At 49.6% G+C, this 69,033-nt stretch overlaps 3 protein-coding genes and 1 long non-coding RNA gene across 9 annotated transcripts in view; 3 read left to right on the forward strand and 1 right to left on the reverse strand.

Moving 5' to 3' along the window:
* Window positions 1–4,115: 4,115 nt before the first annotated feature.
* Window positions 4,116–7,654, forward strand: LHX1 (LIM homeobox 1). Its single transcript, XM_042879643.1, has 5 exons — window positions 4,116–4,285; window positions 5,087–5,313; window positions 5,417–5,694; window positions 6,039–6,204; window positions 6,552–7,654. The coding sequence occupies exons 1-5, from the start codon at window positions 4,116–4,118 to the stop codon at window positions 6,929–6,931; spliced, it is 1,221 nt and encodes a 406-aa protein (XP_042735577.1). The 3' UTR covers window positions 6,932–7,654.
* Window positions 7,655–14,823: 7,169 nt separating this feature from the next.
* On the forward strand, window positions 14,824–55,805 carry AATF (apoptosis antagonizing transcription factor). The gene is made up of 12 exons (XM_042879827.1): window positions 14,824–14,928; window positions 15,812–16,000; window positions 16,562–16,972; window positions 17,471–17,608; window positions 31,027–31,141; window positions 31,574–31,778; window positions 32,293–32,457; window positions 33,191–33,274; window positions 41,155–41,222; window positions 42,231–42,311; window positions 45,479–45,550; window positions 54,942–55,805. The coding sequence occupies exons 1-12, from the start codon at window positions 14,844–14,846 to the stop codon at window positions 55,003–55,005; spliced, it is 1,677 nt and encodes a 558-aa protein (XP_042735761.1). The 5' UTR covers window positions 14,824–14,843; the 3' UTR covers window positions 55,006–55,805.
* On the forward strand, window positions 21,598–25,251 carry LOC122184687. The gene is made up of 3 exons (XR_006180602.1): window positions 21,598–21,724; window positions 22,006–22,041; window positions 25,235–25,251. It is a non-coding gene; the product is annotated as an uncharacterized LOC122184687 (long non-coding RNA).
* A 3,271-nt stretch (window positions 55,806–59,076) lies between the features above and the next one.
* ACACA (acetyl-CoA carboxylase alpha) overlaps window positions 59,077–69,033 on the reverse strand; it is a 98,482-nt gene continuing 88,525 nt past the window's right edge. For all 6 annotated transcript variants that reach the window (XM_042879825.1, XM_042879823.1, XM_042879824.1 and 3 more), the window contains 4 exons: window positions 64,186–64,340; window positions 63,815–63,985; window positions 61,917–62,053; window positions 59,077–61,367 (listed from right to left, as the gene is read on the reverse strand). In XM_042879825.1, the coding sequence (XP_042735759.1) occupies window positions 61,241–61,367; window positions 61,917–62,053; window positions 63,815–63,985; window positions 64,186–64,340 (590 nt within the window). In that variant the 3' untranslated portion in view covers window positions 59,077–61,240. The remainder of the gene's footprint in view (window positions 61,368–61,916; window positions 62,054–63,814; window positions 63,986–64,185; window positions 64,341–69,033) is intronic.

Below are 69,033 nucleotides of genomic sequence, written 5' to 3' on the forward strand. Positions count from 1 at the left end.
TTTTTCTTTTTCTTTTTTTTTCCCCGTACCGCCCGGCCCGGGGCGCGGCCCCGCGCTGCCGCAAATCACGGCCCGGCACTCGGCGCGGCCACGCGCCGCAATTAACGCGGGCACGCAATTAGCGCGGGGACGGGGCGCGCCGCCATCCATTACCGCGGGATGCGAGCCGGGCAGGGAAATGATAAAATACGTGGTGAAAAGCGGCGGCGGTGGGAGTGCCTACATGAGTGATCGCCTCGGGCTTCTGCGCCTTGAACTTAGCGCGCCGGGAAATCCCCGAGGTCAAAAAGTAGGAAAATTGTTGCAGCCCGGGGAGATATATTTTAACTTCGCAGAGGGTCCGCGCGAGTTCGGCCCCGGGGATGGTGCGGGCTGCCGGGAGCGCCGCGTTCCCCGTTCCCGGTTCCCGGCTCGCGGCGAAGCGGCGCTGAGCGCCCCGAACCGCCCCCGGGAGCTGCGTGCGGGCGGAGCGGTGCGGGACGGCCCCGAGTGCGGCTCCCCCCCCCCCCTCCCCGCCGTCCGCTCCCAACCCCCTCCCGCTGACCGCGCGGCTGATTTATGGAGAGCGATGTTTTAGCAGAAATCCCCCAGAGTCGCCCATCAGCCCTAAATCCCCAACCTGCTCTCCCTGGGAGACCTCATGACACAGAGCATGCCAAAACAGCTCCGTTTTGCCTATGCATTAGCAATCTATTTTACCTTTTTGACATCTCTCACACATAAAACCGTAAGAGAGAAATAAAATATCTGTCTCTGGGCGAAAATAAAGCTTTGCCTCCCTCCTGATCTATAGGATATAAAATAAAGCCATGGCTTTGATAGTGGCTTTTCCTTATACCGGAGTTGCTTTTGCACACACGAGACAATGAAGATGGATGAGCGGGGATCGGTGCCTCCTCTCGGGGTTTGTTTCACCCTTTTTTATCGTCTCCCCCTCCCCGCACCTCTTTACTTTTCTTTCTTTCTCTTTGATTCGCCTTTCCCTGCGCTCCCTCGCTCTCTCCCGGTGCGCACAGCCCCGTTCCCCGCGGCCGGGCTCGGCCCCATCCTGGCCCCTTCCCGCTGTTTCCCGACCCCTCCTGGCCCGTTCCCAACCCCTCCCGATGCTTCCCGGCTCCTCCCGGCCCGGCGGCAGCCCTCACTCAGACGCGCACACCGTCGGAGCTGTAATTATTTATTAACTGTATTTTCCCATAAACAACTCGGGAGCTTTGGATGTAAGCGACGACATTTAGCGACTTGGAGAGAACCCTGGGGGGGGTTCGTCCGGGCTGGGGAGGGGGGAGGGGCGGGGCCGTGCGTACCCCCGCATCGCACCGCGGGCGGCACAGCGACCCGGGGCACCGCTCCGCAACTCCGAGGGCTTTTCGGCGCTCGTTGGCACCGACGCGGCGCGGCGTCCCGTCCGGCCGTGGAGAGCGCAGGGCTGTGCCACGGCCGGGAGCACCGCCGCATCGCGCCGTTCGCTCGGGGAGATGTCCGAACCGGGCGGGAGATGTCCCATCTCCCGACAGACCTTCGTTTAGGCGGCGCCCCGGCCCCGAGCCCTCTCACTGCGGGAAAAGTTGCGGGAGAGGCGCAGCGAGCCGTGCGAGGCCGAGGGGAGCCCAAAGGACTCCCGCATCCCCCGGCCCGGTTTGGGGCAGCGGACCGCTCGTCCTTAGAAATCGCTCGCGGGATGAAGGGCCCTCCCAGGCCCGCAGCGCTCCGCGGTACCGGCGGAGGCCCCGCAACTCGCGGCGGCCGCGGGAAGGGTGAAAGCGAAGTGCTGCAGCGCGCCGGGCCCGGCCGTGCTCACAGCTTGCGAGGGGGAAAAGGGCAGAGCGGGAGAAAGGAGAGAGCCGCCGGGAGAGCTCCCACCGCTGCGCCCGGGGCTGTCCGTGCGGGGAACGAGGAGCGGCCGTGGGGACAAGCGGGGCACCGCCGCGAGCCGCGGTACCACCGAAAGGCAAATTCAGACTCGCCTGACAAGGGCGTTTTGTTTCCGCATTGGATTTAAAATAATCTGCATTTTTAAATCGTTATTATTATTATTATTATTATTCCATCTTGAAATTTGCTCCTTTTTCGGCGCCGCGCACCCCCCGAATGGAACGGGGAAAACGAAACGAACTGAACCAAACGGAGGAGCGGCGCCGCGCGGTGCCGGGCGGGCAGTGGGGCGGCAATCAGCCCCTCATCCCGACGGGTCACCGCTCCGGGGGTGCGAGACGCGCCCCGGGTACCCGCGGCTCCGGGGGCGGAGAGCGGAGCCCCGGCGGAAAGCGGCCGAGAGCGGCGGGGGGCGGGGGCCGGACCGAGCAGATGCTTTCGCTAACGCCTGGGAAAAAAAAAAAAAAAAAAAAAAAAAAAATCGCTGTGAAAAAGTGGTGCTTGATGGACGTGAGATGCTCGTCGCCTCCCGCGCATTCATCCGCCGACACATGGCACTTGGGGCCGCAGTCAAAGGGAAGCGGTCCCCTGGTAGCAGCGCCCAGCTGGCGGAGCGGGGCGGAGCGGGGCCGCCCGCGTGAGAACGGCCCAGATGGGGCCGAGGGCATCGATCCCGGGCGGGCGGGGCGAGGGGAGCGGGGCGCGGCCCCGACGGGGCGGGAGGGGCGCGGGGCGCGGCGGGCAGGGCCGTGGTTGCCGGCAGAGGCGGGGAACATCCGTTTTATTTCTCCGTTTCTTCGTCCCGCAGCTCCGACCGCGCGGAGGTCGGAACGCGGCCGGGTGCGGGCAGGACCGCGGGGCGAGCCGAAGGGAGCGACCGCTCGGGGTAGAAGCGAACGCCGCTTCGTTAGCCCAAAAAGCGCGGTGGCGGCGGGCGGCCGTCAACGGGACCCGACGGACCCCGCGCGGCCACGCATCACCCCGCGGACACCTGCGGCGCCGGGCCCGGCCCTCCCCGCCTCGACCCCGGCCGGCAACGGGCAGGAACCCGCGGGTCGCGGACCCCGCGATCCGCCCCGTGCCGCGGCCCCCGCCCGGCCCCCGCCCCCCCCCCGCCTCGCACCTACCGCTGCAGCGCGTCCCGGGGCTCCGCGCGGGGCGCACCTTTACCGGGCGAAGGCGACGGCCGGCGGCGCCCCGCGCCCTCGCGGCTCTATAAAGGGGCGCGGACGCCCCGTCCGGCGGCGGCGCGGCGCGGGGGGGCCACGGGGGCGACGGCGGCGGAGGCGGCGATTGGCCGCGGCGCGCGGTGACGTGTGCGCGCGGTGCATAAGGCTGCGGCCGCGGGGCTGCCGGGAACATGCAGTGCGCCGAGCGCTGCCGGACGGCGCGGGCCGCGCGGGCAGCGCCGCTCCCCTCCGCGCTCCGGCCCCGCCGCGCCGCTGCGCCCCGCCGGGAGGCGCCCCAGTGCCGGCAGCGCCGGGAGATGCCGCGCGGGGACGCGGGGTAGCGCGGGGCACGCAGGTAGGAGCCGGGGACGGCGGGGGACGGCGAGCGGCAGAGCCGGGAACGGAGCGAACTGAGCGAACGGAGACGGGAGCCGCGCTCAGCGTCCCCCCGCGCACGGACGGCGGCCCGCTCCGCGCCGCTCGGGCCATGGCACCGCGCCTGCAGCCTGCGCCCGTCTGACGGCGGGCGGCCCGATGCCCTGCGCCCGTGCTGTCCTCGTCTTGTCGTCTTTTTTTTTTTTTTTTTTGTCTTTTTTTTTTTTTCTTTTTTCTTTTCCCTCTTTTAATTTCTGTTTGGGAAAAGCAGATGCACTTTGACTTCTGACTGCTCTACCTCAGACCTGAGAAAAAACTCGTCACCGTCAACCGCTTCTCGGCGGTTTTTTAATTATCGCCGTTTTCGTTTTATCTGAGCGCCGATTTCTGCGCCGCCGCGCGTCGGCCTCAGCCGGGCCGGGCCCGGAACCCGCGGCCCTGGGACAGCGACCGACCGAAGGCTTTTCTCCCTCCAGTCCTTTTTCTTCTCTTCCGCTTCTCCAAGGCTTCTTCTTCTTCTTTTTTTTTTTTTTTTTTTTTTTTTTTTAATAATAATAATAATAATAACAACATACACACACACATATATATATAAAAGCAAACCTACGCCGCTGTTGTTGTCGTCTTTTTATTTTTATTTCGATTTTTCGCTTGCCATCTGGGACGCCGATACCCCACTCTCAGAAATAACCAAAGACAATGGTTCACTGTGCGGGCTGCAAAAGGCCAATCTTGGACCGGTTCTTGTTGAATGTACTGGACAGGGCTTGGCATGTGAAGTGTGTTCAGTGCTGTGAATGTAAATGCAATTTGACAGAGAAATGCTTTTCGCGAGAAGGCAAGCTTTACTGCAAAAACGACTTCTTTCGGTAAGTACCGCAACCGCCGCCCGGAGCCGCGGCTCTTTTCCATCCGTTTGCCATCTTTTCCCGTCTGTTTATTTTTTCGCTCGCCGCAGAGCCCCGTTCTCACGGTGATGTCGGGCCGCGCTCCGACTCCCGCCGCTCCCTGCGCTTCCGAATCCGCCCGGAGCTGCGCGGAGCGATGCCGGGCCGTGGCCGCGCCTCGGGGAGTCGCGCTGCGGGGAATGCTGCGGGCCTGGGTCGCGGCCCGGTTGTGGGAGCTCCCGGCAGGGCCGAGTTCCGCAGAGCCGCCACAGAGCCCCGGTCCGGCCCGGCCGCTCCATCGCGCTGTGCACCAGCAGCGCAACGCGGAGCGGCCGCAGCCCGCGGGCGGCCCCGCACCTCCCGCTCCTACGCGGCCATCGCGGCGCCGAACTCCGCTCCCGTTTCTCGGTGCCGTTATCGGGGCACGGAGGGGAAAGCCACCCCGGCGTTGAATTAATTTCCCCGGCGTTTGTCCTTGGTCCCCATCACAGTGATTGCGTTTCCTTTTATCGTTTTGCAAGGTGTAAGTCGGGCGGGCATTCGTTGGGAAAAGGGAACGGTGCGGAAGGATGGTTTGGGGTTGGGTTTGTTTTGGTGTTTGGTTTGTTTTTTTTTTATGTGTGTGTGCACGCGTTTTTTATTTATTTACCGTGGTTTCGGTTTGGTTTTCGTTTGTTTCGGTTCGCTGCGGTTCCGGGGCCGCCGCTCTCCCATCGGGGTGGGCGCACGGCACTGCCCGCTCGCTGCCCCCGCACCCTCCCGACCCGCCGCCTCTCCCCGCAGGTGTTTCGGGACCAAGTGTGCGGGCTGTGCCCAGGGCATCTCCCCCAGCGACCTGGTCCGCAGGGCGCGGAGCAAAGTGTTCCACTTGAACTGTTTTACGTGTATGATGTGCAACAAGCAGCTCTCCACCGGCGAGGAGCTCTATATCATAGACGAAAACAAGTTCGTCTGCAAAGAAGATTACCTAAATAACAGCAATACTGCCAAAGAAAACAGCCTGCATTCAGGTGAGGGAGCGCGGGGCGGCGGCTCTCCCTCTCCCGTCCCTTCCCTTCTCCCCCCGCCCGGTTCCCGCACCCCCTCTGACTGTCGGCCTTTCGCTGCCCGCAGCTACCACCGGCAGTGACCCCAGCCTGTCCCCCGACTCCCAAGACCCCTCCCAGGACGACGCCAAGGACTCGGAAAGCGCCAACGTGTCCGACAAGGAGACGGGCAGCAACGAGAATGACGACCAGAACCTGGGGGCCAAGCGGCGGGGGCCCCGCACCACCATCAAAGCCAAACAGCTAGAGACTCTGAAGGCCGCCTTCGCGGCCACCCCCAAACCCACGCGGCACATCAGGGAGCAGCTGGCGCAGGAGACCGGCCTCAACATGCGCGTCATCCAGGTACCGGGCGCAGGCTGCCTTCCCGGCCCCGGGAGCTCGCGGCAAGAGGGTCCTAACGGGGCCGCCGACGGCAGCGGAATTAATAAGCGGAGATGTGAGGGGTTAATGCATAAATAAGGATGGCGATGCGCTGGAATTATTAAAAGGTTTATAAACCCGCAGCGCTGAGGGTAATGGGGGGTTGAAGGACCATTAAAGGCGAGGTTGGAGGGGAGATGCTCGGAGCGGGAGCCATCCGGTCGGGGCGCCGGGAAGGAGCGCGCTCGTTCCTGACCCGGCGCGGTTGCGCGTGGTTGCCGGTGCTGTGCCCGTGACCGACCCGCCTTTCCTCCCCCCGCCCACAGGTGTGGTTCCAGAACCGCCGCTCTAAGGAGCGCCGCATGAAGCAGCTGAGCGCGCTGGGCGCCCGTCGGCACGCCTTCTTCCGCAGCCCGCGCAGGATGCGGCCGCTGGTGGACCGCCTGGAGCCCGGCGAGCTGCTCCCCAACGGGCCCTTCTCCTTCTACGGAGGTGGGTACGCGGCTGCCGCTCTCCGTCCGGTGCGTTGGGGCGGGGCGGGCAGAGCGGCCGGGGACCGCGGCCGGGGGAACCGCAGCCGGGCGAACCGCGGCCGCCGCTCTCCCAGCCGCACACCGGGCCCGGCTCGCAGCGGGCGCTGCCTCAGCTCGGGGCCGCCGGGCGCGGTTCGCCGTCGCGGTTCCCGGCCGTGCCGTCGCGCCGCTCGCGGTGCGTCTCGGGGCGCCGCTGCCGATAGCGGTCCCGCAACCCCGCGCCCGCCGCGCCGCGCGTCTCATCCTCTCCGTTACGCTCGGGCGCTCGTCCTCCGCGCTACCGCCCATGTCTCTCCTTGCCGCCAGATTACCAGAGCGAGTACTACGGCCCCGGGGGCAACTACGAGTTCTTCCCGCAAGGCCCGCCCTCCTCGCAGGCGCAGACGCCGGTGGAGCTGCCGTTCGGGGCGGCGGGCGGACCGCCGGGCACGCCGCTGGGCGCGTTGGAGCATCCGCTGCCCGGGCACCACCCGCCCGGAGAGGCGCAGCGCTTCCCCGACATGCTGGCGCACCCCGCCGGGGACTCGCCCAGCCCCGAGCCCACCCTGCCCGGCTCCCTGCACTCCATGTCCGCGGAAGTGTTCGGCCCCAGTCCTCCGTTCTCCTCGATATCCGTCAACGGCGGTGCTAACTACGGCAATCACTTGTCACACCCACCAGAAATGAACGAAGCGGCCGTGTGGTAGCTTTAAGCGAACTGGGTCTAAGTAAGTGATGATCATCTAGTCTGCTTGTTGTTACGGTGTACAGAAATGAGTAAATGTAACATCTCTCCCGCCCTAAGACAATGGCACCTTGGGAACGAACTGCGCCCGGCGGCTCCGCGCTGCTGCAGAGCGGGACGATCCCGGTGTGCGTTTGTCACAGCCACGGGGACCTGCGTGTGCCATGACAAAGGAACTGGTGAAGCTGTACAGTAACGCGCCGTGGGATGGATGGATGAGTGTGGTTACCCCGTCGGATGTCATCCCGAGAGCCACAATCCTTAGAAACTCCTCATTTAAAAACAAACAATGATTGAATGGAAAGGGGGAAAAGCTGCAAGAACTCTGAGCGCTCCCGATAAGGATGGTTCTGGCGTTCCGCATTTCTTTGTTCATTTTTCTCTCTCAAAGTTCAACCACGAGAAACTCTTTAGCTTCAGCCATTGCAGCCTGCTGAATACCAGGTGGGACAACTTTTCTTTCTTTCTCCTTTTTTTTTCCTTTATTGTTGGGGTTTTTTTTTCTTTTCTTTTTTTTTTCTTTTTTCGGTGGTTGTTTTCTTCTTTTGTTTCCCTCCCCAAATAACAAATGCTAAATGTTGAGCCCTCGGCACCAACTCTTCTACCTTCACAACGCTACGCATACAAAACCTCCTCATCATAGCAAAGGTCGCCAACGGACCTCTAAGGCGAATGACTTGAAAAGAAAAAATAAAAAAAACAACAAAAAAAAAAACAAAAACAAAAACAAAAAGCAAACGAACAAAAAGCATTCTACCTTCACAAAGAGAGCAAAGCGAAACGAAAAGACTCTATTGAACTAAAACAGTCAACTGTTTACGTCTAACGTTAAATTCAGGAGCTCGATGTTTTACTAACAAATCCTGTTTTAGAACCTCTTGTTCGAAAGCAAAATATTTTGAGCAGCCAACCAAAATAGTTCCTTTTCTTTTCTGTAGATGTACAAAGCGATCGCAGGGCTTGTGGTTCACTGTGCTAGTTTGTCAAAGGTGTTGTTTACAGAAGGCAAAGAGAAACCCGCGAATCCCAGACCGTTGCCAAATAAAGGGAATCTATAGCACAAATACTGTCAGGTGCTCCGCACCAGCAACCCGGAGAGGCGTTTCCAAATGTCACAAGGTTAAAACCAGAACAGAACGAACATCTTTGCTAATTTTTAGTCCTGTTGAACATTCATGGAATTGTTAATATGACTTATATAGACCCACACAGGTTTTATTTTTGTGTCTTTAAAATGAAAGTCCAAAATATTTAAATTTTATGGTCAAATATGCAGTCGACAGCTGCTACTTTTTTCTTTATATATTAAATTTCTCATATGTCTTTTATTGTTCTAATAAACCTAAGCTTGTGTGACCTCCAGTGCATATTAGACCATTCACTGTATGAAAGAAAACATGTTGGATAAAATTTGTGCGTTTTTAATAAAATTAGAAAATGGGATGTTTAGATAAGTGGTGTTTCATTGGGTGTCTGAGAAACCAAAGCAGCCCCGGGAGAGCCGTGCGTGCAGCTCAGTGCCCTGCAGAGCCCAGCAGCGCCGCTCCGCGCGTTGCTCAGCCGGCGGGATGGGGTGGAACCGGGCTGTGCTGAGGGCGAGCACTGAGTGCTCAGTAACAAAAGTGTTTGAGCAGCAGCAAAAGCGTGCGGATCTGTGCTTGTAATTGCTGAGAGGTCATTCTGTTTTTTCCTTCTTTTTTTTTTGTTTGTAATTGGCTGGTCTGCGAAGCAGCAAATCCTCAGCGTGGTTATTCTGTTCTTATTTCGGAGCTGACAAGGACTCGATCGTTTGATGTTGCAGTATTTGTGGAGCGCTCGGCAGGGTTTGGCAGGAGAAGCACGCGGATTTTCTGGGACAGAAATGAACCAAAGGAGGATTTCCTGCAGCCCGGAGCCGCGCAGGTGTGGCGGTTCTGTTACGGCTCCCTGCAGCAGTCCTGCAGCTCGGGCGGCGTTGGAGGGTTCGCTTCGGCTCTGCAGCATCGCAGCTCAGCGCAGCGCCTTCCACCCGCTGCGATAATGGGATGGCGGGGCGGTAATTGCGTCTTTCCCTTCATCTCTCTGCTAATTGTGATTCCGTCGGGCTTCTGTTTTATTTTCTGTCGGCGCGGAAATTCGCTGTGAGGCGCGGATTTCTCCGCTCTCAGCACTTGGGCGCTTTCTCTCTTTGCTCTGAACTCGCGATGCTCTCAAGTTGTGCGATCTGTAATTTCAGTGGCAGTTTTGCTCCCCACGCCGTTGCTGTGCCCCCGTCCGGGTGAAGTAATGGTTCACCTTCAACACAAAACGTCTTTATATATATATAAATATATATCCTATAAAGACAAAAAGCAGCAGGGATCCATTGGTAGTGTTTCTAAACAGTTTATTAAAGGCAGGGAGACTTCTTAACCTCGAGGCTCAGCGCCTGGCTCATCCATTTGCCTTTTGTATCCTTGCCGTGATTTTTCCCTCTGTTTTGCATTTACATGAGGATACAAGGGGTAATCGCTTCATTACAAACTTTTACTTCTCTGTGCAAACGCTGTTTATAAATACTGCTATTTGTGCTACCGGTCTGTGCTGCTGTTTTATTGTCCAATCAATTATTTTAAACGAGGATCTCATTTTGCAGAAATCATGTCTGCCAACTCGTTTTTTCCCTTTTTATTTTTTTTCTCCTTTTTTTTTCTTTTTTTTCTTTTTTTTTTCCCCCCTGCACCAGGATGTTCGTACGGTTTATTCATGCTAATTTAGGCAGGGATGTGATGTGGTTCAGTTTAGGTCACCGGTTTCTAAAGGGACGCAGGAGAGCCTGCCTTGTTCCCCACGCTGCTGCTCGCTCTCGGAGCAGCTCTGCCATCACAAGGAGCCAACCCAGCAGTGGTTCCCATGCTCAAAGCCAAACGTGCCCATCACGGCTCCCGGGTTGCAGCGTGGAGGCCCCAGCCCTTTGCAGATTTGAATTCTGTGCTCTTCAGAGCGGCGCTGGGTGTTTCTGAGGACCCTAATCCAGCAACAATCGCAGAGTCAAAACTCCTTTTGAAATCATTGTGGCGTCGGGTTCTTGTAAGTCCTCGTTTACAAGAGCGTTTCCATTGACTTCAGTAGCATTACTTGCGTGAATGGAGGGCTGCAGGAGGAGGCCCTCGGAACACATGTGCTGCTTGGAGGGCTTTTAGTGCGCATATTAATTCTTCCACTGCAGCGAGGCGGCCGTGCCACGTCCATGGCTGTGTGCGTGCAACGTGCTTCCCAAAGTGCGTTCAGAATAATGGCTCTGATCTTTTCTCCCTCGGCTGCTCCTGGTTTTGGTGCCGTCCCCCCCCAGCAGAGCGCGGTGCCGTGGGGCTGCTCGGTGCCCACACTGCAGAGCTGCCCCGGGGAGCGGGACGTCCTTTGGCACGGACAGGGATCTCTGCATACATGGGCGACGCTGAAGGTTTTGCAATCCCACACGTAGGACTGTACTGCTTTATTAGGAAAAAGGACACTGGGAAGACATTGTGAGTATTATTCATGTTGAGCTCATTTATTTGAAGGAGATACTTTGCAGGATAAAGCGCCTTTAGAATGCAGTGGGTTCACAGCACTCAGAAGCGCCGCTTCGGCTCCTCTCTGCCCTCCGTGCTGCTCTCTTTCCCATTCCCACTTTGCTCAGGCCCTGGCGTGGGGAGCGGGAGGGGATTTGTAAAGCCGTGCACCCCGAGAGTAGGAACGTATTCAAACTCAGATTTGAGGCCAAATGGTGTATATTATTTTAATGCGTGTATTTGTACCCAGGCGCTGAGTGACGGGTGCATGATACCAATCTATAAATAAATATAATTTACAAGTATCAGCGGTGATTTACATGCTCCTGCTATTCTAGGAAGTGGCCTAGAGTTTTTCCCCGAGCAGGAATGTTGTGTTTAAGCCTTGCATGCTCATACATACTAAATATAAGCAATCAGTCTGGCTTTCTGTTCCCATCCCAGCATACAGACTAAGGTATACTTTCCTCTCTGTTCAGCACAATCGACCGCTGCATATCTGTAGGGCCGAGGCAGATCACAGAGGTGCTTTTATTTATGTCTGTGCTCTGTATTCCAGATGACCACAAGATATTCCTGAAGTTCTAACTAAAATTAATGGGACCATTAAAGAAATATATTTTGAGTACGAATCCATTTGGGATTGCTGTCTGCCTCTTTCAAAACGGTATTTGTTGTGCTTTCAGTCACAGACCCGGCTTACGACGCCGAGTTGCTTGTTGTCTGGAGAGCTTTTCATTCATTAATGGGAGGAAGGGCAGCCCTGCGTTGTGTGGCTGCTGGGCAGGAGTGTGCCGGCCACACGGCAGCCCCAGAAGGGCATTCTCACCAACTGCACTGTGCTTTACCCACCTAATCCCTAAGCTGGCTGCTGCCTTGCTCCCATTGCACACATCCTCAGTGCAGAGGGGCATCACAGACCCGAGCTCAGGGCTGTGTGTGCGCTCTGATGGTGCTCGGTGCACTCTTTGGGCAGCGTTACTGGGAGCTGTGAGAACTGGATTGATGTCCTGCTTGGTTTCAGTACCAACGTGCTTCCTGCAGAACGGCCGCTGTTGGAGAGGCTGATGGTGTCTCACTGTGTTTGGCACTCACTGCTCAGCTCCGTTAACGGGACGGCGGTGGTTCGAGGGCCGGAGCAGTGCCTGTGTGAGAGCTGCAGCCACACGTGTTGGGTGCGGGGAGAGGTGGAGGGGGAACCTCAGGACAGAAGCTGCTCCGTGGGGCTGGGCTGTGTGTGCTGAGGTTTCCTGCTGCTCCAGAGAGCACACACACGTGGTTCACCCTGGGAGATTTCTCTGGGGCGAAAAAGAGGTTTTTGCTCCATCTGAAAAGGTTCTGTGGCTGTCGTTGAGTGGCCTTAAAATTCCTGTCTGCTAGGAGCATCCTCAGTCCGTGTGTCTATGCGGATAAGCTGTATTCATCATGTTTTTAGGTGTAAGAACAATTAAGAGTTGATCAAATCTTGGAAACAGTTGTGGTTTTTGACTGAATGATCATTAGGGATATTGGAAATACTCAAATAAATACGAAGTACATTAATAAATTCATCTGTAAGTCAAAACAAATATTTATAGGGAGAGATTTTTATTACAGACGTCTAAATTCGCTGCAATGTATTTCCTTGTAGCAGATGCGTTTGGTGTGAGCTCTTTCCTTCTTCCCCCCATCTCCTTCCTCTTCTTTTTCTCCTTTTTCACCGACGAATCAATCGCTGATAGAAAAAGAACATCTAAGAATGAAATAGTGCGGCAAAAACGAGAAAAGGACGGATTGGAAAATGACACTGGCTTGCCAAAATGTAGGAAAGAGCAGCTCTGTGCTGGCTGGTGGCCGTGCTGGGGCACACAGCATCCGTGGATGGGTCACATCCTGCTGCTGCCAATGCCACACAGGGCGTGTGGGTGCTGCTGCTGCGTGGGTCTCCCGGAGCACTGGGACGGATGGCTGCTTTTCTTTATAGACGTATTTAAGAAATGCACTGAAAGAAAAAGAGGATTTCTGTGAGTTACATGTGAGGGTACAGACACAGCAGTGTGAGCCCTTCGCTGCCAGAGCTGCCTCTGAATCGGGCAGTTTCCTGGAAGATGAAATGTTCCACCAATACGTGGGAGAAATGGAAAGTTCTGCTTGTAGTGCAAAAGTCCCTGTGACGTGCGTGGGGTCTGTTCCCCTTTTAGCAGATAAGCGTGTAAATGAAAAGTAAAATGAAAAGCAAGCATGCCGAAGAAACGATGTCGGGTAGTTTGATGGCTCCTGCCTGTAGCTTCTAAGCTTGGAGGGCTTGGTGGGATGCACTGCCTTGCAGGAACAGGCTTTTGTGATGGTCTGAAATTAAAGTGTTTGGATGTCGTGTTTGTCCGAAAAATGGTTATGAACCAAATCCACAGCAGCGTGATTTGAGGGCACACGAACCAGAAATTAAAACTGAGTCTGAGAGCCTGGTTTAATGACCCCACTAAGTGGAAGGCAAAAAGAGAGAGAATGGACTGTGAAGAAGGAGCCTGTGCAGGTGGAACATTTCAACAACTCCGGACTTTAATACCACAGATTCTGCTTGATGTCCTTATCTGAAGCCAATCTTTTGCTTACAGAAGTCATGCAACTCGCTGTGCATTGCTTAGGGATTGCACTGGGCACGTTCTGATGAAGCACTGCCTTTGTTGAGGGGGGATTTATCATTTGTTGGGGTTGGGTCGGAAACATCCCTTCTTCATCCATGAAGTGCAGAGCTTTGAAAATGCAATTATGCATGGGGCAATCACCAGTGCTTCTGTGGTTGGCTGAGTCCGTCCCAGGAGCTGCTCAGGTAAGCATTTGTTTCTGCTCCTTCACTTCCTCTGGATTTATTTCTCCTGCCTTTGTTTGTAACGGCATCTTTTAGTCTGGAAACAACACGGCTGTGAACTTGGAGGGGAAATAAAGCAAAGGTGGTTTGCATCTTCTGCTTTGGAAATCTGTGCGTAACAATTGTGGAAGAGCCTTAATTTCACATCACAGCAGCAACAAGCAAACCCACCTAAAATACAGTGCAGAGCATTAGAGTCACTCATGGTCACTCAGACCATGAGAAAATAAATACAAAATAAAGCTGAAATGGAATCGTAATATTTGACCGCATAAAATCCAAGGCTTTTGTTTGTAATGATAACGTGCATTTCCAGCGAGCATTTCTTTTTACATAACTTGAGATGCAGTCCTCACAGCAGACGGTACTGCAGGGGTTGCTAAGGAGCCGTAGGGCACCGGGGAGGGGGAAAAGGGGCCAAGTGCCGCCCGAGCTCCTCCTGCGGGTGCCGTGCGGGCCGGCAGGGAACGGGAGCCGCCGGGCCCGTAATTAATGATATTCCTCTGCCCTCTGTAGGACGAGCGGCTGCACTGAACGCTCCTGCTTCGGGGGAACCAAAGTGGATCCCGGAGCCGTGGAGAAGCGCCGGGCCTGGCCTGAGCCTTCCTGTGCTCTGATTAGAATGCATGTCGGGATTAATCTTTGTAACGTTCAGAAGCAGATAAGCAGTGAGGGAGAGCCGGGTGCTGGCAGGAAGGGGACGAGTGAACCGCCTGCTTGATGCAGTTGAACTTTGCAGCTTGCTGCTAGCAGCATCACAAACCCACCGGTGCCACCACAAACATGGGGTCAAAACAGACCTCATGGGGCCCTTCCTGCGCGGGTGGGACATTTGGGCCCCCGTCTGCAGCTCACGTTTGAGAAGCCAATTTGGGTCCATTCTCACTCTGTACAAGAGGTGCACCGTCCTCTATTCCCAGCCACCATTTCCAGTTGTGTTTGGGGGCTGGGAGGGGGTTCCCAGCCTCTCATGGGGTCGCTCATCCCTCACTGCTTTGCTGGGGTCCCGCATAGAGGTGTGGGATGCAGCACAGGTGTGGGCAGTGCTCCACAGCTCACATGGCAGCACTATGCAGGTATGTGCTGATTGGGGGGGAAAGAAGAATAGTAGCATAGTGAGTTATATGAGACAGCTGTGCGTAAGAGCCCGTCATTCTCTGCTTTCCAGCTCTGGAGCACTCGGCACGTATGAATTCTCACGACACGCTTGCGTAGGGTGAGCGTTCTCCCCGTTGTAGCGGTGGAGGACAGCCGGGCCCACCGGAGGGCTCGGATGGTGGATTTCGGTTTTTTTATGGCGGTTGTTTCCTCTCGAACCACCGCGCGCAATTTAACGCAGACAAAAGACGAGGGGCGCGAGACGCGCCGCTCCTGCGCGCGGAGCGCTTAGGCCACGCCCCCACTGAGGCACCGCCCACATCCAGACCACGCCCCTTCGAGGCCACGCCTACTCAAGACCCCGCCCCTACCGGACCCTGCGCGCCGCCAGACCCCGCCCCCCTCCGCTCGGGAAGATGGCGGCGCCCTTAGCGCAGCAGCTGGAGGAGCTGCTCAACCCCCGGCCCGACCTGCGAGACCCCGAGGACGACGCGGAGGAAGGTGAGAGGGGATCGGAGAAGGGTTCCGTGCGGCCGGGGCCGGGCCGGAGCCGGGGCCGGCTAGGGGGGCCGCCGTTTGGGGCCCGCACGTGGCGGCGTGGAGCCTCAGCCGCTGCCGCCGCCGTGGGGGATGGGGCGGCTCGGGCCGGAGTGCCGCCCCGCTGTGCCTCGACCCGCAGCGCTGCGGGCTGGAAGCCCCGGGCGGGCACACGGCTCTGCACGCAGCCACGCGGCGCTCCGCGAGCTCAGCGTCCAGCCGCGGCTCCGCGCGGGCTCTGCTGCAGGCCGGGACCGAATCCCGTTGGAAAGTTCTAGAAAAGCGGCCCCAGAAGCGTCCATCGGAGCCGGGCGGGCCCTGCTGAGCACCTGCCGCTCTCCGTGCTGGCGGGCGGGGGAAGCGGCGCTTCGGAACAGCGGGGAGGTACGAGAAGAGCAATAATTGCAGTGCGGTTGTTTTCTCTCTTTAGCCGTCCTGAAATGTTTGTGCATTTATGTGATTCGGGTATATGGGCAGAGGTTAAAGTGTGTCGGAATCGCAGTTTTTCTCTTTGACTCGTTAAACACAAAGTGAAGGCGTTCAGTGCTGTGAGTCCTGGGCACCACACTGCTCCCGAAGCGCCCCGTGAAGGGCAGGGCTTCACCTGCACACAGCTTGCTGTGTGCTCACTAAAAGGAAGAGGAGATGGGGAGAAAGGTGTGAATGCAGGCAGTGCTCGTTCAAAATAAAGCACTGCCATCCACCTCACCTTTACAGCGTGTTTTTGTTTGTAGAGGCGCGAGGAGTTTAGAGGCGCAGGAGGATGGCTGCTTTCTGCAGCTGCTTCTGGCCTGGAATTCAGTTTGGTTTAGACAACCTTCCTCCATTTTTATTTCTTTTCCTGTAGCTACAGTTGCTAAAGTGATTGACAGGTTTGAGGATGAGACTGCAGATGACATTTTACCTGTTGGTAATATACGGAAAAAAGCTTCGGCCTCCCTCTTAGAAGCTGATAAAAGGTACAGTGGAAAAGCAACATCTCGCAAAGCCTTGCAGGAAGAGCTCTGGGGAGATGCTCTGTCTGAAGAAGGATCTGGTAAGAAATCTTATTTCTTTACGCTTTTAATTACACTGTTTATAATTTTAGCATGCCAGACCGAATTAGGACCGTCTCAACTGAGGTGAGGAACTTTAAATCCTTGGCAGAGGTTTGTAAAAAGGTACAAATAAGTTGGACGTCTTTTTGGAGTGCCCTCCTGAAATTCAGGCCATTTTGACCATAAGGAAAAGGAGATCCCCAAAAGAGGGCTGCTGCTTCAGGGTGAGAGGGGCTGTGAATATCTCTGAGCCCTGGCTGAATGCTGTGTGGAGGGAAAGAAGTAGCTGCCATTTTAAGGCCCGTAGATCTTGAGGACTGCAAGTGTATCTTATTTTAAAGATATGTAAAGCAAATTGTGACCACCTAGTCTGATTACTGTGTCACTAATTATTGTCACAGAAGATGAGAGTTGAGATCTTTTCCTGGATATAATCTCTTTTTTTTTTTTTTCACTAATTGGTCAAAACAAAAAGTAAAACAGAGTTAGCTGCTCAGATCAATAGCCATTGTTGGTGCATGCTGCAGAGTGACAGATCTTTTTTCTCTTTGAATTAATAGCTGAAGAAACCTTAGATATGTGGTACAGTGGCAGTGAAGATTCAGAAGACAATGGCAGCTTGGGCAGTAAAACAGAGGAGCAGGCCAGCAGTGCTGGCAGTGACCAGGAGGATAATATGGAAGATGATGGAGAGAGAGGTTCCTCTGCCAAAGCACCAAAGTTCAGTTTCCAGAATGTCACGGACTTTGAGAAATTTGCAGAGGGGATGGATGACATTGGGAGCAGTGATGGAGAAGATGAAGATGATGCCAGCATGGAAGAAGGAAGTGATGATGAGAAATATGAGGGGGAAGACCATGACCACATAAAAGACACCAATGACAACGAGGATGACGGGGGGGTGATGACGTTCTCAAAGGGACAAGCAAGTGATGAGGTGGAAAAAGGAAAAGCGGTGAAGAATCAGCTAGGTTAGTGCATGTTTACTGTGTGTTTTGATGAGATTCACCTTGCTGACACTACAGATGCTGCCCATGCTAGAGGAGGCACTGCAGCACGTTAACTTGCTAAGTTGCAGCAGCCCATGTCATTTGCAGATGTTGCACTAAATGTGCTGTGCATGCTGGTGTCACTATTCCTATAAAATGTAATGTTATGGAGTGTATCTGCTGGCTTAATTGAACCTGCACTAAATATACTTGTAGTTTGGGTGGGAAGGGGGACTTTACATTGTTAGTTCTGTGCTGTGGTGCTGTGCTGTTTTTCTTCAAATGCTGAAGTTTCTTCCAGTTTATTCAGTCAAATTACCAGCGTCCATTTGCAAGTAATTCTTCTAACCAGAGAAGCAAACAGGATTTTTGTGATTCTCAGGGTTGTGGTCAGGATCACCAATAGGATGGGGAAGGGGTGGTGCTTTGTCTTGTGAAATGAAATAACTTTTTTTTTTCTGTCCCTTTTCTCTTATGAAGCGTTGTGGGATCAGATCTTGGAAGGCAGAATCAAGATGCAGAAGGCACTTGTAATAGCCAACCGGCTTCCTCAGCCAGATACTTTCCCCCTTTTCAGAAAGGAAGGTGGACAGGAATTCGACAGTGCTGTGGAGAGCTGTAAGAATTCTTCAAACTTCTTACTTTGTGTAGAGTCTGCTGTATAGCCCATGTGTTTTTACCTGTGAGAGAACATTGATAGGGAAGTGAGGGTTTGAGTTATGTATGTTTGTAATATTAGCTGTCAGTTTATATTGCCTTAATTGTTAATTAGTGTATGGGAGCTGCTGAGTCACAGCCTGGACCACTGATTGAGCACCTGGAGAAGGGAGCCAGTCAGCCTTGGGAGCACAGGTGGAGGCAATTCATCTGTGCAACCAGGAGGGGAGGAGCCAGGCTCCACTCCTCTTAAATCTCATTTAAGAGCTGACTACCACTGAGGAAGGATCTCTAGTAAGATCTTTGTGGAATACTTCTGCAAGTGTAGATCTTCAGAGAGAGGTGAGCATCCTTCTTTTTGAAACAGCTTCTCCTTGTGCTGGTCCTGCTGCTGTTATGATTAGGTGCTGTGCAAGCATGAAGTATTTCTGACCTCAGACCAAGAAAATGTCTCCCATCACCCATGTCTGTGTCTGTCTAATTGTTCTCTGGCAGCCTGTGTTGTCACTTATGTGAAGTTGGTGAGCCTCAGCTTGGGTCCTGCTGCTGCTTCTACTTTTTGTGGGTACTGAAGTTCATTTATCTCTGTTGGATGTAAGGAATAACTGGCTTGGTTATCAGTGCTCAGTGAGGAGTTGGGGCGCTGTTTTGTCCTGAGACACTGTGTAGATGCTGGGTCTGTGATTGCAGGGATTTGTCCTAACCAGGAGTAATGCAGCACAAAGGAGAGGGCCTGTGCTGTCAAAGCAACAGCAAATACCATTTCAGTTTGGAGTTGCTTCAGATGTTTGGTTTTTAGGGTCACTATTAATGATACTGATCTGATGAGACTTGTAGTAGATTCTCCAATATGGCAAATACCTGCATGTTCCAGCTGATAAACACAAAGTATTCAACTTTAGTGCATTGTGGATCTGTTTAATTTATTAATGCTTCAGTTTGTATGTGCAACACTGATACCAGTGTGTTTGAGAGACTTTGACCTAGGCTGGCACAAGTTATCTTAAAACTGCATTAAGAACTTCTGCTGTGAATCCAGCCTGACCCTGGGCCTTGCCCCTGTGCCAGGCTTTGACTATTATCTTACAGCTCACACCTGATCTGAGCATGCAGCTAATCAGCTTATCTGGAGTTATAGCAGGTGGGGCTCTTTGTTTTAAAGTTAACTCAGCTGCTTTAAATGAAGTGATTAAGGAAAAGAAGGTGAGCTCCCAGCAATACTAAGCTGACCTTTCAGTAAAACGCATGTTATTAATGTGTTTAATGAGATGCATTACAAACTGCACTGAGCACCATGTTTCATTACAGGTCTAAAATGCAATATCATTAAAGACCTTTAACAGAAACAATGGTTGACATTTTGATATTTCCCATAAGCAAAATACATCCAGGAACACGTAGTGTAATACCATGCACAGAACAGCAGAGAGGTTAATCTGCCAGTTGTCCAGAACGTTAAAGGAAAATCTGTGTAATAGCTGCACTGTGATCCCCTGCCCATCCTGTTTCCACAATCCAGACAGGAAAGTCGCAGCAGTTTGCTCTGCTGTTCCAGGTGATCTGTATTCAGGTTCCAGGCTGAGTGGGGAGGCAGCAGAACAACCCACCTGGGTGGCGTTAGCAGGGAACATGCCTGGGCTGATGGGTGAGGAGTAAGGAGCTCAGGAACATTGTGATGCTGCTGTGTTTGTTTGTTGTAGCATTTGCTGGTGTTCTCTAAGGGTCTGAGTTTAAACTTCTTTTTATATTTTTTAAATACAGTCTGTAATTGTACAGTAAAGTAGGTTACAGCAGCTGTTCTGCACTGTTGTCCAAGCAGATATTTCTCTGTTCTGCAGAGGTGCTCGTACCAGAAGTTGGGAAGTGCCAAGCATGAAACATGAGGCACAACTTTGTGTGCACAGGTTTTAGGAGAGTCTAGGGACGCAGTGGGTGACAGTGACCAATTTCTCCCCATCTTGGTGGTGCTGGGCCCTGTGAGGGATCTGGGATGTTCCAACTCAGCAGGGGCTTTGCCCAGCACGTCTGAGCTGTGGCATGGTTTCTGTTAGGGAGCTCAGCACTGTGAAACCTTAGTTTCAGTGAGTGAAATTAAGTCAATTAAAAAAAAGAAATACTTATATTGTAATCTGCTTAAAGCTTTTCTTGACGGACCTTGATTTAGGAGGGCAGTCTCACTTTTCATCAGTCAGCTTCCAGAAGGAGCTCTGATTGAGAGCTTTGGTGGGTTCTATACAAATAAGCTTCTAGAAATTGGATTTAATAGAAATGAACTTCTGGAAACTCAATTCTGAAGAGTGAGGTGGTGGGCTGGGTGTACATCTCTGCACTCCTGCATTCTCCTCTCAGTTGTTACCAGCTTGTGGGCAGGAGTCTGTTCTCCAGACAGGAAAAAAATGAAAGAATTGGGCACAAGAAGGTTTAAAGATGAATCATTTTATCATGGGTTTAAGGCAAGGCTTTGTGAATGCTGGATGTTGAGCTTGTTCCATTGCACGTAGCATGCTTCAGACTCGGATGGGATTTAAGATAATCATGACATTGACACTGTTTTGGAATGGATGATCCTCTCCTTTCAGGGAAGCCTCAGCAATTCCCTCCAAATCCACAAAATAAATCTGGCATGCTTTCATGATCTCCTCTGAATGAGAGGAAATGATCTGGTGTGTGAAGCTGCCCGAAGTCCTGGCTCTGTGGTAGGAGTGCTGCAGGCTGTAGGCACACAGGTCTCTTACACCTCTTTCAGAGCTTCCCTAGCAAGCTTTTGGTGTTATCCAAAGCCCTTCCGTTGCTTGTGAAGGTTCTGCTCTCTGCCTGTAGGAAGGATGAGTTTGTTGAGGTGGAAAACAGCCCTCCTCTATTTGCCTTGCTGGCGTGTCCCACTTGTGACAGCTCTTTGTGCAGCTGGTGGTGGCAGCGAGGCTCCCCAGGGACTGACTGATGGTGTTAAAGAGCAGGCAGCAATGATGTACGTGCTTTTGCAGTTTTACAGCCAAACCTGAGCAAAAATGGTAAGGTCACACGTGTTTCCCAAATTCTGAGGTTGCATTTTAGGAAAAACTCAGATGTTTAATTTATTATTTTTGTAATCTTTTATGGAAACAAAACAAAAAAAAGACGTACCTTGGACAATCTTGGATTCCTGAGATCTCAGGTTCTGGTGGATGATTTACTGCAAAATTGCTTATAAATTGAAGTAGAAAATGTTTTGCAGACCTGGCAGCTTTCAGGCTTCACACCCATTTGTCACCCAGCATTTCCCTTTGTGTATAGAACAAGAATTAATTAGGCTGCGCTGCAGGAAAAGTTTATGGCCATAATTTATATAGGATGAATTCCTGTTTAAAGAGACAGCATTGCTTTGTTTGCACCGTGTTACTTCTTTTTTCCTAATCTTTAATTATATCCCAGATTATTTTTTTTTTTTTCAATCCTCCTTTTTACCTGCACATGGCAGCTGTGCCCGTGCAGCTCGTGTTTCTTCCTGCTTTGCATCCATGGAGAGAGTCGGGGAGCTCTCTTAATACCAAAACCACGGTGGCTGTGCTCTGGAGGCAGTGCAAATTGTGAATGCACTGCACACGTGAGCTCCCACAGCTCGTGTTTGTGAGGTGCTGCTGCCCAGGGCAGTCTGTTTCTCCAAGATACGTTTGTATTCTCTCACACCGTATCTCCTAGTCTGGTCCAGGGCTTGAGATGTTGCCTCCATTTGGGGTCTTGCACGTTCAATTAATGTTTTTCATAATCAATGCAAGTCAGAATTTGCAATCTGCTCCTGATTTGCACATTAAAGAGACCCATTAATTAAAAATTCCAATCCCTGGCATGTTCCCGCAGGATCCTTGCATTATTTACATAGAAAAAGAGTGCAAGGTGCAAGTTTCTGTGCTGTGTCTCTGCGCAGATTGCATGCTTGCCATTCATGTTTCTGTGTATGCTTTCAGGCAGGAGGAAGGTTGGAAGTAGATGTTGTGAAAATGGCACAAAAATTACCTCAAGGGCAGGAAGGAGTCGGGGCAGAGGTGGAAGCCGCGCTGGTGAAGCTGTATCCAGTGTCAGGAATTAAACAGTGCCGAGGTTTGGATCTCATTCAGTAACAAAAAGCCACAGCTAGCTCTGGGGAGGGGGGCAAGCAGAGCTGTAGACAAGATCTCTTGCTCTCAGCAAAGGCCAGGAGGTGGGGTTGCTCTGTTGTTGTAACTCCTTTCTCTTTACAGTCCTGGTTAAAAATACCTGGGGATGTGACAGTGATGCTTTGTGATTCACTAACAATAATGGGGATAATGCGTGATCTTCAATTTTTAGTTGGAGAGAAAGCTAAGTAAGAACGTACAGAAACTCATGTGGGTCTCTTGCAGGTGGCAAGATGCTGATGCACACTGGAAGACTTAAAGGTGATCACTATTTTTTCGTACGCATGTCCTTTCACTTGCCTGCAGTTAGGCAGCTCCATGAAATAGAAACTCCCAGCTAAATGGTGTTTTTTTGTTTTTAACTTTGGCTCTGTCAATGGGCTGAGAGGAAATACCAGACTGTGGGTTTCTTCAGTGTGAGTCCTGAAGAAATGGCAGAACACAGCTGTGATGGGTAGCAGGCAGGGCCTGTGAGAGTGGGTTGGCTCACGAGAGGAGCAGAAGTGGTGACAGTGCATCTTAACTGTTGTTCACACTTCGAGTAACTTCTGCACAGCCCCGCGAAGATTGGTGATCAATAAGAAAATCTGAATAAAGTGAATCAGATTAAAATGTGTGTATTTAAAAAAGCGACCCACGATGTAACTCCCCTGTGCTTGCAAGGCTGTTATCACCAAAGCTGCCTGGGTTATTAATGTGTTAGTGGAGCAGCAGCTCCTCCTGGCAGCAGCCCGAGTTGCTCAGCGCAGTGCCTGAGTGGCTCCTAATGGTTACAGCATTGCGTGTTTTTTAAATTCTCCTTTAAATTCTGCTGGAACTTGTGTGTCTCTTCCCAGCTCGCGGTGATATCTGAGCTTTGATTTGTATTGTCTGTAGTCAACTTTATCTTCTTTTCCTGGTCATGATGGTGTTTTCTCTGGCATGGTGCCCACGCACAGCTCCAGCGCTCCTTGTGCTCAGGGGCAGTGCGTAACCCAGAGAGAAGCCCAGTTTCCTCATACTTAGAGCACTGGTATGCTGTCCCCTTCAGTATCTCTCCCAAAGAGCAGTGTGGCACGTTCACACACAGAGATGAGCACTGAAGGGTGCAATTTAGTTGTAGTTCATTGACAAGTAGGGCTAAAAGGTGCACTAACAAAGCTTGGTGGTGCTTGCCTGGAGCTGCACAGCACTATCTGGGAACCTCTGGGAAAAGGAGGTGCTGACTTTTTGTTGCAAAGTGTTGTAGTCCAGTCCAAACATTTCACCTCTCTTAGAAATGTCTCAGTTTCTGGGATGGAGTGAGGTTGTGTTTGTAGTGGGTGCAAAGGGCTGTGATGGCCTTGGGGCTCCGTGGACCTTTATAACGGTGGCCTGTGTTGGACTCCTGGTTCCTAGGGTTGGTTTGCTGCTCCGCTGACAGCTATTTGGCTTGTGACTGAGTGGAGCCCATCGGTGGAGAAGGCCTCTGAATGATGAGATAGAGAATCCCACTTGCATTGAAGACAGTGGGAAAGATTCAGTTTGCTTTCTCTGTAGTTGATCTTACGTTCACAATGATTCCCCATCTTTAAAACATATTTTTATTTACTATCCGTGTAAGTCATGTCCAAGAAGTCGATTAAGTATTGGCTAACCTGAATAATCATGGAATCATAGAGTGTTTGGGTTAGAAGGGGCATTAAATAACACCTAGTTCCAATTCCCCTGCCACAAGAAGGGTCACCAGTCACAAAATCGGGTAAGATGAAGGCTAAATCAAGATAAGATTCCAGAGAAACTGTCACCTTTCCTGTACAAGAGGACATGTTTGGCAGGAGGTCGTCTTCTCACTGCGCAGCACAATGCGTCACCCCCGCCTTGTCACTTTGCACACCTGGTTATAGGGAAAAGATGCCATGTGAAATGTGCTTTATCAGCATGAGCTTGGGATTTCTCAGAGAAGCCTGCAGGAATCAGCTGCCAATGATTTTAGTCAGAATTTTGTTATCATCTCAATTCATGGATCACTCTCAAAGCTGAGATGTAGCCCATACGTACGTCTGGAGCAGATAATGCTGTGATACAGTGCAAGGTGGGTGTCACAGGGCTGCAGGGGGAGGGATTGAGGCACAGGCAGATTATGTGGTTTCCAGTTACAGGATTAATTGGTGCTAGGCGAGATCATGGGCTTAAATATATTCTTGCTTTGAAGATTTTGCTGGGAGCCTGCACAAATGTGTGACAGCGGCACTGAGTTTCAAGCCTGAGTGTAAATTATCATGATCAGATCTAGCCCAGTTAACACTGGTAGTTCATTTTAATTGAATTGTATTAGTCTAGACACTTTATGAATACAAAAGCATCGTGCTTGTTGGTTCATTAGGTGGTGAGTTTGGTTTTAAATAGGTGTGGATGCAGGTATCCCCAGATTTCACCTTTCTCTCTGATCCAGTGAAGAATCTGTTCAACTCTGTGTGGGACCGAGCCAAAGCCTGGTGATGTTAATAAGGACTTTACTCTCAACTGAAATGAAGAAATAAATGAGGCCAGCTTTTGCTAAGAAATAGGATCTGTAAGGATGGGCAGCCATTCTGTGTATGTGGCAGCAAGAAAGACAGAGGAGAGACGAACTGCAAAGCTTAGAAAAAGCTCTGTTTTGTCTGTGTGCTTATTAGTTGGGTCGTGGGGCTTTGAGGTTTTGTACGTTCATCCCAGTGTGGGGTTTGGGCTGTGTGAGGCACCAGAAGCATATTTTGGGGATTGTCCTTACTGTCTGTGGGCTGAGCAGCAATTCTGCACAAGGTATTTATTTGAAGTGGAGTTTGGGGCTTTTTTTCAGAGCAAAAACCGCTTGCCCTTCCTTGCTGATTGTCAAGGCTGTTAGGCTGTGCTATTTAGTCATCTGGAGCAGAATTTGTATGTGCTTCTCTTGTACAGATGGGCTAAAATTGAAATGCTCCCATTGTATAGGTTATCTCCATAGCTGTGTGTGTTGGATGCTATTCGTGTTTGAGGCTTCTTTAAATTCTAGTGCAAAAAAAAAAAAATAAGGGAAAAATAAGTTGTTGACCTGATACATCCAAGCTCCAGACCATGGGATTTCACCACACTTCAGGAACATCAAATGGGTTTGCTTACGCTTGAGTTTCTCAAGATAATTAATAGTTAATTAAATGGAGTTTAACTAAATACTTGTGCACGTTAGTGTGCGTACCACACAAACAAGATGTGGGAAAACAAAGGCTTGCAAAGCATCCAGAGAGCATGTGCAAATGTCAGCTAACTCGAATTAATTGGCAATTGGTTACCTGGAGATGGAAACTCACTGCTTGTCATGATAAATGTAATTAATGACCCGGTATTATATGGGGAGGTCAGTCTTGATGGGCTACTGCTCCCTTCTGGCCTTAATATCGAGATAACTATGAAATTTCACATTTCTTCCTCCTTTCTCATTCCTGCCTGCGCACTTGGGGAATCCTGCCTGGCACAGACTGGAACACACAGTGTCAGCTTCTTTACACTTACAGTAATGTAAAACATCAGTTTTTATAAATCTCATTTTTACGAGCCCCATCCCTCCCTGCTTCGGGCTGATATCAAAAGATGACGGTCGAGGCAAATCAGCAGAGCATGAACTTCATGGAAGTGTTTCTTTCTCTCCTTTCTCAGCTTTCCCCCTCCCCCAGTCCCCACTAATAACATCCTCCAATACCAAACCTTTATTCTGTTGCTGCATCTAGTTATTTGCTTTACTTTTAGCAAGCTCATCTATGTCTGATCCTGTTGTTCTTACTGTCAAATGCAGTAATATTTGAGTGAAAGGAATAAATTGAGTCCATTCTGTAACTTTGGGAGTGCGTGAAAGCAGTTTGCAATATTGGCTCCTTTGTGCCGAAGGAATAAAATCTTCCCCTCTGCAGAGACTTCTGCATCATTTGCATTCCAATGGAACCAGCAAATTGGGGCTCTGCTGCGGGGCAGATCTTTTCATCGCCATCAGCAGAAAGGTAGGCCTCTTTCCTCCCATCCTTCATAAAGAGCCAGGGGCTCGGTGTCTTGGGAAGCGTGAAGGGAACGTTGCTCCAGTTATTTCCTAAAAACAAGCCGGGCAGACTTGAAGCGCTTCGTGCTTGCACTCAGCTGATGATGCTGAGAAACACGTTCACTGCGTTGGGTGCTGCGCTGCCCAGGGCTTGGTGCCCTGCTGGGCTGCCCTGCTGCTCCTGTCTCTCAGCTCACTGCTGGCCTTGTGTCTCCACGCCACCTCTGTGTATGGGGGAAGCAGGCAGGACAGCAGGCTGCACCGGGAGCTGCGCTGTGGGGCCCTGCTGCCCTGTGCTGCTCCCCTGCAGTGCAGTAGCAGAAGGGTGGTTGTCCTGAGCTCGGTGTTGTGGGATGCCGTACCTGGAGGAGCCCCTCCGCCCTTTCCAGGCTGCGAGCATCACTTTGCTGCTGGGAATAGAGAGCGAGCTCCAGAAGTAACACTGACAGACTTCAGAATTACGATACGGTGGAGCTCCGGCGTAATTCTTTGTTGAAGAAGTTAGAGGCCTAAAATGTTAAGGCTTATTGTTATTCTGAGTTGATAATCTCTGCCTTGCTTTAATAATTTTTCCTCATGCCTGGATAGCCTGCGAGTTGCACAATAATCACTCACACAGCTTTGTAATCAATGCCCAAAGTAATAGGATTCCGCTGGCCAACGGCAATTAATAAATTTGTGTCTTTTTTAAAACACTAGCAAGTCGGGCCTGAAATACGACTGACTGGCTTTCCTCATTTGCATATTTATTGCAGTGGAAAAATTCTTGCCGAATGATTGATGTTGAGCCTGCCTCTTGAATTCCAAACAGCACATTATTATGAAATGAAAAATGCCGGCCATACAGTTGATTAAAGTTGAAGACAGTGGAATCGGTGTTTTTTAAGATTGTGGGAGAATTAAAGGCATATTTTAATAGATGTTGACAAGAAGTGAACTAACAAAAGCAAAGCAAAGGATTTGCTTGAAAAGATTTAATCAAACGTGTTTCTTGGGGGATTAATTGCTGGGGATGACTAGTGCAAGTGGCTGGCTGGTGGATTTGAATGAGAAGTATTGTTCTGGGGCCGGCGTATTGAGTGCCATTTTGACCTGTAGTTTAACTCTTGTCCCACCGCCGTTTGAAAGCAGAGAAAATTTCCCCTCTTCATCTGAATGTTGGGATAAATACGTGCACCTGATAACAATGCTTTTCATTATGCACAGCTGCTATAATAGAACCCGTTGGAGCCCTTGTTCCTGTTGGCACGGTGTGACCGGTGCAGCTCGCGCTGTGCGGTGGGGATGTGGTGGCTTCCCATGGTGGGATGGAACCCCCGTGTTTGGCAGCTCAGCCCTGGGAGGTCTGTGGTGGTGTTACCAGTTTGCTGGGCAATGTGAGCAGTGTCTGTTTTGCCCATGAGCTTCCAAGTGCTGTTAGTTCCCAGCTGCCTCTCTCAGCGCTTCTCCTTCTGTGCGTAATGCATTGAAATCCTGGAATTTTGCCCCAGTTTTTAGGATTCCATCTCTGACCGCCGTAACCACACATCTGTGGCTCGTAGCCCTGTGCTGGATGGAGGCAGCTATGCAGGGAGGAGCCTGCCTCGTGGAGCTGCTCCAGGAGCCTCGCTGGTTGGATCTCTGTGAATACCTCTGAAAACGTGGCCTCGAGGCACCCGCTTTTTCCATTGACTTGAAGTATCTCTGCGTGCAGCCACTCCCTGCTGCTCCACGCCAGCTGCTGCTCTCTGCAGCTGCTTGGGAAGATGAAATGAGACCCCATTTTTAGAGGTCATGGCAAAGAGCATGGATGTTTATCTGCACGTGAAACTGCCTTGCTGTAGAAGCACTGAAATGACAGTGATGAGAGCCGCCAGGGCGAGCAGAGATGTGCTGGTGGGTTGGTACCTGCAGCCAGGAGCTGGGGATGTGGCAGCAGAGTTGGTTTGTCTGTAGCCACTAGCATTGACAAAACTGATTTCTGTGGTTTGAGAGCAGTAGGACAGATTCCATCTCTGGTGGGGCTCCTGACACTTTGATACATGGCAGTGCTATCCCTGAATGGAGCTAAATACTCCAGGGCTACTCTCTGAATGGGTGAAGGGATGTATAAAATGAGAACGTATGAGAGAGTATTAACAGAAAGGCACACTTTGATTTACTGGTCCTGGCTCACAGCTTCCTTGGTGGATTGATGTGCTGTCTGCTGAATCTGGAACAACTCTTTCACTCCTATACACAAAATGAAGGGGCTCCCATAGACTCTTAAAAGTGACTCTTGCAAGTTAACATCTTACCCAGGCACTCCGAGTCCCATTGAAGCTGGAAGTTGCATTCAAGCTACGTTTGCTGTATACTTGCTGCAGATGGATCCTGCTCAGCATCAATTCTCCTTTCCCATGCGATATTATTAGGAAAGCTCTGATGGAAGGGGGGGGTTGCCTTTGTACTAGGGTTAGTTGGCCACTCCATGCATGGAGTATGGGTTGTTTGGGGATCCGAGTGGCTTGTATTCCACAAAGGGATCTAGATGCTTTTGTGCTGGGGCACCTGTCCTCAGAGAACACGGGTTGGGTGTACAGAAGTAACTTCTGCAAAAGGAGAGAGTTTTGTGGTTGTTTTCATTGCTGGTTTATGGCCCAGCGTGAGGGCAGGTGTTAAGCTGTACAGAGGTATTAGCTTTGTTCTGTGCATGCAGCAGGAGGTAGAAGCCATGGTTATCACGTGTGAGGACCGCTGGTTGGTTTTCTTAATGTATTGGTGTGCCTGAAAGCTCCGTGTTTGTAGCTTTTCTGATTGTCTGTTTCAGATGATGAGCAGCATTAAAAATGTAGGTATGTGCTGGGAGGGTTGGAGAGCAGGAGGGTTAGTGCCTGGCTTTCCTTCAGAACAGCCCAGCATGCATCTGTGGAATGGTTTTGCTTTATGCAGCCTTCATTCACGAGTGACTCAAGTCTTCTCCCCAGTGCAGGTGGTGTAAAAGCAGATGAGGGCGTTGGAGGGAAGAGGAGACAGGGAAGGGAAGGCAAATGGGAAGGAAACAGTCCCTCCAGGAACTGTGTGTGAAATGAATAGGGCTGTGTTGGGTGAGGAGAAGGCAGGGGAAGGTGGCACTCAGCTTCTGAAGTTGAGTTTACTGCGCACTTAAGCACCCAACGTTAACGGTGAGAAACCATCCAGCAATGCTATTAAATACACACGAATTGAAAGCAGGAAATTACTCAGCTGTAAGAGGCTCACGACGAAGCTGCTGTCTGCAATAATTAGCCCTCCCACCTGGTTAGATGCACGGTCATTGTCTTCCCTGCCCTCTCCATCCCCTTCACTCCAAATAAAATTGCTTCCCATCCCCACTTCTGTTGGGGTCTGTATCTCATAGCCTGGGGGAGCTTGAGCCTGTCTTTATTCCTTGCTTGCTTGCCGTGGCCCTGATATACCCCAGAAGAGCTGGAGTGCTACTCCAGTTGTAATTGACAGGATCAAAGCTGCCTGGGGTGCATTAGCACTGCTGCTGGAGGATAGACAGCGGGTAGAAAATAAACAGTTTCGGAAGCTCTGGGGACATTTAGCTGTGTTGCAGGCAGTGGGAAGGATTTTGCTGTTGTGAGCTGTGCACTCAGGGTAGGGTGGGGGCAATTTCCTTTGGAAATGATGCTTTAGCTGCAGACACGTACAACAAATGCATTTTTAAGGGCTTTTGTCTGTTTGTCTCTTAGAATTGTTTTGATGCGAGCGCACAACTGTTTTACAAGTACAGCAAACCTAATCCGTTAATAGGTTTATGTAGAAGAGCTGTCAGAATGTATCTGTAACGAACCCTGGGCTGGGGGAGTCCAACTGCTGATCTGCAGCAGAAATCTGAAATCTGACAGCGTCTCCTCTCCAACATTGCTGTTAGTGAGGTCAGGCCATGATCTGTCTGAAGTTGGTGACAACCAGACGATATCACAGTGGTCACGTATTGAGAACTCTGCGTGTCAGGGCTGAGTTCTTCTCATGCTGCCTGTGTCCGGCTGATGAAGATCTGCTGTTCACTCTACCCACGTCCTCCATTAACAAAAGAGGAATCGGGTGGTGAGAATAAATATAAAGGAATCTGTACAGCTCCCTTTAGGTTTTAGATAGAGGCGTGCTCTGTGGTATTGCCTTGAAGAGCTGAGCCTGTGGTTGATGTACAGCAAGGTGCAGAAGGAGTGTCTGTGTACTCCCAAACACTTGTTTAGATCAGGGTGTTCTGCAGGGGGCTTTGCTGCATGCCATAGAAGAGCTATTTTTAAAGAACAGATGTGGCAGCAGTGTGCAGTTAACCCTTCCCTACAGCCAACTCCACTGTATGCCCTTGGAGAACGTAAGGTCATTGGAACAGAGATCATTTTCTCTGCATCCACATCTGCATCTGTTTTATAGATACAGAAAAATTACCAGCTCTGAGAGCCTTTGGATAGGGAACATCAGATCAACCTTCAGGATTTGTGGCCAGCAGTTCTGCTTTCCTGATCAGAGTCCTCTCATTAAACTTGCCAGGTCATTGTTTAAGTTTTCCCCGTAGATCACATCTTGCTACATTTAATTTTACTTACAATCTAATTTCTATCACCTCCTGCGTGGTGAGCACAGCAGCAGAGAAACCAGCAATAGTCACAGCCCCGCAGGAGTTCGCTTTTTCTTCGTGCCCTCCCTCCTCCTGCTCCCTATAGCACGCACACTGTGTACGAGAGAGAGAAGTCAGAGGTCACACGGAGAGGCGATGTGTTTGTATACATTTTCCTTTGTGTTGCTTCATAATATTTGGCTGCAACTGACCTCTGTCACAAAACTTAATGCAAAGAGAAGTTAGTTAGTCAGCAGAGAAGGCTGTTGTCAGATTGTGTGTTGTGGAATGCTTCTTCACACGTTCTGTGTTTCTTCAATATCTTAGTCCTTCAGGCTGTGCGGACTGAATGTTTGTCAGTGAAACATTAGATCAGTGTACTCCCAATGTGCAGCCAGGCGAAGGTTTAGAAAGCAGCCCTCCCTCTCATCCTCCCTTTTTGGGAAAAAATTGTTCTTTATCAATGTGATGTTGTTCAAGATTAACAGTTATAAATCAAGGTGAAGTTAAATCCGCAACTCCGGCTGGTTGGAGAGAAACATTTGATTGGACATGTGGTAGCTGAGGCAGCAGTTCAGATTTGAGAAGAGAAACTAGGCTCTGCAAAGCAAAGTTTATATCAAAAGCAGCGATCAGTAGAAAGTTGTCACTTGTGTCTCTTGTTCTGCAGGTTGTAAAGCCATAGACACATTGCTGGGAGTACTAGTGGACATTCAGGATGAGTTGCTTTATCAATGCCCGGGCACAAGGCACCTGGTAGATGGAAAACAATCAAAACCTGAGAGGTAAATACAAAAGAAGATCTTTGTGAATCCTTTGGTCTCTGATTAAATGAGAAAATGCACAGCTTTCCTGACCACGCTCGTTCTCTGCTTTTCTCTCCGTTGCTGTTGGATTTGGGTGACAGCCATGCTGGGTGAATGGCGTTCCTTCCACTAGTGTGGAAGGAACTTAGTGGGAGCTATTGGGAATAGGTGAACGGTTGGACTGGATGATCTTTTAGGTCTTTTCCAACCTTAGTGATTCTATGATTCTATGATTCTAAGTCTGTTTTGTAATCTTTCTGAAAGCAGAGGAGACAAAACTGCAGCTCCTTCCCCATCAGTATTGCCGTGGAATGGAACAAGTCTGACTTGTAGCAAAGGGGCTGCTGAGAATTCACACGTGTTGCCTTAGACCGGTGCAGGGTGTTTAGTCTGTATCTGTTTATTTTTTAGTGATGATGAAATTCCCAGCAGCGGCGATGAAGAGCCAGCAGGTGAAGCTCAGGAGAAGAGGAAGCGCCCTCCCAAACGAAAGCTGAAGGCGGAGGACTTCCCAGAGTTCATAGCCAAGAGGTACAATGACTACAGGACGTACCGGAACAGCATCCTGCAGAAATGGCATGAGAAGACAAAGCTGGCATCTGGCAAAATGGGCAAGGTGAGTCTCTGTGCGTGCCAACGTGTGGTTGGTAGGGATCTGTGGAACAGCACTTGGTTTGGAAGTCTCCTGTTGTGGATATTCCAAGCTGAACCAAGTTCTGCTTGATCAGCAAATAGTTCGTGTTTTACAACACGATTAGGAGTTACTATGCCCCTCCTCCTGTACAGCATGTATACTTTAATAGTATGGGTAATCGTGTCCTCATAGGATCCAGGTTCTCATAGCATCTGTGAGTTTAATATTAATCATTGAGAAGTTCATCTGAACCAGAGCAACAAAGGCATTTTATTATTAAGCCGTGCCTCAGGCTACCTCAGGTTGGGAATGGAAGGAGAGAGAGAGAAATAAAAAAAAATAAATAACAAAAACAGCAAAAATCTGTGCAACAAAACCTGAGCCCCCTCCTCTTGGAATGCTGTCTGCTTATCCGCTGACATGGAAAGATAGAGGAACATTGCTGCCTTGAGGAAAAGCTTTCTGCATTATCTGACACTAGTTAATGTTGTTGCAGGGTTTCGGCGCCTTTGAGCGTTCAATCTTGACTCAGATTGATCATATTTTGATGGACAAAGAGAGATTGCTACGGCGGACACAGACCAAGCGATCAGTGTACAGAGTGCTGGGGAAGAAGGAGCAGGATTCCCATCCAGCCCCTGAATATTTGCCTGAAAATTCGGTAAGGGTGTTTTGTTTGGATGGCTCGTGCTGTAGAACCAGTGAAACTCTCTGCAAAACAATTAGCCTTTAACAGGAAATATTCTTGTTTGTGAGACTGAAGAACCTGATTGGTGTAATGCAGTGACTAGCAACGGTATGTAGACGTTTCAATTCCAGTTTTATGGTGTGTTACCTCTTGTGCCAGTTCTCAACAGCATAAAACAACGTTTGGTCTCTGACTGCGCCCCTCCTGTAGGAGCTGGTGGTCACTAAATCTGCCCGAGGCAGTGGCTACAAAGCTGTGTTTTGACTCTGGAGTTTAGAATCTTTAACCCAGAAAGTCACAGAAAATCATACTGCGTGTCACTACAGAGTGTATTGGTAGTACGTCGGTTATTAATTTAGTATTTAAGAATGAATAAATACTCAATTCTGATAGATCATGTGGAATTACTGCGCTTGCAAGATGTATTTTTGCCGTTACATTACAAATATCTGTAGTATTTTGCCAGTCAGACTTTGTGTAGTCCTATTTATTTCCTAGCAAAGGTATCATAAATCTGCTTTGGCATTGGCAGCATTTCTGCCTTGCCTTAAAATGTATTCCTAGTCCTTAAAAGCTTTCTATGATGGGAGCTGTTCTCCATTCCTTCCTATTTTCAAGTGTTTACAAGCTGCTACATGTGAAGTTGTCAGAGCTGGGGATGAAAGCATGCGAATACGAGCGTTCAGTATTTCCTTTGTGCTTCTAGGAAGTCCTCCCTGAGACAGATTCCAACAGGCACCTGAAGGACATAGATGAGGAAATATTTGATGATGATGACTTTTATCACCAAGTAAGTGTCTGTCAATCTGTGTTGGCATTATGACTGCGCTTAGTTTTTGAATATTCACCAAGCTAATGCAGCTGGCTCTGTGGTCTGAGTCTGTCTGATCAGTGAATGTGAGTCAGCTCTTAGATCTGCAGTCTCTGTAGATTGTTCAGGAAATTTTCACACTCAGCTTTCCACATAGAGCTCAAACTTGTGCTGTGAATATGAACTTACTGCTATTCCTGGTGCTGCTGTGTTGGAGAACCAGGGCTCCAGCATTAGATCTCCATCCGTGATTCTCACAGATGAACATTGCTACACAATAGAGAAAAATTACTGAATTATCCAAGGGTGACTTGTTGTTGTTGTTGGTAGAGTACGGTAATGAAAAATGATGGTAGTAGATCCTTAAAAGCACCGAAGTTATTTCATCTCAGCTGAGCTCATCTGCTTAGAATGAAAGAACGGCAGGGCTTCTGTGGAGCACTTTCCTTGGAGTTAGGCCAGGTTGGATTTGGGCCAGCTATTCTTTTTATTTGCACGATTCTTGGGAACAAGGTATCTGTGCTAAGCGCGGGAGGCTGAAGCTTAGGAAAACCTTGTGCTTGTAATGTATTTAATAAATGGCAGTGCCAGCTTCATAAAGTACCGAAATTGCCACGTGTTGAGGAAGACGTCTTATCTCAATGCATGAAAAACTGCTTTTGCTCTGATGATCCACGGAGTGTTTTCATGTCAGGACTAAACAAATATAATTATATTCTTAGAAAGGCAGACATTTCCAATCTGAATTAAAATAGGTAGCGAAGTGTGTGGGCAGTGAAAGAGAGCTGTCACCATGTAGCTGTGCTGGGTTGACTGATGTAGCCAGAAGAATTCAAATACTTCCAAAATTTGGGATTTCACGTGCAGAGCCAGGACTAGAGGTGAGTAAAACAACATGGTGACACAGGTCTGGGGATGGGAGAGCACCTCCCAGAGTGGTGTTGGCAGCAGTGGCTGAGGAGACCAAGTGTGTTATGCAGTGAGATGACATCGTCCTGGGATTTGGGGTCCAAGTGAACTGTTAGGACAAGAACAAATACAGTAGGTGCAGTAAAATAGAGGAGTGGTCAAGGAGAAATGTCTGTGAGTGACAGCCTTCAGACCTGTGCAGGTAAGGTGCTTATTGACTATGAAACGTTGAAATTTTTGTAAGAAAACTAGCAGTGGTCTGTCTTCATTTCTAATAACTTTAACTTCGATAAATCCTAACTTCAGAATTATGACTAGTTACAGCTTAGCTTTTCCCCTCACTGGTTAATTGGGGTGCTGGGGTTAATCTAAATTAAAACTTAAACTAATAGAGGTCATTGAGGGAGGAGAATCACCTGAGTAAAACAAATGGGTCTGCCAGGCACAACTGTGTCTTGGCCATTTCCCAAGAGGGAAGCGGCAGCAAATTGGAGTTGTTTCAGCATTCAGGAGAGGTGAAGGATGGGTGACACCAGTTTAATGTTCGGCACCTCCGGAAGCGTTCCAGATTGCATTCCTTGCTGTACCAACTGCTGCCTCCTGCAGCACACTGCATGGAAGCGGGACCCGCCGACAACATCTGGCTGCACAGCAAGGAATGGGTGCAACTTCTGAAACCCCACGGACTCTAAATATGGCGCTTAGCCTGGCGGAGGCTTTAATCACTTACTACTCTTTGGCAGCGGGCTCCGACAGCTTATCCTAGCCTCGTACATCACGCACAGACATCTGCTGAGCCGCGAGGCAGCTACACATTCATTTTCCTTTCTTGTTGTTGTTTTTTTTTTCTTTTTTTTTCCATCCCTCCCTCCCTTCCACCCTTCTCCTCCCGTCCCCAATATGCTTCTTGGGAGAGATGATCTGTAAAGATTACTGCTTCATTGTGTGCGAGTAATTGTGGGGATGCCAGCCCCTTGACAGACACGGCGCAGCACCTGTTCCGCTGACCTGGTTAATTTCTTCTGTTGAGTGGGATTTGGCAGAGATTGGAGCTGAAGCCAATTCAGTGATAAGGCTAAAGAAAATGGCTGTATGTTTTCTGTCACCTCCCAATTAAATTGGTTTCATAAAGTGCTTTCCTTTATTTGTCAGGGTGGTAAGCTGAAGCTGAACATTGCATTCAGAAAGGGTAGAGTGCATTACAATAGAGTGCTGACAATACAGAGAATGTGTTTTCTTTCAAACGGGTCATAACTGTGCAGTGCTTTGTGTGCATATATGTGTGTGCTTGTCTGTGTGTACACGTATAAATATTGGGTAGAAAGGGCACTGCTTCTTCAGCAGTAATGGGCAGCAACATGGCTGGAGCTGAGGCTGCTCAGGAACAGTGCCCTCCATGCATAATACTTATTGCACAGCATATCTGTGCATCTAAATGGGGGCTTTTGTCTTTGTTTGTAAATTTAGGTCCAGACCTTTTTTTTTTTAGTATTGCTTTCATTTCTCTGAATGCCGTTTGGTAATAATTTATTTTGGTTGCTACTTATTGCAGAATGGTGAGATATATGAGAGGAAAAAATGTTGGTAAAGAAGGATGTGAGACACCAATTCCTGTATGTTTCAGTGCAAAATTAAGCAATTAAAAATGAACGAGATCTGATCAATGCACACAAATTAATGGTAACAGAATGCCTAGCTGTACTATTTTATTATAGAATATAATCCCGAGCTGTGTAATGAATCTGTTTTTCCTTCGGATAACCATGATTTTCTTGTCCAGACCTTGGAGGCTGATGGAATTCAGTATGTGGGGCTGGGGGACCTTACAGGGGTAAGGTTGGGGTTGAACTCTGTTCTGTTGTTGGTCCCTCTTTGCTTTCTCTCATCTCCTTCAGTTGGTGATAAGCAGTTACAGTTCCTTGTGGCAGCCCAGGCTGAGTGCTGATGTACGGCTGGGCTGAAGGGTGCAAGAACTGTTTCCAAAAGATCCTCATTAGTGACAGCAGCTGAGAGGCCAGACTCCATTTCCTTTCCTCCTAAACTCTTGTTGGTACATGGTTTTAAAGAGGAGAAAAAGGCTGGATGTTTTTAGAAGTCATATTTACATGGAATTCACTGCGGCCAATATTGCAGCATTAGGGCTTAACATTCCGTCCTGCTGCCTGAGAGCTGCTGCTCTGCTGTGCTACAGTGGAGATTTTATTATTACCTTGAAATACTTCGCTAAAGAGAGAGTGGAAATGGGTTTCTTTCCAACAGGAATTAGGGTAGTGTTCAGATGCTAAGAGTTGCACCGATGGCAGCTCTTCCCAGAACAAATGTTCCTCATTGATGGCAGCAGGTATGTCTAAGGAGAGGCAGGAATATATGTAATCCCTTTTTCTCTCTGTTCTCTTGCTCCCTCCTCCCCCTGATGCGGTTGTGTTGTACATCACTGTGTTTTCTGACAGCTTTCTTTGCTCCAGAAATGGTACAGAGCTGGGGATGGGAAGGGGCAGAGAGCTGCCCTTGGGCTGCAGTTTGCTGGGGTTTGTCGGGACACTGCATGAGGTCTGCATGGCAGCTGAGGGACCTGTTTGTGCCTGGGCTTTGCTCCCAGCAGTGGGAAGAGCTTTGTTCTGTTTGTTGTGCTGCTGTTCCCTTGGGAAGGAGTTGATGTCATGGAAAACTGTGGAGGAGCTGTGATTCAGTCGTTGTTCCTTGTAGAGTGGCATCTCATGTACCCACACACAGGGTCAGAGCTGGCAGCAAAACGTGCTTCCTTGTTCCTAGCTTTGCATTTGGAATTCCTCCTCTAAACTGAGTGAGTGCAGGCAAGCTCCTGGTTCCCTTGCTAAGGTATTTGTAGCTCGCTTTGTTCCTCTTCTGGGTTGTGTGCACTGTACAACTTTTTAAGGCTCTTTACACCCTTGCATCCCAGCCAGGAGTGGCCCTGAAGCAGTTCCCAGTCACACGCCGTTTTTCTCTCCCAGGTATTTGATAATGCCATGAACAAGTGATTACTAATCTAGTAACTATTACAAGTGGATAATGGTGAACAGTAGAGAGAAGACTGGCTTTCTGACAAGCTGGTTTACCTTAATTAAACTGGTGAGTGATTAATATGGACAGCTGATCCTGTGACTTTAACAAGACGTGTTTTGAGTTTTGTGTGAAGAAGAGACGTCTCGAACCATCCTGCAGGTTAATGGCAATACAGTGCTATTATGCAGCGTGTGTCTTTCAAATGCCTGGTTAATAACACGTTCTAAAGCTTGATTTGAAATGTCTCTTAAGGGGATATGAGAAAACACGGGTATGCCATCCCTGCTTTGTCCAAAACTGAATTTCAGCAAAGTTTTTTTTTAAGGTGACCGTCCAGTGATTCAGCTTGTGCTTTCGGTGTGTGTGTTGTAAACAGATGATGGGTTGTTAGGTATTGAAGTGTTTCATGGGGAGTTAAAAGTAAAATTTGGGCTGTGGTATAAATTTTCTCTAGTGCTGCTGGAAATGGAGTTGTGACCACGCAGTGCCAGCTTAAAGGGGAGGAGGAATGTCTTGTTTCTGTGTCCAAGCAGGGTGCACTATGAGGTGCATGCTTCATAGAAACCACCTCCTCCTTATTTATGCTGTTCTTAATAGTTGTAAAGTGTATGAGAAGGAAACAGAAAAATAACGTGACTTACCATGTCTGTCCAAAGAATAAAGGAGATAAAAGAAATAAATTAGAAAGCATTGGAATGGCATTGATAAAAGGCCACGTTGTCAACTTTCTGCTGGGGAGCAGAGTGACTTTGCATTTTCACCACCAAGGAGGGTAAGCAGTTGGTGTTCCTGTTCTTATTGCTTTACTTGGACTTCACACGTTGTCCTCAGCTTCTCTGCTCCTCACTGCCCAACCCAGCCAAGGGCAGCAAAGGAGCGCATGGCTCTGGTGTGCTGTAGCAGAAAGCTCTGAGCCTTTCCTGCAGGCTTTAATCACATCAGAGAAAAAGTGCTTCTCGTGTTCCAGTTCTGTTTCTAAGGCTTGTAAACTAAACTGTACCCCATGGTACACTACTTTTGCAAGGTAGGAATGCAGAGTGGTCTGTGAGGGTGTAGAAAGGCCCTTTTGTCACCAGGCTGCTTTGGGCTGCGTGTAGCTCTTTGTTCCAGCTGGCAAGTCCTCAGTCTGCACATCAGAAAGGTCAGCAAGTGTAGTACTAAGAACACTGATAGATAGTGCATGAAAATGAGACCTAACCTCTGCAGGGCAAATTGACCTCTGAAATGAGAAATGAATCTCTATTACCCTTGAACAACACCCTGATGGCATTTCTAAATCCCCCTAATTTTGTACAGTGTGCTTGCTTCTCTTTAATCAGCAGAGAAAGGAGTCCTTGTGAGGTGAATTCTTCTGAAAGCACACATCCAGTGTGAGCTTTACCAAAGGCTTTGGAGCTGGTAGAGGCAGGCACATGGCTTCTCCTGGCTTGGAGCTGGCAGCTGAGCTACAGGCTGTGTTTGTTTGCATAGCAGAGAGAGTTTGTGTTTCTGAAGCTCAGGGAAGATGGGAAGGGGTGAAGGAGGGAAAGCAAAATAGGATATGTTTCAAATCAAAGCCTTTTGATGCTGAAATTGCCGAACTCAAACTGTCTTCACACATCAGAGCTTAATTCTGATAGTGATTTACCTACACTTCCTAGTTAATAATTAGACATTGGGAGACACCATATATCACTCCTAATGGAATATATGGGGTCTGATGATCGTTTTCTGTTTTGACTAATAAATTTTAACCCGAATCTCCAAGCTTAATGAAATATTACAGCTTCGGAAGTGTTTTAAGTCTTGTGCTGTGAAAACAGTGTTACGTTATTCAGTAAATGAGTTTATCATTCATTCCGTACCCTGAGCCCTGGTGGCTCTGGAGCATGGGCTGAGTGCAAGACTCTGAACTAGAAAGCGGAAAAACTAATCAAATCCTTAAAGACCAAAGGCAGCGAGGCAGGTCTAGACTGACTTTTTCAGCAGTAGCCTCTGGCTACATCCGCTTTTATTTTAGTAACCATTGTTAGCATGATTTATAACGTAAGCCTTAAGACGTGCACTATTTAGATATAGCAAGATGCTGCACAGCTTTTATTTCTCTTTCCTTGTTTCCCTCTTGTGCCCGCTCCGCTGTAATTCCCCCTCACCTTTGTCTCCCCTTCCTCACCCCAGCCTGGCTGCTGGGGCTCCTTCAGTGCAGCGTTCAGCATCAGTCCCGAGGTCAGCAAGGCTCAGTGCCCCACGGAGCAGCCGATCTGCTGGACGTCAGGGGAGTGCAGAAGGGGCAGCTGCCTGCAGGGCTTGTCACCTAGTGGTGCACAGGGTGCTTATGGTGCAGCTGCAGGTCTGTGGGGTCGGTGGGCCTCCAGGAGGGTCAGGTCCTGCTGCAAAGCCTTGCTGCTCAGCTCGGAGGAGTTCTGCTGCCTTACCTCTGCCTGCACAGCTCTGCACTTTTTCTGCACCTTGTGCCAAGGAAGCGAGATAAGAGGAGACAGTAAACGCATCCTATTGCCAGTACAGGAAGAAACCACTGTAACATAGCTGCGCTGTTCCTTGCCACTGTTAAAACCCTCCCTCCCACCTTGCTTTTGACAGAATATTGACTAGAAACCAAGATCCCATTTCTGCTTAGCCTTAAGGGCAGCTGTTTACAGAGTGGCAGTGTTACATAGGTTTACTGTGTCGTATGTCTGTGTAACACTGGATTTGGATCTTGTATTTAGCTGCCAGAAGTGACGGTGATGGAGTGGGAGAGATAAACTGATAGATTGTGTGCCAGAAAGATGTTGGGAATCAATCAGATAAACGGGGCAGAGAAATAGCTTGCTGTTTTCTAGTGATAATAAACCAGAGACCTCAGTTCCAGGAATTTTTAAATGTAATTGCTGCAGTAATAATCTCTAAAAATAAGCAAATAGAAAGAAGTAGTGGCAGGGTTTTAATTGGACTGGAATTGCACTTTTTTTTTTTTTTTTGGTGCTTGAGTGTCACTGGTATAGAAATTATAAAAAAAAAAAGTCATAAAATGATAACTGCCTACTTTGATGGCATTTTCTGTGGGGTGCATGCCTTGCACCTTCATTCCAGTGGTGCATTTATGTGCTCAGGAGATGCAGTGAGTTACGCAGTGCCCAGGGGCAGCACCCGTAGCTCTGTGGCTGTTGCTCAGCTGGGACTGACCATGGTGCTCCAACCTTCCTCCTTCAGCAAAAATACAGGGGAGAAGGAAAGTGCCACTCATCCTGTCTTTAGTACGCTTGTTGGGTTGGCTGGGCCTCTCATTTCCAGGGCTGGTTCTGGTTTGGGTGCTGAAATGGAGGCATCTAGAAGAGATCTGTGCCCCTGTGTTCCCGAGGGTTTGTTTCTGTTCTCTGTGTCGCTGTGCAGGCTCATCCCGAGGCACAGCACGTGCCATCTACAGTGAGGGTGATAAACACGCAGCCCTGGTCAAGTATCCAAAAAGGCTGTTCACAATGTTCTTTGCTCTCAGGAAGTGAAAAGGACAAAACCTAACCCTCAGGACATGAAAAGAAATGGAAAAACCTGCTTGAGCATTCCTGCTCTGGCTGTAAAAATTACATTGCTGTTCTGTTCCTCAGAGTGTGAGCGCCGAGCAGCGCTTGTGTTCTGTTTTGTGAAGCCATGTGGGGCAGAGATCTCACTGCACATCTTCCAGCGTTCCACCCCACGTCAGTAGGAGTTGTGTACGGCAGCCTGTGAAAGCTCCCATGTTTTCACACTCCCAAAAGCCCAACAAGCAGTAATGATCCCTGAAATACAAACTCAGCTCTTCATTCTGCCCCATGGGGAGGGACGGCCGTCTCCCTTGGGAACTTGGGGCTGCACATTCCTCAAGCTTTCTTCAGGAAAGTTTTCTTGAGCCTGTTTGCATTCACTTGTCTTTGTTGTGCTTCTAACAAGGGTTGCTGTCTTTCTTCCAGCTCCTTCGAGAACTGATAGAGCGTAAAACCACTTCATTGGACCCCAATGATCAAGTCGCCATGGGCAGGTGAGTAGGAAGTTGTCTGCAGCATCACCAGCTCCTTTCCAGCCCTGAAATGCAAAACTGCTTGTGAGCTTCCAGTCCTCCCTGCTGGGAGAGGAGCTATGGGAGTGTGTGTGTGTGGGGAGGGGGGGAAAATTCATTAGGTGAAATTTTGGAAGTGAAATAACTTTTATCCTTGTAAAATACTACCCAAATTTTAGTGCAGTGTGTCAAATGTATTTTGTGTACGTCTGAAATACTATGGAAAGCCATTCACTATAATTTAACACGATATAGACAAAATTACATTTAAGTGGTGATTACATTGTACATTTATCTGACTTTACAATAAAATAGATTACAGTAATTAAGATTATATTAAGATTGCAGTAATTGGATTTTGGTAGATTTTTTTCCCCGATGTTGAGTTTTCGTTGTATAAATCAGGTGAGATGACGCTCATTTTCATAGAAAATATATTTATAACTTGGAGAAGTTTTTCCCTGCTGAGAACTTCTTTGGCTTGATGGCGTTCTGTCTGAGCACTTCGAGCCCTGCCTCCTCAATTCCATTGGGAATCAAGCAGCACTTTCTGAAAACGTTGAGTGCTTTTCTTTTTTTTATGTAGTTCTCCTTTGTAAGAGGTGGAACGATATGTGGGACTTCCTGCTGGTTTAATAGGCAGAGATGGTGGGAAGAAATACTTGCTTATCATTCACCATGCTATGCAGAACTGAGGGAGGCAATAAATTCAGTGCATCTGCTGCACTGTGGTGATTCTGTTCATGAGGACCCAGTTTGGAGCCTGGTGTGGCTGGAATGAGAAGGGCTTGTTTACCTGCCACGTTCTTGAAGTGACTCAGTAACGTGGTCGTTGGGGTTTCATACTTGTTGTCCTGAGGTCCTCATCTCTTTTATTTTTGCAAATGCAGCAATCAGAAGAGCTGGGAGAGGCCTCGGACCTCAGTGTGCCTAATGCTCGTTTGCCTTGTGGTTTTAAAAATCATGTAACTGTGATTTTACATTCCTCAGACAGTGGCTGGCCATCCAGAAGCTACGAAGCAAAATAAAGAAGAAAGTGGACAGGAAAGCCAGTAAAGGAAGGAAAATCCGGTGGGTGACAGCTTCTGCAGGCAGCCTGAAGTTCTGGTTTTGCCAAGTAGATTTGCACTACAGCAGGTTGGCTCTGGGGTGCACTGGCACACTTGTTGATCCCCTTCAGGGCAAGATGGCCTGAGACTTCCTGTGGGGAGTCTTAATGGTCTTTGAGCCTAAGGTGAGGGGTTGGTTGGATGCAACCTGTGAGTGCTGCCAGATCAGTTTTAGCAAGAATGTTTGTTGGTCTCAGAACACACCTGCAGGGGTGTACAGATATCCCTAAGCAATTTGGGGTTGTAACTTCTGGTGAAAGCCAATAAGCACTTCTTGTGCAATATATATTTAGCAGGCTGAAATGTGGAGAGCAGCTTGAGGGGAAGACCTGTAAGCAAGCCCAAGTGAGGTGGATGCCTGTTTCCCACTGACAGTTGGAATGTAGAGTCTAAACTCTATTTTCAAGTCACATCACAGCTTTCTTTAGCTTCAGATTCTGATTCCTCAGTCAGTAATGCAGGTTTCCCATGGAAGAACTGTCCATTCTGCAGGCTAGAGAGGGAAAGCAGCCTGGAGAAGATAGTTGCTAGTTTTATTTTTCCCCTCTGCAGAGCAGATATATTAGTCTGCCTGAGTTTAGCATGACTGCATGATTTGTAGTGAAGGAGGTGTTTGTGGCAGGGAGGCATGCTGAAAAGCTGCACCATATCCTGAAAAATCTGCAACATTAACCATCCTTTTGTGAGTAAACTATAAATCGTGAGTTGAGATGGCATCTGATAGAAAGTCAGTGGAGTCAGTCTGGGTCAGGCCTGGCATAGCAATTTTTAAGATAGATGTCATAAGATAATTTATTAGAAGAGGGAAGAGCTACTTTGTTGGCCTGAAAAGCCTATAATTATTGACTATCAATATTCTTTTCTGTCAGCATCACGCATAATTGGATATATTCATGATTCAGTCAAAACTACTGAGAGCATCACACAACTGAGTCAGACTCATAAACCTTCAGGAATGATGGGGGATTCTCGTTGTGAGCAATCTGTGTGCTTCAGCGTTCCTGAGATGGGCCATCTTGCTGAGTCCATTGCCTCAGATCTTAGGTGCCTCTTTATTTTGTTCTCTGAATGAAAGTTGCGCTGACCCCTCAGGAAAAATGTCAGTATTAACACGGAGGTAAGCTCCAGCATCTTGTTCAGAATAGTCCAGTAGAGCCCAAATGGGTGCCTTTAAATGGATGTCACCCTAACCACATTGCTTCTAACATTGCTTAGCAGATGTTCTCTCTTCCCCCCTTTTCTCCCTTAGATTGAGGTAGTGGTTCTTACATTTCTTTTCATACAGGGTTTGGAGATCCTGGGAAGCAAAGCGTCACACGCTACATTTCATCCATCTCTGTAATTCTTCCTTTTTTAGCAATGTTTTTCCAAACCTTCAGTGTTAGAGCGTGTCCAGGTGAAATGTGCCAGTTCACTGCGTGGTCTGAGCATCTCCAAGCGCTTTCAAAAGCATTTGCCCTTGTGCTTGACATGAGGACCTGTCCCCTTCATACGTGGAGAGATTGAGGCACCAAGGGGAGAAGCAAGCCATTCCAAAAAGGGTGAGCTTAGGAATGCTGGTGCCCAGCCCTGTGCTGTCCTGCTCAGACAGTCCTTTGGTAGCTGTGGAGGAGCAGTGTGTGCACACCTTTGTTCTTGTCAGTGATGTCTGGTCCTTTGCTGCTGCAACATGGGATGTGGTCCTGTGGATGGAGATAGATAGCTTGTATCTGCTAGAGCAGGCTTTCCAAAGTCCTGCTTATGAACACATGGCAATAATTAGTTCTGAGCAAACAAATTTGTGCCAGGGAATTTATCAGAATTGCTCAGTCCCAACAGCACTGTGCAGCCTGTAAGCTTTGAACTGTGGGAATCAATCAGTTGTTGATGTGAGTGAGCTGTTTCACGGTTCAGCCTGTTGACCCACTGTCTGTTGCAGCACTGGCACGTGGTGCTGTTGTCTGTTCCCCAGTTTGATCATACTTTGTTAGGTCAGCACAGCTCCTTCCATTCCCAGAGAGGCCCTTGTGTAAGGGTGAGCATGTGCTGTGCCTGAAGAGCCATTCTGAAATATTCTTGTAAGTTAAAAAATCCCCTCAAGGGAATGTTCCTGCATAAGCAAACAAAAGGGAGTGCAGAGGTGACAGAGAGAAAAGGTGATTCTGGGCAAATGCTTGTGAATCCTTTTGCCTGCTATTTGTCAAGCTCTAAAAATAGCAGCAACTTGGATAAAACATTTCTGAGGCGGGAGGTGGTGTGGCAGTGTACATCAGAAGCTGCTGGTTTGGAACCTCCTGCACTTACACACGAGGGTCTGAAGGCACGTTCTCGCTCTGTTAAAGTGTGCATGTCGGGTCCTGAGTGTAAGTCGTGAACAGCTACTGCCAGCTCCTAGCCCAGGACAGAAAGCAGGAGGGGATTCCTGTATCTGTAGGTGCACCGCAGCTAGCAGAAGTATTTTGGTGGGTCAGAAGCTGAGACAGATGCAGAGCTGCATCACCTTGGGCATGCCCCTTCTGTTCTTTGGGGTGGTCTTTCTCCTACCACCTTCTTTGCCTCTTTTTACATCCTGTGCTTCAGAGTTATTCGAGGTAAAAGTTTCCAGCTGTGGGTATTGCTAGGGGAGAAGGATTTTGATATCCTTTAGGTCCCATGCTACCAAAGAGCGTGGAAAGCATGATAGCAGATGGATGCTTGAGAATACCTGCTGCTCTGGTGCTTCTGCTGCCTGCAGAGGTCTCTGGGCACAAGCTCCAGAAGGCGATTAAGGCTCCAGCTGAAGGGCAGGCTGAAAGCAGTTCTTGTTTCTCTGCCTGCCTTTTCAGGGCTGTCTGTCTGGGAGTCTGATGAGGTGCTCACACACAATTAATGGATGCTGTATGTCCTCATTCTAGCTGTGCTGAAAAAAGGGTTTGCTTGTTAGTCATGCATTCAGTTCATTGTATCATCTGATTATTCTTCTGTCCATGTTATAAGAAAGGAGGAGGAGGGAAGGGAGGGAGAATTGCCAACTGTCAGTAGTAACTCATTAGATATCAGCCACCAGGAGAACCAGCACTTCCTTTGCAGGGGCTGATATGTTTCTATTCAAACAGCAACTTTTCATTAGTAGTTACTAATGTGCTGCCTGCTTATTCCTGCCCTGTTTAGGTATCATGTCCATAGCAAGCTGGTGAGCTTCATGGCACCTATTGACCACTGTACGATGAATGATGATGCCAGGTGAGTAATAGATTAATTATGTTTCTCAAATGGCTTCATGACAGCGTGATATTGACCTGTTCTTCAGTCTGTCGCCCTCTCCATTTCTTCTTATCAGTTAACCATTTGTCACTGGCATCATAGCCTGGGTGTCTTGGCCACATCTGTCCAGGCAGTCTGACTGAGCTTTCATGCTGTAATTACTGTGACACCAAACAAGAAATTTTCATAAATCTCGGTACCTACGTTTTTACTCCTGCTTTAAAATTACATGGATGTTGAAATCTTTTAGTTTTGTGGAATTATTCTAGAAATTGTCAACTATGTCACCTAACATCTACTGGTATGATTGAAAATTACAAAGGATTTGTCTTCTGACAGAAGTGGCAGCTATTTTAAATTCTGTTCAGTGTGCATTTCGTAGTGCAGGTAACAGCTGGGATGGTTCTGTCAAGATTCAGACCAGTCCTAAATGTTGCTTGTGTTTATCACTATTTAAAGGTGAGATGTTTTACTAGAAGACTGCACTGTTTTAATTTGCTAATTACTAAAGAGGGTGCAAGTTAAGTTTTGTACATAGCTGCTAGACAGTTCTATGTAGGTATGCACAGTTCTGCTGTGTAATTAGGATTTTTTAACTAAATCTTGAGGAAGGTTGTGGGAGGGAGCTGCTGTAATCTTTACAATGAATGGATGTCGGAGGCTCGAGCAGTGCCTTTCCCCTGGGTTGTGGAACACCTCTGTGCTTTGTGAGAGTAAAATGTCATTTGTCACTTTGGGAAATGGAAGCCGAATACCTGCTGCTCTTAGGCTGTTGCCTTGTGGGATATTTCAGAGACTTCTGGGTGAGAACTGTTCAGAATGCTGGCACTAAGACATCTTCTGTGCGCAGTTAGACCCGTGCTGTTTTGTCCTAAAGAGTTCAGGATGTTTGTCTTCACTTGCATACAGTTCCTATTGCACTGCCCTGCAGGTTGGGCAGGCATGCAGGTTGCTGCCCTGTCCCCACAGTGAGGGAAAGCTCAGTTTTGTGATGTGTGTGACGGGGAGGTGGAGAAAAAAAAGATCCTGATCCTAATAATCCAAGGGTTATCACAGTGTGCTTGCTGTCCCCAGAGGTGACATTGCTTCCTCCTTTGCAGCCCGCTGCGCTCACTTGTGTTCCAGAAGTTGTGCAGAAAACGCATTCTGCAAGCCAAAATTCTCCAAGTGCATGCAAATGGAAGGGCAGCAAACAGCTGGATTGTCATTTGGCTCAATGGGCTTCTTGGGCCTCGCTACACGTCCTCTGCCTGCCATCTTCATAACCCTGCCTCCCCTTACCCCTCAGCAGGCACCTGCAGCCCTCCTGGGAGTCCAGCTGACCCTCAGAACTATTAGGGGTAATGGGGTGCTGTCTGTGTGGTGCTGTGTCAACACAGTTATCGTTGTGGTGGGGCCAGAGTGTTCGAGAGCATCTCCTGGGAGTTCTCTGCACTTTGGAGGGGTTATTATATGGCTTGCATGTTTTATGGGTTCTTTGGTGGCAGCAGTGTGGCAGCAGCTGCTGCTGCTTACTGTCTGACTGCAGGAACTTATTCCTTACATTAAGTTTATTAGTTGCTTTGGAGGCCGCCACACGTTCTGTTTTAGTCACTTATCTCTTGGTGCTGCTTTAGCTGTCTAGAATGGAGCTGCCAATTGATGTGTTTGCACACCAGCAAGTGGGCCTGAGGGCTGCATTGCGTGTGCAGCTGTGTCTCATTCTGCCAGGATTGGGCTTTCAAGCAAACCCTGGGTAGGACAGGGCAGCACAGGCATCAGGCTGGGCAGTTCTGCTCACAGTTTTGCTCGTGGCCCCGTGGGTCGCCTTGGATGGTTGGCTCAGTGTGCTTCTGTGGCTGTGAACTGGGATGCCTGGAGGTCTGCAGAGAGGAAGTGTAAAAGACAGTGGTTTAGTAATAGCAGTATATCACTTCCTCGTTATAAGCCAGCAAAGCTTTTGTTTTAGACGAGGTGGAGCACCGTACTTCTCTAACAGCACGCAGCCACATTGGACAAGAAGAATTCACATGTGCTTTAAACTGCAGGTGTATTAATTAATAAGAAGGAGCCAAGCCTGTATACATGAGAGGGAAGCAGACATGATAACACCTTTCTTCTGTGACAGAAGAAGGTAACTTTATTGTTTCCACATGTGAATTACTACATTGAAAATGCAGTGTACGCTTGACAGGGATGTGACTGTGCTCTGAGCTGTTTTTTTTTCTTGCTCAGGCACTTAAAAGACGTGACCCCAAAGTAAACACGCATCAGAACAGCAGAGTGCTCTGTGTTGCAGTGTGACAACTGTAAAAGTATCAGTGAGCTGTGCATAAAGAAGAGCAGCAATAGAGCTGGCTGAACATTCCTCAAGTTCTACCAGTGGCCACAGTGTCAGGTAGATACCTGGAAAGTGGCAGTGAATAAATATGGATGTGCAGATGTGAATGGGCAGAGTAGTGCTCAGGCTCTGGTTCCCCTGGGGCTGTGCCAAGCCCTCACACCCCAGGTGCAGCCCCTTCACCACTGGGGCAAAAGCAGAAAGGAGTTGTCTGTGACTGCAGCACTGTATTGCCCAGCCCTTTTGTGTATGTTTGCACGGATAACTGGACGTAGGGATAAATCTGAGGCCTGGCTCTCCTGTGCTTTTGAGCCATCTTACACTGCTCTGGCTGTGCAGAGAAGGGCATAGCTTCTTGGCACAACTTAAAATCGTGCCAGATGATGCTGGGGCTCACCTGAAGGCTCCTGGGTGGCATTGGTGTGGCTGTGGGCAGCCAGGACTCTTGGGCACATCAAGTTTAACACTGGCTGGGGAAACAAGGAGCAAATGTGTGAGGAGAAACAACCTGTGCACTGCGTGGGGAAGGGGATGGATGGTCACTCCAGAATTGTTTTACAGCCTGAATTTGAAAAAAGAAACGTGCAAGTATAATGCTGCCTTTGTCAACATCACCGCCACGTTCTTTCTTATTCTTGCTGCTGGTTGGAATAATAGCATTCGTGCAGGCAATTAATCTTCCACTTGCCAGTTTTTCATGCACCCTACGCATGGGCATGGCTGTTTAACCTCGTGCTCACATATATTATGTTGTAATGTGTGGGACACTGGTGGCCTCGAGCTCTCCTCTGTTTTAACCCCTCACTGGTAGTATTTTAAAACATACACTGGAAAGTGATTTTTATGGTTATCTTGGGGTATATGTTTATAGACTTAAATACATTTATAGTACTCTTGGGCCAAGGTTCTCCTAATCGGTCCAAGGTCATTGCTATGTAAATGGGCCTGCCCTGTGACAAGGAAGCTGAAGGCAAAAGCTTGAATGTGAGTGCCTTGCAGTGGTGGATTGGAGGAGAGTAGTGGGCTCAGGAAGGAATGGATCTCTGTCAGAATGGCATCGTGTGGGTGTCACTTCCTGGGCTTCCCTTGAAATGTGCTTTTCCTGTCTTCTCCACCTGGGGTCCCTCCTTTGACACCAGCAGCTGCAACAGAGCTGGGGAGCTGCCCATCTTCTCTACTTTCTACCCTGGGAAAAGAGGCACAGGAGATGACAGACCGAGCCTCGAGGTTCCCAGTAAAGGTGTGCAGGTCCAGAGCCAAATGAGTGCATTTTCGTAGCTGCAGGAGTGGAGCCTCCAACCAGTCTAGTTGTGGTGAGGTCAGGTAAGGTCTGTGCTCCTGGGAGGATGTGAGTGGATTCTGGTGGTGGTACATCTCTCTGTCAGCTTTGATATATGAACCTTCAGATCTCTGCGCTGTATGTGTGTGCAGCAGAGACGAAATGTGGACATTTTGGAAGGAGGTCCAATATCAAATTACTGCTCTGTTTGAGGAACATCCTCATCATTTCACCTCTGGAGGATGGGGAACTTGTGAAAGAGGCATTCTTTAAGGACGCAGATGTTTGGTCCGCACGCCTTTATCTCCTGAGACGACTCAGGTTATTCTGACAGGTAAAACAAGATTGTGCAAATATGCAACAGTGATCTAATCAGCTGGAACAACAGCAATATTTTAACTGGCGCTACCTTTTAACAGCATCATTAAGGGCTCTCATTACTCTTTTATTAGAGGCTCACTCTATTTCTTATCAGATTACAGAATGAACATAACTCATGGCACTGATTTGATCTCTTGTTAAAGAGGATTACAGCTTTGCATTAACTTGGATTGACACGGTTTATAATTTGCTGTTGATACACATGCTGGTGGTGTCACATGTTTGACCCCCCTCCCCACAGCACCGCTGAGGAAAAGGACACCCATACATCATCATTAAAGATGGCACCGGTGCAGGAACGGGAGGCGAGGGGAGGCCTTCCTGCAGTAAGGCAGGCAGGACAAAAGAGGTGCATCCTCAGTGCAAGCTGAAGTTCAGTGCTGGCTGAAGGGCAACTTTGGGATGGGTCCTTTCTCACCTAAGTTAGCCCACAGGTTGCTGCTTTTGGGCAGAATTGATCGTGCACCAGGGCACCTCTTTGCCTGGCAGAAGTTATGTGGTCATCGTGTCCTTGCTTGTAGGAGCTGTGGGCCGTGGGGGCTTCAGGTTCTGGCTGTGTGCCCCTGCTTGGTACGAGAGCAGCCGGCCTGCTGTGCTTTTGGCTGCTTTAGTGCAAGCAGGCTGTGCCTACTGGGGAGCAGAGTGAAGGCACAGCTTATCCCACTGTGGATTAGAGCTTTGCTTTTGGATTCAGCCAGGATGTTGCGTGCATTCCCAGGCAGCTTTCTCACTTTTGCACTTAGTGCTGTTGCTCTGTCGCAGTGTGTCTTGCAGCAAGCAGAAGGGGGTACATCGTAGGAAATCCCGGTATTAAAAGATTAATTTACTTATGTGACACAAGATTTTAACGTAAGAAAAGTATAATAAAAAAAAGTTGGTGAGATATCAGCCTTTAACGTAGCTCACTTTGTGCTGTGGGTATTAAACACCATGAGACGAGATTAATGGGGGAATTTGGGTGCTGAGATTGTCAATCCAGCACCGTTCATCACGACAGAAGTCCCCGCCAGCAAGCAAAGCATTTCTTCCTGGAACAACTGCGGCTCCCGTGCTGCGTGGCACAAGCACTGGCAACTGCCAATGAGAAGAACCTTCCAAGTTTGTACAGGCACAGCCTGGAAGAACATCAGTCCAGGTTTGCACCTGCGTTGTTGTGTGAAACAGAGCAGCGCTGGCATCGAGGGCTGCCTCTACAGCGTGACATTTTGGGCATCGTTTGTTTGGTGGATTTTGACCCCATAACTTTTGGCTCAGCCTTAGAAGTCGACTCATGTCGATGCTGTTATGTGCCCCAGGTGGCCTTTGGCTGCAGTGCTTGGAAGGGCTGCTGTTGGAGGAAGGAGTCGCCATATGTTTGGAGGCTGGCAGTAGTGAGGTGGTACCCGTGACCCCAGCTTGTGCCAATGGGCTGAAATCATCGTGTCCCAGTGTCTGATGTTTGACGTCCCTGGTAAGAAGACAGACGCCTCTGTTATGGAAATTTCCTGTTTAAAGGGAAAAAAAAATAACCTGTTAAGAGCTGCAGGATGATTTGTCGCCCTTCCTTTGTGAGACAATTTGTCTTCTCCTGCATCAAATCTGTTATAAAACAGTCAAGCTGTGAAAGAGGGAAATCATCCTAGGAATATGGGATGTTAAGGTACACAAAGAATGGTCCCTCCGTGTGGGGTGTGCACAGCGTTACGGTGCCTGCTCTGCTCAAATGCCCATCTGAAACAGGGACCGAGAAGGCAACGTTTTATGGATTTCATGGGGAAATTAAAGCTGCTAGGAAACGTGATGGCAGAGCGTGCTGGAGCTTTCTGAACCTTTCCGCCTTTTGCTGCTTCTCCTGCCACTTCTGCATCTTTTATATATCATGTTGTAAAGGCTCACATGAAACTGTGAATGCTGTTGGGACTGAAATCAGGATGAGAAAGCTTCCTCTGCTGCAGTTGCTGATTGTGTCGCATGTGAGGCCGGTGAAGAGGCAAGAGGCCGTGTGCTGGCTTCAGGGTAGGCTGGGCAGCACCGGTGATGGGTGAGCATTGTGAAGCCTGGCAGATTCCACGGCAGCAGCCTGGCTGTCCACCTGTCATTTCCCACTCCCTGGCCTCACTGTGCAGAGTCCCTTTGTTTAGGGCAGGAACCAGCTTCCTGAAATATTATAAATCTCGTGCCTGGTCTCAGGAGACAAACCAGAGGTCACATGTCACCGCTCATAATTTAAAGCCATGGGGCTAAAAGCATTTGCACGGACTTGAAGGACCCAATCCTGACCTGCCTGAACGAGAGGGAATAGCAGCAGACCTTTCTGAATCTCCTTCAAGCACTGGGCACGGCGATGAGAGCCGTCTGCTGTGTAATTTATAGCTGGAGTTGTGTGTCTGGGGTTGGGTGCTGGGAAGTGAGGGAGAAAGAGAGAGAGAGTGCCATCTCGTGGGGCTGCCATTGGTGTGGGATGGTCATCATGTCATGGGGCTGCCATCAGAGTGGGACGTTTGGCACATCATGGGGCTGCCAATGGCACGGAGCTGCCATTGACACAGAGCAGTCATCGTGTTGTGAGCTGCCATCGGTGTGGATCTGCTGTCATCCTGTGGGCTTGCCATCATCTCCCAGGCCAACCATCTTGCTGCCCTGCTGCCCTGCAGCCCCACATGACCCCACAGCACTGCAAGCACACTGCTGTGCTTTGCGCTGTGTTTTTGAGGCCCCTGGCTTTCAAAGACCCCCCAGTATTTGAGTGCTGCTCTGATGATGGCTGCTGCTTGTTTTGCTCCCCATCAATCCTAGAATTGTTGCTGCAGAAGTGTCAGAGTGGGAAATGCACGTTAGGTGTGTGAAAGCAGAGCCAAATCCCATATGCTGTGTGCTGATTTTGAGCAACACTTTGGGCCAGAAATTGAGAAGGAAAGCACTCCAGCTTATTGTACCTTCCTGGGTTCCTGCTGTGCTTGCTCAGAAACCAGTAACCTGAATTTCCTACTGGTGGACAAAAGATTTCTTAGGATACGGATGGAAAACTTCCCAAGCAAATGACAGGCAGCCTTCTGTGTTCATCAGGTGTGTGCTTTTCATCCTCCATTTCTTGAGGGGTCTTCATGCTGTATCTTCCACTGGTTTTTGTGAATTAAAAATGCATTGTTCCCGGTGGAGGATGTCACGAGCAATGGGGTAGTTGTAGTTATTTCAATACTGCTTGGGGCATCTTCTAAATTATCTCTTTTTTTTTCGTCCTGGAAGAGGAGAAGAAGGAAAAGATACATGGGAAAAGGCACAGCGATGTGTTGGAGGGTATTTTTGTAGAAGCAGCACAGCAGTGACTCATGTGGCAGTGCTGTATTAATAGCACTCTGAAAAGAAAGAAAAAAAAAACCACCAGAAATGGAATTTTTCCCCTTAATTTTGTTCTTCTACCAGCGTGCAGAACTGTATTTTTTTTTTTTTATTAAAAAAAAGGAAATGGCATGAATGTAATTACACCAAGTGGCCCGGCGTTGGCTGTTCGGTGCTGTGTGGGGATGGCTTTGTTTTCCCTTTTGTGTCTGATGGAAGAGGGGCCGAGCAGTGGAGCTGGGGAGAAATGCCCAAATAATGAAGGTGCCGTACTCACACACATGCTTTATGGCACATGGCTCTGTGGCTCGTGATCATTTGTTTCCAGAAACGGGTTTTATGATAATACAGTAAAAATATTAAATTAGAAAATGCCTCACTAAGGGTGATAAAACCTTACTACAGTGGAAATAGGTAATTATCCCCTCTACAGCCTAAATGACAGTTTAAAAGAAATAAAAATGTTAGTGCTCATTACTTGCTTTTGTAGGTTGCAATAAAGGGTAAGTTAAATTTTAATTCAAGGAAGACCCCTGTATCGACCTGCTTCCTCGCACTCCACCTGAGCTGTGAGTGCTGTTCATTACTCAGCACAGCGTTGGCACCGGTGCCCCTCGGTGCTTAAAGTCACCTTCCCTTGTCCGAAGGCAGCAGCCTTGTGCTGGGCTGGCTTGTCTCAAGTCGGTGGCTCAGGTCTGATGGTTGATAGACGTGGGTGGGGGAGAGAAACTGGATGTTTTGTAGCCAAAATCCGGGCTCGTTACGCTTAGCCTTAAGGGGGCTGGGAGTATTAAAATCCACACTTACCCTGGTGAATTGAAACAGAGACAAGGTTAAACCTGGAGGATTGATGAGTTTTACTCTCTGCATGGTTAAATCCTGCTGAGGGGAGATGCTGTGAAAGAAGGGCAGCCTGGATGGTGGGAGGAGGGGGGAAAGGAAGAAGGTTGTGTTGTCGTGTTTTCTTTAGCAGGGTAAAACGCTCGTTCTGATTCAGATCGGAGGGACCCTCTGGCTTTGCATCCCTGCTGGGTGTCTGCCTGTGCTGTGTGCTTTCCTGGACTGTTCCATTTCGGGTTTAGCATTGTGCTGGGAGGAGAGGAGCAGTGCAGTGGGCAGGGAGGTGCTGGGCTGGCGCTGCTGTGCTGCCTGCGAGCAGCAGGGCTGGATGCTGCCTCCTGGGCACCAGCTGTGTCTGAAGAGTTGGGAATGTGCAGAGGCTGTGCTGTCCCTGAGCAAAGCGTGGAGGGAGGGAGGGAGCAGTGTGTGTGAGCTGTGTTGATAGCCGAGCTTCTCCAGAACACTCACTGCTGGAGCTCAGGGCTCTCTGGGTGCTGCTCACAGCACTGACCCCTGCTGTCTTGCTCTCTGTAGCTCATCACAGCTTTCCAAGCACCCGTTCTGCTTTCTAGAGGTGCCCTCTTGCTTTAAGGCAGGAACTCCTTCAGGCTCTGCACAAGAGCTGTTTCCCCACGCGTTCATTTGCAGAAGGTAGAGCAGCTGACTGATGAATCACTTCCTGCACTGAAATTAAGAGATGTGACCCAGGGGGTTACGAAGGGCCCTGTCCTTGTGCTCTGCCTTTGTGCCACCACTGAGCTTTGTCCTTTGAAGCCACTGGTTCGTCCTGGAGCAGTGAGGAGCTCTCCTTGCTCATCCCACAGCTGAGTACAACCAGCGTATTTCTTTCAAAGGGAAACTTGCTCCTGTGATTTCAACTGCTGCACACACGACATTAATTGGAATCTTGTTGCTGGGCCATGTTCGTTGCTTTTCAAGTACCATCAAGTGCAAGAAAACGTATGGGAAGAAAATTGTAACCCCACGCAGGCTGTCTGATTGAATCTCCTTATGGCTCTGCGGTCTCAAACATCCCGTTAAAGTACTCCATCGTGTTTTCTGACTTGAAGGCCCTGTCTGTAAAGGGCAAACTTTCAGAAAACCTACAATCTGTCTCAGGCGAGTCCTGCCCTTTGCTTGTGTTTATTAATGAACATCGTTAAATGCATTTTTAATTATAGACAGGCTTTCATTCCAGGGAATAACATCTCCCTCCTGCCTCCTCTCCCCAGGACGGAGCTTTATCGTTCGCTCTTTGGAAGAATGATGCGGCCTGAAGACCCTCAGCGTGGTTAGGATCCGGCACCGCCGCACCTGCAGGTTCTGCCCCGTTCTCTTTGCAGCTTCCCAGCCTGCTCAGCACCGGCCAACCGTCGTGCCAGGAGAGGGATGTGCTGTCCCTGCACTTCTATTAAACCCTCAAAGGTTTTTATTTTGAAGATTGGTGGGATTTTTGTTTTCTTCTTATTTTTTTTTGAGGCGTGCCGTTCTGTTCGTTGGCTGCGGGTCTGGATGGGGTGACTTGATTTCCACTGAGTCAAGAGGATTTAAATGTCATTTACATAATTAACGTGGCCTTAAAACAGAGAAGAGGTGCTCTGCCTTGCAGCAGCCCCAGCTCCTGGTTCACATTCCAGTTTCAGAACGGCCTCTTTGCAGCCATGGACGTCACCCAGCCTGTGGTAGGCACACTGTGGGGACACACCTGGGGGTACTTCTGCAATTAGAACACCTTGGTGAATTTTTCAGTCCAGCGTTGATTGTGGACACTTAATTATTTCTGCTGATTGTGACTGTGAGCCCTCTTCTCTTCGCTGTGACCGTGACACACTTCTGAAAGATGGCAGCACTAATGCAGAGCTGCCAGAAGGCATCACGCAGGGTTTGTGGGCTTTCTGTAGCCAAAGGCCACAGTTTGGAAATGAAACCTCCATAAAGGGAATCTATTAGCCTGCTGTGATCAATGTGAAACCGAGGTTATCTCGTGTAAATAATACGTGCATATATGTGTATAATGAGAATGGCCATTGCTTGTGACCACAGGAACTGCACTGTCTTTGTTCTGTGGGATTTAATTAAAGCACTTTGTGAATGGATTTTCCAGGTTTGGTCGGTGCAGAAATGGCACCAGCAGCTCTAGCCTCTCTTGGGCCCAGCAACAGACAGTTCTTAACCAGAGGCTGTGGTGTCACTTTGCACAGAGCTGCCTGAGCACCAGCAGAGTGTGCACAGAGCAGCTGGAACTTTGCTGCAGAGCCTTGGCTGGTGCCTGTCGTGATAGTGGTGTGGGGCACAGCCGTGCAGAGCAGTCACGGGGCTGGGGCTGTACAGCAGGAGCTCATTGCCTGCACTGCTTCAGATTTGGAGTGAGTTTGTAGATTTGCTGTATCTAAATATGTGGGCTGACTGCAGGTCTGAGGCATAACTAGATTACGACTAGTTACAGGCACTGCTGCAATTAAATCAGATGATACTTTTGTCCATGTAATCTCTGGATTTCCCTTCCTCACGCAGCAGATTTTATGTGGTTTCACAAAAGCACTGCCAGCACTGTCGGTTCCTTGGTCGGTTCCTGCAGGCAGGACATGGGGCTCAGCCCTCCAGGGGATGATGGGTGCTGGAGCAGCATTGCTGTCCACAGGGCCTGGGTAAGAGCTGCTGTACGGCCTGGTGGCTCAGCACAGGGCAGCAGCAGTGAGACTCAGTAGCTCCATCAGGTCCCCAGAGCTGTCTGCAGATCTGGTATTAATTAATCCTTTTTGCACCTCTTCATTACAGCTTTAAGTCTCCTTTCTAGTTACCTGCTTCTAGTAAATAGCTTCCTGGCACGTCACACGGTGTATTGAGCAGTCTGCCACAGCACAGGAGAACGTGCTGAGCTGCAGAGAGCTGGGGCTGCGTGTGGCACCTGGGGCTGGAAAGTGGACAGGAGGATGTGGGTGCTGCTCTGCCTCGTCCCACCGCCGGCAGCTTGCGAGCAGTCCTACCAGGTACAGAGGCACCTCCTTGGGGAGAGGAGGACTTAATTTACTCAAGGGTCCATGACGTTTCGCTGTTGCTTTTTTAATGTGGGGGAAGGAAAACTGTAATTGTCTGGATAAGCCCAGCTCGTGTGTGCTGCTGCTCCTTTAGGTAATGTGCCTGCGGGTGCTGTGCTTCAGGAAGCTGTGAGCCTGTGTCACATGCTGGCTGCACTCTGTGGGGCTGCATCTCAGCTGCTTGTCAGTGGGCAGAGCGGGGCCTTCCCTGTCTCGCAGCTCTCTGGGCAGGCTTTGCCCCGTTGCCCCCACGGGCTGCTTTCCACAGCCCTTTCCATGTCAGGGTGCTGCTGACACGCTCTCCTTCCCCACAGGGGTGTGAGCAAGGCCATTAAGCCAAGAGCCATGCCCAGCATCACACTGCTGCAGAGTCAGAGGGCCAGAACCCCACATCCATCCTCTGGGTGCGAATCTGGAAGCGTCCCCATAAGCTGCAGCGTGTTGGTTGCCAGCAATGGGCAAAGCAGCACTGCTGCAGCCCCACCAGTGCCCCAGGTGGTTCCCCTGCCTTCAGTGGTTCCTGCACTTCTTTCCTGAGTGGCAGCAGAGCTGTGTGGTCGTCTAACATCATTAAAATCTCATGGTTTAATAACCGCAATTCTGAAAGGCATCAAGGGGAGTAAATTGGCTGCTTCCAAACTTTGTGTCGGTGGAATGGTTGCACGCTGCTGGCGCTGGCAGGGCAGGCATTACAGACGGCTGGCAGGGAGCGCTGTGCCCCTGCCCTGTTGGGGTTTGCTGTGCTGGCAGGAGGGCAGGCTGCTCTGCAGGGCTGCTGCTCTGACTCCTGTGTCCTTTAACGTGGCACCAAGATTCCGGGTATTATTTTTTTACATTTTGAGAGCTGGATGTAGCGTTAAAAGGGTAATGTGGAACACTTTAAATGTGATAACTTCTCCTTCGTATTGTTGGAAGAGATAAGAACCAAAGCCCTGCTAAGCATGCTTTCGAATTCACTTATCAGTGTTTAAGCAGGCTTCTCTGCCCGCTGCCCCCACCACCTGCACGGCCCCGCAGCTCCAGCCTGCTGCCCTTCATGGGGAGGTCAGCACTGGTTCCAGGCGCAGGCAGGTGCTGCTGCCGACTCCCTGTGCCCTGGTGGCAGCGGTCACGGTGCAGCCAGGTGTCGGCAGCAGCTGTGTGTGCTGGTCAGGGAGGGCACAGGTGTCCGGTGTGATTGCTGCTAAGTTTTCCTAATGATGCCAATTAACGGCCGCTGAGATTTATTTCGCTCCCCGATGGAATATCCGTTCTTTATTCATTCATGATACAGCTGCTAATGAGTGCCTGCACACCGGGCCCAGTGCCTCTGTGCAGCATCGTGCAGCAGCCAGGTGTGCTGTGATGGGGAACGGGCTGCGAGTGCTGGGGCGGCGCGGAGGGCTTCTGCTCATCCTCTCCCCCCACAATAGCAAAGAATTTCAACTTTCAGACAAACAACTTCATTTACAAGTGTGTCTCTAATTAGCTGCAGAATTAGTAAAGCAGAGTTTTCCCCCCATAGATCGGCCAAACCCCTGAGGGAGGCTGTGGAATAGAGAGAATCGCATTTCCAATTATTTTGTTGAATTGCTAATTTAGTTATTGTGCCTGGCGTAATTGTGATGGGTATTGGGTGTGCAATTCAATTTGTTTTAAATATTTGTGGGAAGGCTGATCAGTAATGGAGCTGACCTATTTCATGGCCCAAATTGAGAGAAGAGACTAAAACAAAAAACAGCTACAAAGCCACAGTTTGTCTCAGTTTTTATTTTGATGTCTCTCATCCCTCTTAAGACTGTTGATGCAACAAAAGGTTTACATTAAAAGATGATGGCACTTTGATCTCGGGCTTTTGAGAGCTTACAGCTTTGGTACTTCTTTTCTTGGCATTTTAATATGTAGATATTTTAGGCTAAAGAGTTTTAAATGCATTTCTGGAGTTCAATAGCCCCCCGTTTCCCCCCTCCCCCAGCTGTATTATGTTTGTTAAGGTGATTTGTGCTTTTACCCATCAGGATTCTGGTTTGAGAAATGCACAAGATAACAGCTGGGATTTTCCTGGCTCACGTTGTCCAGTTGAACACATCACACCTTAACCTTCAATAGGGAGAACCTGGAAGAAGGTGAGCAGGGAGGATGCGTGGCCGAGCTACGTGCAGGTCATGCCCAGTGTCTGTCACAGGGCTGCTGTGCCACCTCCCTGGGGGGGCTGGTTAACAGGAGGCTGTGCCAGCACCTGCAGAGCTGCAGTCACTCAGTGTTAAAGAAGAGATCTGGGGATGGGAGCACCTGAGTGAGGCTCCGGGACGAGGGGTGACAGACTTACACTCCTGGCAACAGCGAGAGATGTAATTCATTCTTTTTATTAAAAGAAACTGAGGTAAGTGAAATACTTCAGCACCAGCAAGAACAGCGTGTACTGAGGGGGGGTTCCCGCAGTGCCAAACCCCCCACCCCGCTCACAGCCCAACCCACACACACATGGACAGGGCAGGGCACTGCAGCACTGTGCTGCTGGGCTCCAGCATTCACCAACAGCTGCTTTACCCCCAGTTAAGCAGTGCCTGAGCCCCTAACACTGAGCTGGAGGGGGCTGCTCTCGCCCAGCAGGCAGAAGAGTTTGGCGGCTGCAGCTCCCCCCAGGCACAGGGCACAGCGTGGTGGCACCAGGACCTCTCCCATTAACACCTGCAGAAAGGCTGGTAGCAGACCCACATGTGACAGACCTCAGTGTGACACCACCACGTAGCAATTCCTGGCGAGGCGCCCCGTTCTGCCTGGCTGAGACATTCTCTGTCCTTGTGTCTGGCTGCAGCCTGGATTGGCATAAGTAAAAGCATCTCTGGGGATTGTTTGGGAGGGAGCTGGAGGGCAAAGAAGAGCCTTTTAAGTTAAAGTTAGGGTGCTGAACTACGAGGATGAGGTTTGTCCTTTGGGTGGCAGCTCCTGGTCCTCTCAGAGAGCAGAGAGTAACCAAGGAACCCCAGCACTGCACCTCAATCTTACAGCATTCCGGCTGCTGTGCACAGAAGGGAGCAGCAGGTCAGAGGGAAAGAGCACAGGCATGAGGCATTGGCTTTGTAATTAATAATCTTGTAAAAGCATCCCTTCTCATTCACCCTATGCTAAAAGAGGAAGTGTAAAATCTGGAATACTTTTAAGACAATCATTGGTGTGAGCCCCAGTTTTACTTTTCGCAGAGTTCCTGCCCCTCTGCTCCTGTAGTGCTCAGATGGGGCCCTGGACTGGCTCAGCTCCCTGCAGGCAGCCTGCAGCCCTTGCCCAGAGTGACTGGAGAGGTCACTGCAACAGGTGGAGCTGCCACTGGGTGTTAAACGATGTGATTACCAAATTGCACCTCCCCTCCCTTTTTCTTTTTAATTTCTGTCTTCTTGTGTGAACAAGGCAGTTCTTGTGCTCTCCAGCAGCTCTGGGGTAGAGGTTGGTGCAGAAGAAAAGAGAAAAGCTCAGGTGTGCTGAACCAAATTTGCCCCTTGCAGTTCTAACCATATCTGTGTGTTGGACTCATCCCCTCCCTCTCTTGCCTTGGCAGGTTGTAGCTGCTTTTCTGCTTCAAGTCACCTATCCACATGGAAAGAATTAATGAGCACTTTTAAGTATATGCAACAGTGGGTCTGCCCCAGGACTGTTACCCCTCAAAATAAGCAGGGGAGGAAGAGCAGAAATGGGCAAAAGCCACATTTTTACTCTGCCTCCACCTCCTCCTAGAAGGGCTTTTCATGCCCTGATTTGCCTTTCTGATGGAGCTGTGCACACAGGCAGAGTACACAGGGCCCCAACCCCCCTCTGCCACGTCCCCATTCCCGAGTGCTGCCCTCGTGGCAGTGGACACAGCACTGCCTGCCCCCACGTTCTGTTGTAACACAGATGTTTGCAACAAAGCCCACAGGGGCTGATAGCAGAGCTGCTGCTCAGCCACAGTACAACACACAGAGAAGTCTTCAGCGACCGCTGGGACGAAGGAGCTCCCACTGCTCTCAAAGGCAGAGCCCATCCTCAGCCCTCAGCAAATGCTCCTGCAGGTAAAACTGGCGCCTGCCAGCACTGCAGGATGTGTGCGAGGAGCAGCCAGGGGCACGGGGTGCAGTGTGGGAGCCTCACCACTTTGCTGTGCCCAGAGCTCACGGTACTGCTGTACCCGTCATTGCCCGGCCGTGCTGCTTTTGGTGGCAGCGGAGCAGCAACTGCTGCGTTGGTCCAGTCCCACTTTGTTAAATAAATACAGTACAGTTAGACAGCTGTAACTCAATCCCGCAGGCGCTTGTGTTTATACATCCTCCTCGTGGCTCTGGCCAAAGGACACGCTTCCTCTGGTCAGTCTGATTTGAAAAAATAAAAATGTCACTCTTCCAGCATTTCCCTGAGCCTCCCGTCTCGGTACAGTGGTTGCAGTTGAGCAGACAAAGGGCAATTCTGAGCCTTTTTTTTTTTCTTTTTTTTTTTTCCCCTCCACTGTACCGAGCAGGGGGGAGTACAGGAAATCGATGCTCTTACGTTGAAGAAGGCGAGTCCATTGTGGAGAGGATCCGCACGATCTCCGCTCGCTGGGTGGGTGATATATGCTGGGTCATGTGCACGATCGAATCCATGGCAACCTCCGGATTGGCCTGGACCAGGCTGCAAAGAGGAAAGAGTTCAGTGCTGGCAGCCCCAGGCCTCATCTGACAGCTCTGTCAGGGAGTGCTGACAGATGGGCTCCTCGGAGAGCAGGAAGCAGCGGGCGCTGCTGGTAGCTGACTGCAGGCTGGGCAGTGAGCTGCTGGCAGGGCATGGGCACAGCTCCCTGATGGGCATCACTGCAGCACAGGCAGAGGAATGGACAGGAATGCCTGGAGATGGCCATGCTGAAGTGGGTGATATTGCTGTGTGTGTCAGCGCCCTCCTCTACCACACAGGAGTCAGCTCTGTTAGATCTCTTCAAACCTAAGGCAGGGCTCTGCTCGTGGAGCTGCAAGGAGGAGCGCCTGTGCCAATGTGCAGTAATGCTTAGAGGCAGGAGGGACAGACCTGATTCACCGCTGCTTCACTGTCGGAGGGGTGTGTTTGCTCTAGTTCTATACTAGAATCAGAAGGGATTCAACATTTTATGGCACTGAGCACAGAAGCTTGCCTGCAAAGACTACAGCTGGAAAAAGATCAGTGGGTGGAGGCCATGCGGGTGCTCACCTGCGGATCTGCTTCAGGATGTAATCCCTGGAGATGTACTTGATGTTCTCATCCACAACCGAGCGAACCCCTTCCTCCTCCATCAGCTGCTTCTCCAGCCACTCCACCAGGTCCTTGTTGCTGTCCCACAGGTATGCCTGCCAACAGAGCACACTGTCACCCCCTGTGCCTTTGCTCAGCCCTGGCTCACCAGCACTGCCTGCAGCCACGTAGCGCTCTGGAAATTTAATTCAACTCGAGAAGTTCAGGGCTCAGATGCTGACCTGTGGGCAGGGCAGCTTCTGCATGGCATCCCAGGCCCAGCACAGCTGCACAGCCCTCCAGGAGGGGGTCCTGGCAACAAAACCCCATTTTCTTCTGCAAGATCATTTCACCTGATATTTGCGAGGTAGTTGACTACATAATAATTCAGGAGTGTGTTAGGTGCCTAATAGCCTTCTCGCTCCTCTCTTCTCCTCTCATTTTCTTTACAAATCATTTAAGAACCGTTTTGTTAATGGTTTCCGGAAAAGCAAGTACCACCATTAGCACTCATTCATATTTATGTCATTTTATTTGGGTAATTAAACACAAAGCTCGTCATTTAAAGGTGCACTATCCTTCTCTGTTATCACTAACAAAGTCAAAGTCAGAATGACAATGAGCTCCGCAGCCAGGGGGTGGCTGGGGCACAGGGGGACCCAGCACTGCACAAACCACCACGCTGCTTTTGGTTTTATCCATAAAAATTACGTGTGTGGCTCTCTGAACCTCGTGATGTCATTTCAAGCCAAAGATTCTGCTTATTTCGTTGTTTTTTTTTCTTATTATTATTTTAAACTCGTTAGTTTGTGCTCCTTGCTGCTGCCCCCAGACATGGCAGGAACACTGCCTGCATACAAAGTAGGGCACTTTGGAAGATTTCAGGAAGGAAAGAAAAGCCCAAGCAGCCGCCTTACGGTTGCAGACCTGCATAAAGCTAGATTTACCCAAGAATCCCAAAGCTGTTACTTTAGGAGAATATTTAATACTCTTATTAATCATTTTTAATCCGTTTGCTTTTAATTAAGAAACAGCATGATGCTTTCCTATCAACATATGCCAGGGAGCAGATTAATTGTGGCTTAAGATAACTCTCCTTGATTGGTGTAATGTATTAGCTAACGAGATGCCCGCTTTTAAAGACGCTCAGACACTACCTTGGAAAGCCTGCTGCCCTCCAGAGAGCACGTTCATCCCCCCTGCTTTCTGGAACCCCTGAGCGTTTGTGACTTTAAAAATAAAATAAAATGAAATAAAGAACTGAGATCGGAGGATTGCGACAAAAACAACCTAAGAGCTGTGCTGGAGATTGCTCTTTAGAGATTGCCAGTTCAGAGTTGGAGCACAATTAAAGACATCCTCAGCACAGCCATCGGATGAAGATGCTGCTGAGGTGATTCCCCCCTCCCCCCAATTCCCAGCAGCTAAACCTGGCAGTGAGTTGTGCCCTGCCTGCTGGCACACTGCTCTGCTGGCACTGAGCAGCCCGGGGGCCGTGAGATGGTGGCAAAGAGTGGGATGCCCATTTCCAGCTGTGCCAGCACCATGCTGCCTTCCTCTCAGGGCCGCCCTTCCTCGCTCTGCCAGCAGAGCTGCCCACCTCTTTCAGATGCTCACCTTTTCGTAATGGTAGTGCTATGTAGCTTCGTGCTCGGGGAGAAACCTATTGAAACTGAGTGTGCTCTCCTGGCCTGAAATACGGCATTCCCATGAAGTAACTCATGATCTGGAACGTCTCCAGAAGTTCTCTTTCATCACCCAAAATATTTTTGGACACTACACAACTGAGAACCAAAGATGAAGTCCCACTTGGGAGAACTTCATTGGACTTACACCCATGGAAGACCACAGCCTGTCACAAGTGTGTTTCCACTTACCTTTACTGTCCCTTCCACTTCCACAAACCAGCGCCGCAGCATGGCCTGGATCTGCCCGTCGGTCAGCTCAGGGTTGGCATCATGGATCTTCTTTTTGACCACATCCTCCAGAAGAAGACGTCTCAGCCTCCAGTAGAAGAAGGTACGAGAAGTTTTCCAGTCTAGAATGTCCTGCCCAGGACAGAGATGGAGAAATGAGTGAGGGGCAGCATTTCTATGGAGAAAAGCTTAAGCCTTGCTCTGCTCTGACGTGAATGGCTCTCATTCATACACCCAGTTGTGCCCTCACACAAGAAACACAAAAACGTCTCTGCTCAGCCCCCCCACCCTGGTAGCAGAGTTACTGCCCTGAGCCAAACCCCAGCACTCACCGTGATGGCGCCCTTCTCCTGCATGCGGCCGGGTGTGTCGTGCAGATCAGCAAACTGCATGGCCACCTGGTGGTAAATGGGGATCAGGAATTCCTCCCGCTCCTTCAGCTTGCTCTCCAGGTCTTTTCGGTCGGCAGCACTCAGCTCAGGGGTACCTGCAAGCAGGCACAGCCACAGGTCAGCAACCTCTGACAAGTCGAGGCAGAGGAGCAGAGGTTTGTCCTGTTCCTGCACACGGGATGCCTTTGGCCAGGAGAAATGCCAGCCCATCAGCTCCGGGCAATGCCAAGAGCTCCTGAATCAAACCAAAGGGCTCCAGCCTGGATTTCCTGCCAATAGTATTCAGGCAAAAGCTCCAAAGCGGAGTTTCACCATGGAAACTCTATTTCATTTAAATGCCAAATGAGTTGAGCCATCAATTGAGTGACAGATTTACTGGAATTGCTCCTAAAAAAGAATTATGTTCCAGCACAGCATTCATTTCAGCCCAAAACACGGGCGGTGTGAGACCACTGAGCACCGCTGCGTGCTTTCCTGCAGGCAGTGACACCTCACCACGCCATCCACTTACCAGCAGCCAACACAGCTCCCAGCCACGGAGCAACATGATGGACAGGAAGGAAGGCTGTGCTGCAACACCGTCCTCTGACGTTCATAATTTTTCACTTGATTTGAAAAGACCAAACTCCAATTAACATTGATTAAAACACCTTAACTTCACCCTGTGAAGTACAGGAACCAGACTAAGCCAGGAACTCTGCCTCTGACACTCGTGCACGAGGTCTGCATGCAGAGGCAATGATGTACTGAGAGCCAACCTCGGCTCAATTCAATCAAAATTGCAGTCAGAGCCAAATTCCACGTTGGTCTCACTGCCCAACTGCACGGGGCTGCGAGAGAGATCCTGCACAGAGGGCAGCAGAGCCACAAAACAAAGAAGTGAGAGCAGTTGATGCGAGAGCAGGGCCAGAAGCTCCGTCCTCAGCACCCCATCAGCCGAGTATCCCGACTGCTGTGTGCTGTGCCAACACACTGAGCGCTCTGGGTTTCAATCTTTATCATTAGGGGAGGAATACTGATTAACCACTGAGCTTTTCAACACACCTCCCACCCCCTCAGCACCCCATGGCCGTGTCCCTGCAGAGCTTCCCTTCCACCTGGGCACACACAGCACTGTGCTGCCCGCTCCCTTCAGCAAAGCTCCCCAGCCAAGGCGCACGTCTGAGTGCCTACCAATACAAATGCTGCCTAACCTTTCCAGTGTGAGTAAGAAGCTTTTAATTAAGAGCAGCGACTCTCATAACCTTCAGAATAAAGGATGGGACGTATTTATCCACGTTCAACTCGCCCGTTCCTCCAGCCCTGTTCCAAATGGCAATGCGTGCACTTGAGCCCACGCTGCTGCTGGATCCCGGCCTCCATGCACGCAGTGCACCCAGAGCAGCCAGGCCCAGTAATGATTTAGGTGAGATTAACAAATATGTCAATGTCTATTTTCTGCTTAATTTAAAAGCGGCGTCTATAAAGATTTTTGACTTCTGAACCCTGTTCTCCTGAAAGAAAGAAGGTAACAATGAGGAGGGGGGATAAAGAGTGATTATCCCATCATCGATCGTTTGTCAGGAGCATTTCTTATTCACTGGACTATTGTAAAAAGCTAAGCTCTCGATCAATCCTGTAAGCCCCCCGTACAATTAAATATCTTGGAATGGTTTTCTTTCTTTCCAAGCAGATCTCGAGGCCTCAGGGCTTTTCAGAGCGCTCGAGCCTTATTTATTTATTTCTCAGGAAAAGTCTCCTTCCACAAATCTCACTTGGCAGGGGGAGCAGGCTTAAAATATGGGATTCCTGTGCTCTGAAGGTACCGGACAGTTGATGAAAGCGTCACCGTTTAAATCATAGGAACATTATAGACCTGGAGGTATGGATCAGCTGCTGATCAATGGGGAACAAAGGAGCAGTGCTGTAGCAGGGGGTGCAGTGGGGATGTCGGGGAAGGAGGGCCTCCCTGCTCGGCAGGAACGTGCTCAGGTGGTGCTGGAAGTGCCCTCGAGGTGCCACAAAGTGCCTCTGCAGCAAAGCCCAACTGCAGCATTACATATTTCCCACCTCTTCATCCCACCACATCTCTTTTTTAGATCGATGGCAGAACTGCCTCGGACTGGCTGAGAAATTACCCTGGGGAAGCAGCATTTGTGTTGGGAGACACAAAAGATCACGTTCTGAGGGGAGAGGTTCGGGATCCAGCAGGGAAGGGGAGCCCCGCAGCCACTGACCCGCATGCAGACGGATGGGAGCTCCGTGCCGTCAATCTGCTGGCACGGCTCTCCGATGCTGAATCTCCATTTATGCTGCTTTCCAAAAGTTAAGGGGAGGCATCGCAGCAGAGAAAGCAGCACCTAAACTATTGTGATTTGTGCCCCATTAAACATAACCCCTCTGTGGGAGCAGCCCCCCACCTCCAATAAAGCTCCTGCCTTTGGGGAGCGGCTCCACAGGCCCATGAATCACGGCCTCCAATAACATTTAGTAGCAAAGTGCTTTTCTTAAATATGACCAGTTTAACAGGTTAGACAAAACGACTTCAAGGAATGTTATTGTAGGTTCCCTCTGATTGCAGAAAGCCAGGCAGCTTCTGAATCAATTTGATGGTTTATGGTTTCTAAGCTGTTAAAACGTGGGATTTTCTCCCTTGCCCTCTGCACAGCCTCAGTGTGGCAAAGTGTTTCCTTGGCCATCTGCTCACCTCAGACATCCCCAGGACCCAGCACAGCCACAGCTGCACACCCACAGGCCCACCTGGGGATTTGCTGCTTCCCAGGTAGCACAGTAAGAGCCACCCAGTGACATCAGGACGTGCCCATTTTAACCCTGGTCTCGAGCGCCCCATCCCATTTCCAACACCTACAAGAATCCCCATGAATCTCACCTTCTTTGCCTCTGCCTCTCCCCATCTGCTGCCGGACAGAGCTGGGGACAGGAAGGTCACTGTGAGCTCACGTCCCTGCACAGCGGGCGGCTTTGGGCCATCGCTTGTTCCTTTAAATGAGGCTGCTTGTAATTGCTTCGCTAAATATTCAGCAGGATTTATGTTACAAAGGTGCAGTATGCAATAGCAGTGAAGGTCACACGTGCCCATGACATGGGCTTGAGATAGCCTTGTGCAGCTGCACATGCAGTGCTCTGCCCTGGTCCTGTCCCACTCTGCTCCCAGAGCTCTGTTAGCAACACAGCACGTGGGACACGTGGCAGATGTGGGACTCCTGAAGGTGTATTTGGGGGAATCCATTTGGGCCCTGCAGGGTTCAGGAATGCCAATGGAAGAGGTGGCAGCTATCAGCACTTGCTTGTCTGGGCTCCTGACCACACAGTAACGATTCAAATGCAGCAGCACTTGCAGACAGAACCAAAGGCAAAAAAGTTACAGCTGCACCAACTGTGTTTGTCCCAGACTTCCTGAGAGATGGCACCAGTACGGCACCATTTTTCATAGTCATTGCTCAAGAAAACAACCAGCATTTTGATTAATTACAGCACAGAGCAACAACCCACCCCCAGAAAATAATTACCGGACCTCTGAGCCACAATCCTCCTTTCTGAGCTGGAGCTGGGAGAGGGCCTGGCCATGGCAGTGTCCCCACTGCAGGCTGGTGGCTGTGTGAGCTGCCTTTGCATTCCAATGCAGACAGAGTCCTCCTCCCACAGTGCACAACTGCACCCGGGCACACAGCTTTGCACGGTGCCAGCACACAGCTCAACACTTCTATCAGGAGAACCACAAATACCCGATAACGTAACTGAGTCTCACTCTAACTGGAACCATTCTGCCATCCTTTCACATTCCACCCAATTTTTGCTCACATTACACCATACAACCGAAGCACTGCATGCCTGGGATCCGCATGGCAAAGTTGGTATTTATTCCACTCCTGCCCGTTCCGTTGTAACAAACATAAAATGAACGGCATCGCTGTGCTGCTCTGAGCTGTGCCCATGGTCCCCCTCACCACACCTGGGGGATGTGGGCAGGACCACCCTCCCTCCTCCCCTCCGCCCTGTTTGGGAACGGCACAACTCTGAGTGACACCGCAACACAACGCGGGGCTAATAAACATTTCAGGACTAGTGCCAGGGAATTGATAATGAACAGATTTATGTCAAATGATTCGATATCTGCCGGCCTCCGCTGCTCTCGCACTCCCCCACTGCGGCCGGAGCGCGGTGCAGGGAGATCCTCCAAGGGGAGCGCCGGCCCCGCTCCTCACACCGCGCGCCTCCCGCTGCAGGCAGCTCGGGGAGGGATGACAGCCACTCAGGGGTTAAAGAGAGGCAGTGAACCCCCAGCTAATGAGTAAGAATTCAGCAGGCAGTGTAAGATAAATGGAGCTTTCTCTGCTTCTGCTGGAGTCAGCATGAACTGCGGCCCTGCGGCTTGTTTGTGGCAAATGGAGTGCGCGAAATATCAAAGGGCAGTGATCCAGAAGAAGACCGACTTTGACAAATTTTAAATTGGCCAGAAAGAAAACCAGCAAAAAAAAAAAAAAAAAAAAAAAAAAAATTATGCAATTCAGTGTGTCCTGCAATCTTAGCTTTCCTGCTACGGTACGGAATTAGCAGCAAAACAACAGCAATGATCGCCTGATGCTGGCAGCAATTACAGCCATCTAAGTGAGATGCTTATCAGTGACTGAAGCTTTTAGAGCTCTCCCTACATACAGTTGTAAGTGACTTGCTCTTGTGTTGCAGTCATTTTAATTAAAGTGTATGGAGTTTGCCGGGAGTAATTGCCCTGTGCAGGAAGAGGTGGCAGAAGGGCCCGCACGGCTCCTGCCTCCTCCCACAGCCCGG

This window comes from Lagopus leucura, unplaced genomic scaffold, assembly GCF_019238085.1.
Source record: "Lagopus leucura isolate 7727_CA_CO unplaced genomic scaffold, USGS_WTPT01 Super-Scaffold_100024, whole genome shotgun sequence".
NCBI lineage: Eukaryota > Metazoa > Chordata > Aves > Galliformes > Phasianidae > Lagopus > Lagopus leucura.

What these genes read in the sequence shown, in the direction of transcription:
- LHX1 (XM_042879643.1), top strand. Translation starts at nt 4,116, where the DNA reads ATGGTTCACTGTGCGGGCTGCAAAAGGCCAATCTTGGACCGGTTCTTG. An exon ending in TGCAAAAACGACTTCTTTCG is followed by an intron (nt 4,286 to 5,086) that starts GTAAGTACCGCA and finishes CTCTCCCCGCAG; the next exon opens with GTGTTTCGGGACCAAGTGTG. An exon ending in TCAACATGCGCGTCATCCAG is followed by an intron (nt 5,695 to 6,038) that starts GTACCGGGCGCA and finishes CCCCGCCCACAG; the next exon opens with GTGTGGTTCCAGAACCGCCG.
- AATF (XM_042879827.1), top strand. Translation starts at nt 14,844, where the DNA reads ATGGCGGCGCCCTTAGCGCAGCAGCTGGAGGAGCTGCTCAACCCCCGG. An exon ending in TCTGTCTGAAGAAGGATCTG is followed by an intron (nt 16,001 to 16,561) that starts GTAAGAAATCTT and finishes TTGAATTAATAG; the next exon opens with CTGAAGAAACCTTAGATATG. An exon ending in AGTAAAGGAAGGAAAATCCG is followed by an intron (nt 42,312 to 45,478) that starts GTGGGTGACAGC and finishes TGCCCTGTTTAG; the next exon opens with GTATCATGTCCATAGCAAGC.